Source organism: Micromesistius poutassou, assembly GCF_964030765.1.
Source record: "Micromesistius poutassou genome assembly, chromosome: 22".
NCBI classification, from domain to species: Eukaryota; Metazoa; Chordata; class Actinopteri; order Gadiformes; family Gadidae; genus Micromesistius; species Micromesistius poutassou.
Window position 1 is genome coordinate 8,936,919 of NC_140292.1, and position 72,089 is coordinate 9,009,007.

Here is a 72,089-nt window from a genome sequence, read left to right on the forward strand (position 1 = left end):
ATCAATATCTATTAACCGCATCTGTGCTTCTATCTAGTCAGACAAAAACACCATATTTTACAGGAACATACATGGACCTTTAGAGCCTACCTATAAATATTGATCCGGGCAGATCATTTGATATGGACGTTCTGCGTTCCCCACTCTGAGGGCTAGCAAGTCGTTTTCATTGATCTTCATAAGGCTAGTATCTGGCTAGATAATGTAATGACAGATCAGAGGCAAGCACAAGGAAGGACGTACTCGTACGAACCAACGGTATTTAAATATATCAGTAAGATGCTTGTTATCTGAAGAGGAGTTTGTCGGGTCCTGTGGGTATAAGTAGGGTAATGTACCCAGAATGCTACCAGGGGTCTATTGGGTGCAGTTATACAATGTTCCCATAATAGTTCCCCTAACTTCTATTCTCTTGGTGTTTGTTAACTAGATCCTTGTAATTCCGTTTGGGATCTGGACTGATGGATTTCCTTTAGTTCCTAATGAGCGAGGCGATACGAGGGCAAGACTTTCTTCTCTTTTCCTTTGCAAGTGATGGCTCCCTTGGGTCCGTCTTTCTTAATATTTCCCTCCTGTATAATTTTTGTTGCCTTGCTCCCAAGCGCAATTGCATGGATTTTAGTTGGAAAAGAAGAAGAAAACATAACTAAATTTTTCGCTTTTTCTGAGTATCATAGTATCAGAAAATGTAGGGACATTGATTAGTTAAGAAAAAAAAGCAAAAGTGCAGCCAAATGTTTGTCAGAATGAAAGCTTTGTGGGCGCACTATGAAGGGTACAACAGAATGACTTATGTACACATTGCTCTGATGCCGCGGAGGCCTTTCATCAGTTGAAAAGTGACCGAACTATTGTTAATATTTACTTTACTTTTGATAGAAAGACGCTCCATCATTCAACCCTTTTCGGAGTTGTCAATGTCTCTACCTCTGCTGTTGATTCTGCCTTCGCTCTATCCACAGGAACATATGATCAACAACCTTGTATAGTGCATGGAAGGTCCGGCCTTTGTGTGTCCATTCAGCATCGGCGTGTGAGTGCTGAAAACCATGAACTGAGGGAACATTATGTAGGCTCTGCATGTGACGTGTTGCCCTTCACATTGGCACACAAAGCCATCCAGGCTGATGACCAATTCACAGGGAAAAAGGGATCGGCCTTGGCTGGTAGAATGAAACGACTAGCGCAGTATTGCATTGTAGAAGGTTGCTGCTGTGAATTCACCTCCACTGTGTATTTCAGGATACAATACTCTTATGTTAAATGCATCCTTTCAAAATAGACTTGTATATATCCTGGCGCGTGGTGCTTCTCTATTTTAAATGTTGTTTGGCATTGAGGCTTTCCCTGAATGACGTTCTTATGAATGGATTGATGTTATGACCCATTTATCATAATTGTTCGCACTGATGTTTTTGTATTGGTATGATTTTCCCATTTAAAGTTATCAAATAAGAGTAAGCGTGTGATGTCTCTATGGACTCACCTTTACGGTTCTTTTGACTGCACCTGTGTGTGTGTCCATGATCACTCAAAATGTTTCTGTCTCTCCAGGTAGCGAAACCGCTGGTGTGATTCCGGACAGATTGACAGACGGAAAGACTAGACTAGAAAGGAAGTGAAGATAACAAACGGACACGCCAGGAGGATCTTGGGAGGTGAGTGAAATGAAGGTTTTCTCTCCCCCTCTCTCCACGCCTGCCTCTTCCCAGTGCTCTCGCTCTCCCGCTGTCTCTCCTTGTCTCTCGCTCGTTGAATGGGAGGGCCAAACCTCGGGGCTTGTTGTTTACAGTGCAGCCCCGTCAGGTGTGTGTGTGTGTGTGGGGGGGTGGGGGTGGGGGTGGGGTACTTGAGGATCAAAACAAGAATTCTGACAGATCACCAGAATAAAACCGCTCTCCCATCTGTGGTAACTCAGATATTGAGCCATTTTCCGCCTTGAACTGTTGACGGTTCACATTTGTCTCGTTGACGTGTTAACTACTAGGTGTACTGATTGAGTTGCATTTCCGACACAACCAAGGTTTATACGGTTTCTTTATGACTGTGCTCTGTCAATCCCTTCTGACAGTCCTGCCTTGTGTTTTTCACCTCCGTCTCCACTATTTGTCCATCCATATGCTCCCATTTGTCTGTTTATCCATTCATGTATGTATATCTTTGTTATTCTTCCATCGGTTATCCATCATCCACCTATGTTGTCAGACACATTCATTCGTCTTCTCTTTCTTCCCTCCATTTACCATCTGTTAATTCATGTCCGCTCCTTTTCCGTTTCCTTCACACCGTTGCCGGTGACATTCATCCTCTTTTGAATTAATCTCTCCCCACCTCTCACCTCTCTCCTGATCGTCTGCCTTTTCCTTCGTTCCACCAATGGGGTCGCCCGTCTCTGTCGCCCATCGCTCTCTCTCCCCCCACCCCCACAGAGTCATCATCCAACCCCGGGCTGCCCTTCAGTCAACTGACACGTTTCTCCATCTACTGGCCTCTGCCCGTCAGTCTACCTCTGCATAAATGGATTTTATGAATCTATTCCTACATTCATAGTCCTTCAGCATTTCCCCTCTCATACCGTTGCCCCTGGCCCTCCCTCAGTGCATTAAGTCCTACTTTGAGATGCAATCTATTATTTAGTATCATTCGTCTGGCGATCTATCCATGGATCCATCAGGGTTTGTTCATGTATTTTACGACGCTTTCTATTTTGTCATTATTTGTTTATACGTTTGACATTGGGATTCGAGGCATAGTGAGATCAGGTTACAATTTAAACCCTGAGCCATCAGAGTTTAATAAAATGGCTCATTCCTGCAGCCAGTCAACCTTAAACACCCGCCAGACAACATGTGTAGTAAGTATTTTTTCGTTTTCCCAAAACTATTTTAATCCAGCGCAGCACGTACAATCCTAGTGTCATAACAACTTTTCTGTAATTTACTTTCGCTATGGTTGCTTTGCAAAGGTCACAAAATAAGGGCTTTTTTCCCCCCATAAAACGTGACATATGTATATAATCATTCCCACCTCATATGTTGATTCCTCTACCTTCTCCCCTCAGAACTATGCATTAATACATCAATCCTCTCTTCTCACTCATCCGTTTCTCATTGCATCTAAACAACATCAACCAGTCCATCCATATATTAAGAAGTATCTTCTTTATTTATCTACATCTGTTAATCGTCCTCATTGACTCGTACTGTTCAGTCCCTCCACCCCTGGATGTTCACCTCTGCATCGATCACATCACATCACAGCTTGGTGTGCCCGCTGGCTAGTAGCTATACCCATGTCGCTGTCTCTACTTAATCAGCCTCGATTTCCCCACTGTATCCCCTGTCCTTATCTCTTTATACCTTTCCTGTCTTATCTATCAACCCCCCCCCCCCCCCCCCCGTCTTCCTGTCTCTCTGTCGATCTATCAAACCATCCGTCTGTCCAGATGGTTTGGCATATCGCCTCAGTACACCCCGTTCAATCACGGGCCACGTGCATTGTGAACACCTCTGACTGTCAAGTTTAGCAACTGTTTAGAACTGTTAGAACTGTTTGAGAAGCAATGGTTGCATTGTCAATGTCATCCATCAATCATGACATTTCTTGAAATTCACTCATGCACTTGAGACGAGAGCTCAGATTGGAAAATATGATGTTGCTCTATGTGATGTGCAGCGACGAAAAACATAACATTTTGAAGCCACCAAATATGTTTGGCTACACTGTCGTTGGCTAGTCCTCAGATAGAATATGCAAGAGGCTATGGAGATCTAACCAACATGCAGCGGAGCACATCTGTACCATGTGACCTTGTGTTCCCTACTGCCTTCTGTGGCTGTCATAATTGATCTCTAAATTATGCAGCGTGCCCTTCCTGCTTTTTATAGTGTCGTCGCCTGCGTCACCCGCCCGCGTCTGTATCTTTCCATATTAAAGTTTCAGCGTGACACAATTAGGACTTACTATCGACTGTCTGGTCCCACGTCCCTCCAGCTACTAACTATCTGAACACTCGTCTTGTCCTTACTGCTTGTAGATGTAAACCTGGCCACCTGTCAGCCCTGGTCGCTCTCACACTCTGATATGCTCGCTGCCTGTATGGATCGTCTCCTGTTGAAATGTCTTCTCCCTCTCCTGATTAGTGATCCTAGGAAGGCACACCGCAGGGTTAATATGCGGCAGCTTTAACTTGTCACGTTCCTCATTCAGCGAGCTCTTCCATTCCACATACTGCCACATAAAATCCTTTATTACACACACACACACACACACACACACACACACACACACACACACACACACACACACACACACACACACACACACACACACACACACAGCTGCAGGCTGGTCCTAGTTGCTGTTAATGTGATGTCATGAGAAGCTGTGTGTGTGTGGTGTTGGTGGTGGTGGTGTCACTAACACGTCGTGCAGTAGGAGGAAATAGCCTACACCCTGACACTAGTCTCTGCCAACGCTGGGGGACGTTGGGCTGCGTAGCCTTCAGCCTCATAAATGCACTCAGGATCGTTCTCCAGCCATTTTTATTTTCAGGCTCCATGATTATGAATGACTGATGCGGTGGTCTGTCATGGCAGTTGCTCTGCTGGGTATTGATGGGTTGTTGTTGTAGTTGTTGTTGTTGTTGTTAAACAAACAAATCATTGAAACCAATGGGTTCAACACTTGCAATAGCGCAGCTACCGTCTTTGCCCACATCGTGCGGAGAGGGTTTAAGGGAAGCGTGTTTATGTTAGGTGTGAATAATTGATTGCTTGGGTAGTCTTTGCGGACCACCCGTTGGATCTCCTCCAATTACAAGGCTGGGGGCTTCCTCTAGTTGCTCAATGGCACTGGGTGGAGTTGGGACACGTGTGGCAAGATTGAGTTGTTTATTTACATATTTATATTTTATGTATGCTTAAGTAAAGCAAGAGGAGTGTTAAATAAGGAAGAGGGTTAAATAAGGTCAGGATTTAGTCAGCACACAAGCGCAGGCACACACACATGAGCACACGCATGCACGCGCACACAGGCACGCATACAGGCACGCATGCACGCGCACACAGGCACACACACACACGGACACAGGCACACACACAAGCGTGCGTGTGCGCACAGGCACACATTTCATCCACACGTCTTCCACTTATGTTTCTACATCTGGATGCTTCATGTGGGAATGTTCAACAGCCTTTCTTTCCCTTACGACTGTGGCGTCCTTGAGGGAGCGGGGCGTACTCCGGTAAACACGGCGCGCGTCAGCCCCCCTCGCCATCGACCACTGACAGACCGCTGATCTAGCCTCAACCCCCATTAATAATTCATTACCCGCGAGAAACCTTTGCCTTGCTTTTTATATGCAAATATTGACTAACTTATCCCGGGCACGACATTAAATTTGCCATTTCCTGCGTACACGGGCAGATTCCGTCCCCGAGACCCTCTTCAGAAAAGTGTCCTTCACGTGTTTTTGATACAAAGCAATGTGTTGGCTTTGGGTTCCTCTCGGGAACCCCTCGCTCACATCCGGCGAGGAGTGGAAAGCGAACGAGCAATCGAGGCCCCCCCCGATTGCGCCCTTGTTCGGATAAAAAACGCCCTGATTCATTCATGTTTATTAATTTTCCTGTTTTAATCAGTTGTCATAATAAAGTGGACCCCGGACCCTGACACATCCCGCCCGCGTGTCATCTAATCCCTCTCTTCACCAACGTTGCCCTCGGCTAATCTGGGATCTTATCAGCCCATTGTCACTGTTTTCCGTTTCTCCTGAATTATAGATGAAGGTTGATTGGCTGGCTGTAAGAGGACCTGTGACAGCCTCTGCATTCTGTTGGTTCCTCCCACTGGCCCTGTTGTCCGTGGGACTCTGGTGTGTGTGGGTCGCCTGTTCCTGCCGCCCCCCCGCTGTGTTTTCTGCAGGGGATCGGGTGCCCTGTTGTCAGCTTAGTCCTGCCATATGGCTCATGTGCGGTTTGGTTTTGAGTGTGTTCGTCCTTGCTTAAAGAAAAGCATTGTGAGACCGTTTAAAGGCTGGGAACATCATTTGCTTGAGTCCCTTTTTAAAGCCATCGCCGCTATCGCATTACTGATCTCTGCTGGGACATTGCAAAGATTAATGGTTAGAAACAGTCCCGTAGATGTTATATGGATTGGAGATAATCGGTAAATTGAGTTTAATTGGTTGGGACGAATTCTGTCGCAGTTGATGGCATTTTAAAATGGATACTGTCCTAAACTCGTACCGTCTCCTGGTCTCTCTGTGTCACACTCCATCCACCCCATGGGTTCCGTCCCACGTTCACGTTAAAAGCACTCTGTAGCCATGGAAACCCTTCCCAAGGGGAAGGGTTTAAGTTGGATGTTTTCTTGCGCCTTTCTTGTGTCACGGTTTGTACACGTTCTCGTCTTGTCTCAACACTTCCATACCCGTCCCTCGCACACGTTCACGCACACAACACACAACGCGTGGAATAATGCGGCGAATTAAATCTGGTCCGGGTTCCTTCTCAAAGCCAAGTACACAGATTTATTCATGCACGAAAGGCAGATCTTGATGTCCATGTCAGTGTTCAGTCTTGGGTGGGTGTGAAGGGAGCAAGATGAAAAGGCACGCACGAGCGAATACGGTATTATATTTGGCACGCGATGGGTGGATGTATGGTGGCTTCGTAGACAGTACATCGGGTTTATTTTCCCTGAAAAGAGGCGGCGCGCTCTGCCTGACGCGTTGATTATGTTAAATGTGTGCGTGAGCGAGGGCTGTTAAGCGTGTCCTCACATGTGTGTCTCTTTGTTGGTGCGTGCGCGGCCTGAACTCCTTCTGCTCTCATTTAATCTTTTAAATCGTAATCTGTGTGGAGAGCGGAGATGACCTTCGGCTATGGAGATCAACTGGAAGACACACACACCAACGCACTCTTTAAGTAGTCACTCTCTAATTCCGGGTGCCTAGAGCACAATTAAGTATTCATTCAACGTTTTCTTATTGGATTTAAAGCTGTGATGGTAAGATCCAAGACTCTTCATATTTTACACTCTCCGCCTCCCTCCCATACTTAATTATTTTCTCCCCTAGTCGTTACCCTCTCCCCTCTCCACCCTGAATCCCACCCTTCGTTCCACCCTCCGTCCCTCCCTCCCTCCCTCCCTCCCTCCCTCCCTCCACCCTTTCCTCCCCTCCCGTGCGTCCGCACTGCTGTCTCCATCTCCTCCTCAGCGCCAACACTCTTTATTCCCAGCGGTGGCGTCCCTGCGATCTCTCCTTGCCAACTGCAGTCTTGCATATGCCTCCCCCTTCTGTTCACCGCCGCGTGCTCCTCGTCGGCTCTGCTTCTCTCTCTCGCTCTCTCGCTCTCTCTCTCGCTCTCTCTCTCATCCTCGTTGTCCTCTCACTCTTCATCTGCTCCTCCCTGAGCCCACCTCCTCTGTCGTGCTGTCTTGCTTCACTTCCTTTCTCTCACCTTTTGACCTCCCAGTCAATCACTCCCAAGTCCGGGATTACTTGTACTTCCTTCCTTATTTCCTTCCTTCCTTCCTTCCTTCCTTCCTCCTACTGTTCTTTCCCTGTCACATGGGTGCAGCCACCTTATCCTTCACCTTGCTTTGCGTTTGTCTTTTGCTCTAACCTCTTGTTATAATTCCTCTGTTCGTGTAATGTGCTGTTTTTTTTTCCTAATTCTTATGTCTTTATTTTCCCTCTCTGACATTTCTTTTTAGGTCTTCATTCTTGTTAGATTTCTCTTTTTCCCTGGTGCTGTTAACACTCCCCCTCGCTCTGTGTTTTTGTGGTCTGCTCCATCCGCCCCCCCTTGCCCAGGCTTCCACCTGATGTTTCATTACTTTTGTTTCAGAATCCTTTGTTCCCGCGGTAATCCCGTGTGTGGGTTCCCTCTCCCTCGTGTCACACCACTTCCATCGCCTCCTCGCTCTCCCCCCCCCCCCCCCCCCGATGCATATCTCCCCCCAGGACCGTCTCACACTCTGTCCTCACCCTCTTGCATCTATCTGCTTCTTCATTTATTCCTTGTATTTGTCTCTCGGCCTGTGTTTGCCTGTCTCTCTGCGCCTGTCCGCCCTGTCTGTCCCATCAACACATCAGACCTCCACCCTCCTCCAGACCTCCACCCACCCACCTCTCCTGTGTCTCCCCCCCCCCCCTGTTGCACACACTCCCCACAGACAGGACGGGGGGGTAATGAAACGTCTGAGGGTTCGGCTCACTGCCTGGGTTGACCTGGGATGAATGGAGTCACTGAGCCACTCCTGCTTAGTATCACTAAATGAAGGCGTTTGTAAAGGGCCTCTTACAGGCCAGAGGAGGTGGAGGAGGAGGAAAGTGCTGGCTGGTGTCGTGCACAACGACACTTCAGGGGCGTTACGAGGGATGTTTGCGGCGGCGAAATGCCAAGGATGCTTGTGTTTATTTACGCTTTGGTCCTTTTGTACGCTGCACCTATTGTCCACGATGACTCACACACTCGTGTGCTGCGCAGAGCTTGTTTAGCGGCTCGCAGACACACACGCACAAACAAACAAACAAACACGCACGCACGCACCCAGATGCTTAATCCACCTAAGCCTATTGGGCATTCTGAATGAAAGAATCTAAATGAAAATATCAATCTTGTTTCTTGTTAGTGTTACTCAAAAGGGTGTGGGAGGCCTTTGACTGGAGAGAAAGTGCACGTATTCTGAAATCGACAACTTGGGTTGTCCCTCAGCTCTAAACACTTCAAATGCATGTTTGTGCATTCATACATTTTCCTATTGGTATCCTCAATCAAAGCAATTTGTAAATCTAGATTGAACGTTTGAAAAAAAAAAAGTCCTACGATCAATGCCAAAGGAATACATGAGCATAATCCTAATTGAAATAGAATTGAATAGGACTTAGGCGCTTGTTACAAATAGGTAAAAATCTATCCTGTGAAAGCATTGCATCCAGATCTGTGATCCAGCTTCACTGATACACTTGACTAATCTGCTCATCTGCCTCACAGCTATTCCACTGTGCTCATTAATCAAAACGTGCACAATAATGCAGGTGTGTGTGTGGGAGAGAATTTATGTACAAGGGGGAGTTATGGAGATTATAGGCTAGTGTGTGTGTGGTTGTGTGTGTGTGTGTGTGTGTGGGACCATTAGTGAATGAGTTGACAGCTGCCTGTGGTCTCCCCCCTGCTCTTAGCTGCCCCTCTGGCTTGTTGTAACTCACTGGACGGTGGAAGGGCTTTAGTTTCATTCATCGTTCCTCTGGTTGACAACACACTTGTCTTTAATTTGACAGATACCTATGCAATAATTGTACGCTGTGTTCTGTGAATTGGCTTTGAGTACTTGGAAAAGCGCTGTACAAGTTGAATGTATTATTATTAATCACATCACGATCATTAATCATTACTTTAACACATCAAAACACCTTGTATATGTATATTTTCTATCTCACCGTACCCTAGTCACTCAATTAACATTTTCTCTGTGATTTAAATGGATGAGGTCTGATCAGAGTCGGGGACCCCCCACTCTACGTGAGTCGTTCATATGACTGCCACGGTGCTAATGAGCTCATAAGTTTACTGAAGGCCTCCCCCGCCTATCAGGATAATTGACCCTCTAAGCCCCAGCTGGCCACCTAAACCGCTGTAGCCACACCACACAGCTATTGGGGATTAGCCACTAATGAAATCCTTCTGGGGAAAATAAAAACTCAACAGAATTCACTCTCACCCTTATTTTTATTTTTTTTACCTTAAATTTAAATTGTTTGGCCTCACCCTTCCCACTGGATCAAAACCCCAACCCCCGCAGCCTAGCCAAGTTTTCACTTCCTGTGTTTCCTCATTCAGTCATTTTTCATGTTAAATTATGTCGTTAACATGAATGAGTAGCTATGTGAAAGACGAGCTAGAACCGAATTCTTGTGTGTGTGTGTGTGTGTGTGTGTGTGTGTGTGTGTGTGTGTGTGTGTGTGTGTGTGTGTGTGTGTGTGTGTGTGTGTGTGTGTGTGTGTGTGTGTGTGTGTGTGTGTGTCAAACCTTGGTGGAATGTGGCGAGATCTGTCAGGATTCGATTGGATCACTGGCCAGCTGTGTGTCGGCGTGTTGCAGCAGGCTTTAATCTGGGCAGAGAGGCGGGAAACGTGCTACGAAATCCATGGCTGAAATATTGAGCCAGCCAGCGTGGATAAGCAGTCCTTTGACACAGGGACGGTTTCCATGCCGATTTAATAAATTGGATGGAAGGTGACTCAACGGGACGGGGTGGTAGTTAAGGTGTTTGACTCCACGCCGAGAGCCTCTATGAGGGAGAAGTCTAACCGCTACGTGCTCATTAGAACAGCATGGAAATTAAAATATTCACTGGATTTTGGATAAAAAATGTTCTATTGCCAAACTGACTTTAATTTGCCACACTTTGGTGAACTTTCCAATAGCTCTTTCTCCGTTGTGTTGTGGGGAAATTCATTCCCCCCCTTTAGGGGATCAATAAAATGTCTGTAATTAGTCAACAGCGTGCGCCCCTCCCCCCGTCACACGGTGTGTTTTGCATGTGATTAATACAGGCCTGTTATTACCTCTCTTCCCCCTGGCCTCCCTCCTCCCGGCCTTCTCCTCCCTGCATCAGAGCGCTGCCTCCTGCAGTCTCATCAGCCAGAGTGCTCTGAGAGGCCCGTTTATCTCTGACATCTCTGGCTCGCTGTGTCTGTGGCGGCGGCGTCTCGGGGAAATGCAAACACAAACAAAGCGGCGCCATCCCCGGTCGACGTGTAATCCCAGGCCGTGTGTGTGTGTGTGTGTGGCGATGAGCTCCATCGACGCGGCCTGTCTGCTGCGGGGAGGTTGGGGATATGGCTGCTACCAAATATCCAGCCGGCATATTGATGAGCCGAGGATTCATCGATTGATCATGTAAAAATATCACATGAATAGTGTTTTCTGCATGGAAATTGAAGAAACTGCTTATAAAAGCGGCACGTAAAAAATAGATTTTCAGCTTACAGAAATTGTCGCTGGACACGCTTGAGATTTAGTTTGAATCGATTGGTATTCAAATTAATGAATAGATTGAAATCGACAACACAGATGGCAGAGTCGGTTGCAGCCCTACTGGAATAATCTTTGTCCTTCAAAGAACACCGTGACCATCATTTAAATGGTCCCTGTTTGCCATTAATTGTTTTCTACAATTGGCCAGATTGATCTATTGAATCAGCACGTTGTAGTGAGGCGATAGGAGATGCATCAGTTAGTTTGAGGGGCCCTTTTATAACCCATAATGACGTTACTGCGTGGACTCCATCGAGGGGCCATTAGGCCCTATTACATCAGAGTACCTATTCACTATTCAGCATTAGATAAAGCGCCAGCATGGCTGCGCAACCTCAGAAAGACTAGCCTGCTGTTCAAGCCCCGCTAGTGGGAGCAGGGTACCAGTAGAACAGGCTGCACACCGCTGGGTACTGCGTGCAGGGGTGGCTGTGGGAGGACACAAAGTGTACCATCCTTTTCGGAGATCTCTATTACATGAAGAGGTGGAGTGAGTGAATAGTGGTCATGAAGATGTGTGCACATCAACACGTGTGTCTTTAGGGCCGTAGTCAGAGAAAAACTTGGTCAACTGAGATTCGATCCGACTCTACGGCAAATCGATTGGGTGAAAGAAATTAGAACAAAAAAAATCTGCACGTTATCTCTAGATTGACATAATCTGCCATAGTGTGTTCTACTCTACCTGCTAGCGTAAACATGACGTTAGTGCGGCCTGGAGGCAGTCGGTGGGTTTCAGATCCACTCATGGAGAAAGACAACGCGTCAGAAGATTGGATTCCTTGTTTTTGTTCTGTGTTTAATATATTCAGTCCCAATCGATGACGCTGTGATGTGTGACAGCCAGGTCGGTTTCGTCCAATACTGAAAGGCGATCGAGCATTAAACACAAAAGTTGATGGAGCAACGCAGACGACAAAAAGTATGCCTACCGTTTTCAGAAGATTAAAGGCCAATTTACACCAGAGCCGTTTTAGACGCGTTTTTTAGTCGGCCGTCAGACGTCCGACTTCAGCTAGAGATAGAATCCATTCAAACTAGTGCACTGATTCACACCGGCAGCGTTCTACGCCTGTCTCACTGCCGACCAAAGCTTAACTTTACGCTTCACTTCTGTTTTCAAGCGTTTCTGAAGCGTCTCGGTTATGATGTTATCTGATGAATCTTGAAAATATAGCAAAATAAACGGCGGCGGTGTGAATTGCTACGCCTCCGTTACGCTCACGTCTCTCGCTCGCCTGCGGTGCTAATTTCCAGTAACACACTTTGTTGTGTGACTTTGTCGACCTCTCTGGCCAAACGCTGCCAGACCAAGGACTTATTCGACATGGTGTTTAATAGTTTGGAGATGAGTGAGGCGGTCATCCTGGAGTTCACAGTTGTGAAAACCAGGGTGTTCCTCCTGTCTTTTTAAGTCTTATCGTCCATTAAACCACACGTTTATTATAACAGAAGCTACGGAGCTTTGAATATTATTCACATTCATAATTAATGTTATTTCTAACACAATGTAGGCTATCACACAAAATCATTAGGAAGCGTTTATTCTCTTTTGAAAGTAACACCAGCAGATGCCTATAGAGAATTTGGCCGGACAAGTGCTTATCGACCAACCTACCAGAACACGACAGCACACAGTTGACCTTGAGAGACACACACACACACACACACACACACACACACACACACACACACACACACACACACACACACACACACACACACACACACACACACACACACACACACACACACACACACACACTAAAAGTGTAAATGCATCTGACCTTTTATAGGCCCTTGACCCCCACTCCCCTCCAAGGCTGACCTGCTGACAGGGAGAAATGCCCTCGCCCATATGCACACACTCCTCTCACTCCATTTTAATAATTTAACGTGGCAGCTTATGGTCCCATTTCCCATGTAATCCATTTCCCTCCCAGAAGCTACCTCAGCACTTTCTCTGGTCTCCACCAGAACATCAATACTGTGACCCCGGCCGCCCCTGGCCTGTACCAGTCCAACAAGGTGACACACAGCGGTGTTGCTGCCTGGTTACCCGGCTGGTTACCATAACAACCAATTATTAAAGGGCTTTTTACTTCCTCACAATAGGGTATTATGATTTTCGAGTGCCAATATGTGTTGTCTAATTATTGTGATTCTGTAAATCTTGTGGTGTGAAATTAGATTATTTTTAGAGTCAACATGACAATACAATGGTTTTGGAAGCGATGAATTACACATTTTGATTTGTATTTTGTACCCCCCCCCACCAATCCTACTTTATCCTCCGAGTGGGTAAACAGCTTCTGTCTTAAGACATGCAGCAGATGATGTGTATACTGCCATCCAGATGCATATGCCTGCATCATTAGAGTGAGATACTTACAGCCACTGCAGTGTGCTTGTGTTGGCGAAGGTGTGTCCGTCCATGAGGGGGGTTTCTGCTGACAGAGCAACAGGAAGAGGATAAAGTGTGCTAGCGCTTCGGTTCTCAGGAGAAGTCAGGTTCCCTGCAAGGTAGACTTTGTGGCCTTTTTGTGATATATACGGTGTGCATATGAACACCTACATGTTCAACCTTTGTACCCGCTGACATCATGTTAGAAAGTGATGAGTGGTGAATTGTTGAAACTCAGGCGGGATCAAGTTACGACTGTGATGTAACATTCAGAAACACTCCCCTCAAAACAAGCCCAGCCTACTTTCTTTCAGCGCAAAGGAAACCGTGTTTTTATCTCTTTCCTGTTCCTTTGTCAGCAAAAGTGCAGCCTGGTCATTTCACAGGGCTGGACCAGGAAGGGTTTCACCAAGACGGCTCTGATATAGATTGTCTGTTTTTGATATAGGCCTATGGGATGGAGCATCAACCCTTGTATTTTTAGGAGCATGCATCAATACATCGACGGGGGGTGAAATAGATCTCAGGGAAGGGATATGTTTTCATGAGGCTGGAACAGCTCTATCTGTGCCCAATACCCCCATATTCCCTCTTCTTGGATTACCCAGGAAGGAAAGGGATCCCGGGAAATATAATACAAGTTCCAATGGAAGCAGTTTTTCCTGTTTGTGAGCCATGTGTGCTGTCTATGACGGATGTACACATTGTCTTACATTTCTTAAAAGGAAAATACATTTGTAATGGAAGGAGGACTCTGGGGCAAAGTGTTGTGATGTGTTTCTGGTAAATGCATCTATGTTATCTGGAAAGATTATCTAGGAAATAAATGTATGGGAAGGAACCAGGTCTTTATGGCCATTTAGGAGATTCGATCTAGGAATGAGCTGTCTTGTTTGTGAAGAGAGTCTGTATCCCGGGCTGGCAAAAAAAAATACCTTATCTTTTTTATGACGCAATTAAGCGTTCACAAACAAAAGGCAGTTTCTCTCACAAGGAATAGGGCCAGCTAAAGGAACTCTTATAAATCTTGATCCTAACAGAAAATACTTCTTCGGTTTGGGCTCTTGTTTGGGTTTATGTTCTCTTGCTGTTATTTTGGGTGTAAACATGAAAAGTTGAAGAAATACCTTCAGTTTTCTGACACCCAAAGACAAACATCAGCATCTGTTGTGCGCTTTGAAAACTTCCTGTCACCAGAAACAAGTAAACACTCGGCTGTCAGCAAAGGACTATTTATGTCCTAGCGCTTTCTGAAAGAGGAGAGGACCAGCCATCATCTGCTTTTGCTCAGACGGCTGGGTGCTGTTCTGGTGTCCTCTGGCAAATTACCTGAGATGTGGAGTCTCATGGCGTCATGACAGAAGGCTTAAAGAGGAAGTGATTCAAGCAAATCAAATGAGTCTTGTTTACATTAAGTTCTCCTGGTAGTTTTAAAGTAATGCACATTGAGAGGAAGGCAGTTTTTGTACCCTGAATAGGTTGTAATGAGTGACTTGGGATGGGGATGAGAAATGTAGGTTGTAAAGTTGGTGGTTATTAGGCCAGTAGGGAGGAATCTAGGGCCTAAGGCGTCTGAGCCCAATCAAGTCGCTGGCACAGGATCAGTTGTTATATTGGCATGTACAATATCTATCTTAGACACTCTCTGAAGTCTCCTTTTGTGCTCGTATGCTCTGTTTATCATCATCATGACACCAAGCCACGCTTTCATTCTGTACTAGCGCTGAACTGTCAAGCTTCCTCTTTTAGACAAATGTCTCTCTCCCACTCGCTCTTTGTCTCTCTCTCTCCCCCTGCTCCTGGTTTATTGTTCCCCTCTCTCTCTCTCCCTGTGATTAATTGTGCAGCATTTCCCCCTCATGCCCTCCACTCTCTTTTTAACATCATTGTCATGATGAGGAAAAGCTACCATCGGTACGCCCCGTTGTAACAGAGGGGTGTCTGTGTGAGCGTGTGTTTTATCTCCTACTCAACCAGACTATTATCTTGTCCTAACAATGTGCGCTCGGTTTGGGTGTGTCGTTTTGCATGCAAACGCGTGACACTAACAAACGTGTATTTCTGCCACGCGTTTCCACAGGCGGGCCAAGAAAAGCAGGTCAAAAAGGGAAAGCCTCAATGTTTACTGGACCCGGTCACACCTGCACAGAACGGCCCTTTGACCAGTGGCTTATAAGAGTGAATGAAACATATCAGTGTCTGAAATATCAGGACATGCATGAATACACCGAACGCCAACGCACTTCCAAGGGCAGAAATAGAGAGCGGTCAAATGAAATAGAAACCAAATGTAAACATCCACCACCAAAGATCAACTTCCATTCAAGTATTTATGGCCTCCCCTCAGAATATTTAAAACTGTTTTGGGTAAAGGTTGCGTCTTCAGCCCTTCACTTCCCTTGACGGGTTCCGTGTGTATGATCTGTTATTCGTGCCTGTCCTAGCGCCCCACCCTCCCGTCATCACCCACAGACGGTGTGGGTGTGCTATAGAGACGTTCCAAGAAGACGTGGTGTTTTTCCGAGAGCGGCCTTTCTGCCTGTCGTATCCCGCGCCGGAGCCTCTGAAAGAGACACATAATTCTATTATTCTCTCTTTGCCGTTCAGTTTGGACCCTGCACCGCTCAGTGGCTATGATGCTTATAAGAACTGAAAGGTGCAAATTGCGACTCTGAGTGAATGTTCATTCCCATCCCTCTCTCTCTCTCACTTCTTCATTCATTTCTCGCCCTCCCACTAATTCCCCTCCCAGCTCCATAGGGAGCTGTGCAAGTAATGAGTGTGTGAGAGTGAGTTTGTAGGAGTGTATACCTTGTGTGGGTGTGAGCACACAGCGTGTACGTGTTGTGTGAAGGTGTGCTGTATATATTCCTGTGTTCATGAGAATGCCGCACACAGATCCTCACACTTTCAGTTCTCTTTCTGACATGAAACCTACAATTACACATTAATGACTGGGGTGGGGTGTGGGGGGGTGGTAACTCAGAGTGGGTGCGAGGCACCCTGGTACAAATTGTTGATGGAGGAGGTTAAGAACACACACACCTGTCACTCACTCACATTTGTAATACACACACACACACACACACACACACACACACACACACACACACACACACACACACACACACACACACACACACACACACACACACACGTGATTGTATATCACACACACACACACACACACACACACACACACACACACACACACACACACACACACACACACACACACACACACACACACAAATTGTGTGATTGTATATAATTCACACACGCACACACAGAGAAACACACACAGCAACACACACAGCTCACAGCCAGACGTCTCCCTCCCAACAGGGGGCGTAGAGTTTGAGTAGTTCTGTACATGTGTGTCTGAGCTGCCCCCATAATCACACCAAAAGGAGGACAGCATTCCCTTCATGGCCGATCCATGTGTGATCTATTTGTGCTTTCTGATAAGGAGCAAATAATTAAAGCTGGCACGGACATTGTGTCTGCCCAAATAATGTTCTCGTGGACCGGCTGTGGTAGCTCTGGCTGTCAGGTAACAGACAGACAGACAGACAGACAGACAGACAGACAGACAGACAGACAGACAGACAGACAGACAGACAGACAGACAGACAGACAGACAGACAGACAGACAGACAGACAGACAGACAGACGAGGCCTCCCTGGCAGGTGTTTCCAAGAGGTAATTGTTAGCATGACATGGCTAGCTGCCTGAGGAGTGAATAGAGGTGGGGAGAACGTAAGAGGCTTCCTTCTCCAGGTGAAGCCAGGATTCTGGCCTGCCAGGCCACCTGGCAGGGCTGCTGGTCTGATCGTTTGGGCTGATCGGACGGAGGCCACTGCCTCTTCATCGCCCTGCACACTCGCTCTCGCTCTCTCTCTCTCTCTCCGCTCTCTCTCCGCTCTCTCTCTCTCCGCCCTCTCTCTCTCTCTCCGCCCTCTCTCTCGCTGTCTTCCCGCTGAGCTCAGAGCCTACTGTTTAATCCTCCAAAGGAACGTACCATTCCAGGTTGAACCTAGAATAGTTGATCTTACCTGAGGGTCAAGCGGTTATAATGCACAAGGACTTTATTCTATTAGTAGCCGACTGCAGGAAAATAAAAAATATATTATCCTGCATTTCAAAATGTCCTTCATTTTGACTCGCACACAAACCCACACAAACACACCCACAAAAACAGACACACTTTTAGCACACACACACAAGCATACATACAAGCATGCACACACACACACACACACACACACACACACACACACACACACACACACACACACACACACACACACACACACACACACACACACACACACACACACACACACACACACACCAGTATACACACACACACAAGCGCACACACAGAGAGCTCTATAAATGTCAGTGGTCTGCTCTTAAGTGCAGCCAGATGTGTCTGTGTACTGTCAGCGGCGGCGCTGTTGACGTTACGTGTTGTGAACAGGAGCATTGTGTCTGTCCTAATCAGGGCTCAAGCCGGTTTGTTCCTATACACACACCAGCTAGGGTGGATCGCTCTTCCTGGGTTTCCTTTTGGGCTCTGGAGAGGAACAGTGGAAAACGTGTTTGGAAATATGTGTTTGAGTGTGTGTGTGTGTGTGAGGGCCAGTGCCAGGACTCAATTAACAACAGGTTGACGCGTGTTGAGTCTGTAGACAGACTCGGGAGGCTGTTCATTTGTGACTCTTTCAACGCTGTGAAGGTAAATATGTCCACGGATGTTTGGTGACCACTTTTTCCCGTTCCTCATCTGAAATGCAACATGTTTAAAACTGTGTGACATGAAGCAATAGTCGATGAGTATCACTGGGAAAGACCAGTTTTCTGTTTATTTCCCATCCGTTGGCCCCCTGCCAGATCATGTCATGAATGTGTGTGTGTGTGTGTGTGTTGGGCTTTACATGGGTGTACCCCGTGTACCCCAATACCCTATTAACCCTGCGTACCCGGTCTTGGTGCTGAAAAAAACCACATTCTTAACCACAACTTTTCATAATGTTTCAATGTCTTCTTTAAGCTATCCTCAAAGAAGCAGTAAATTCTGTGTGAATATTCTCTCTTTCTCTTTCTCTTTCTCCTCTTCTTCTTCTTCTTCCTCTTTCTCTAGACCCTGGTCCTGGAGCAGAGGGGCTGAATGACAGAGCAGCACATGTGGAGGGCTAGCAGGCCGACCGCCACGTCCTGACCCCCGACCGCTGAAGGCCCCCCCCCCCTCCCCCCCTCCCCCCTCCCCCCGACCCCTACACGCACAGAGTGACCTCCGCAGTGGGTGTCACGGTAACGGAATAGCAAGGAACCACCGCCCCTCCGCAGGCATGGTGAGTCACTTGTGTGTGTGTGTGTGTGTGTTTTGTTGGGTGTGTGTGTGTGTGTGTGTGTGTCCAAGCTCAAGAGTATTATCCCCAACTGTGTCTGTGAACACTTTTGCCAGACTGGATGTTGTGATGGTTCAATTAGATAACCTTCTCTATACAAGACGTGTGTGTGTGTGTGTGTGTGTGTGTGTGTGTGTGTGTGTGTGTGTGTGTGTGTGTGTGTGTGTGTGTGTGTGTGTGTGTGTGTGTGTGTGTGTGTGTGAACGAGATAACTGGTAGGAGTGGCTGCAGACAGGAGTGTAGATTGTGTGGTGAGGAGAGAGGAGAGAGGCGGCGCGAGGCCTGTAGAGAAGCTTATCTGCAGGGAGAGGAGGGCTGAGAGGCCAGGGCGGAGGAACTAAAGGAGGTCAAAGGAGGAGGAGGAGGAGAAAGGGTCGAGGAAATAATACATTTGTTATGACGGAAAGAAATCATAATCATGATGGGAAAAATAAGGAGTTGACGTGGCTTCTTGCTGGTGTTCACTGTGTTGATGAAATGGTACTGTACAGGATAATGGACAGGTTAATATGCCACAGGGTAATAGAGTGGTTAATTCACACACATGGTTATGGCTGTCAGAATGAAATCCCATTGCGAAGGGCCCGTCCTGTTATTGGGCAGCGCACAGGCGAGATGAAGCGGTCTGACGGAGGAGGTGACAGGAACGGATGAGGAGAGACATTGAGGAGGAGGAGGAGGAGGAGGAGGAAAAAGAATAGAAGAAGTAGATGAGGATGAAGAGGGGGGGGGAAAAAGGAGCCGACGGAAATAAATTGGAGGACCAGGGATACAAGGCAGGGAGGGCGAGGGAGAGAAAGGGGGATGAGGGATCGGCAGAGAGAGAGGTTAGGAACAAGATGGCGGGGAACGCAGACAAGGAATTGATTAATGGTGTTGGCTTGTGAGGTTGGGTACAGATGCTCTGTGGGGAGGGAGGGGGAGGGGGATCATAAGATGAATTATTAAAAACTAGAACGAGAGAAGGAAGGAGGGAGGAGGACCATGAGGCTCTGAGGAGAGGCGGAGGGAGGGAGGGAGGGAGGAGGGGAGAACAATAAGTACATAAGGTAGAGACGGGGGAGGGGGAGGAGCTAAGTGTTGGACTGGGCAGAGCAGGGTACGGTGCCGGGCTCATAAATTATCCAGCCTAATGAGGGTGTTTTTGTCACATAAGGTGTGTGTGTGTGTGTGTGTGTGTGTGTGTGTGTGTGTGTGTGTGTGTGTGTGTGTGTGTGTGTGTGTGTGTGTGTGTGTGTGTGTGTGTGTGTGTGTGTGTGTGTGTGTGTGTTCTCTCAAAGGGAGCGAGTGCACTTTAGTCAGACCTTTGCTGCTTTAATGCAGAGAAGCACACGATGACCTTGCCAGGATGCTACACTCACACACCCCTCAATCAGCCCACCACACACACACACACACACACACACACACTCCTCCTGTATTGACCTTCTGTTGTATATCCTTTTTAACTGGCTCTGTCCCTTGTTTCATTGCGGAGTGACACACACACACACACACACACACACTGTTGTACTGTATGTACCTACTTGCATGGTTCTTTAATATGGCTTGATGTGAAATGGATGCCACCTTGAATTAAACGTATGTCGGCATATTAAAACTTTAACTGCACTTGCAGGCAGTATTTCTCTGCTGGCAAGCGCCATAATAAAGCCTGTGAGGAGAAAACCTTCTATTGAGCACACATATAAAACACGTCGAACTGCCTTTGCCCTCGTGCTCGCCAAAGCGTTTTCCTGCTCACTAGGAAATCTTTTCTCATGGCGCGTAGGGTTTTCTTTTTGGCGCTAAGTGGGCGGAGCCAGCCACAGTCGTTGTTATCCCTGAATGCGATATGCCCCATGTTGCCAAACACCACTTGAAGTGCTTGGATGATTTCTCGGGTAACATGAAGCGAGCTGACATTTAACCAAGAGTCTGTTCAAGAGCTGACGTCTCAGGTGCTTGGGAGAACTGTAAAGCACAGTGTTGCACCTCAGGCAGGCTTGCAGTTGTTAGCTAGACATAACGCTATGCCATTCATGAATACAAGTAGGGTCATCAGACACAGTGAGCCACAGCCCGCCCTGAAGAATGGCATTGCTTCTTGAGTGTAGAGATATGTCAACAGATCAGGAAATATAAACGGAAAAAACATGCTGATCACGTTGGAATACTGCATTGGCTCGCCTTAGGGTAACGTTGTTGTTTAGTCAATGACGTCCAATAAATCCCTGCTGTCTCTGTATTTCTATGTTTTTATATATTTTTATATATTTTCATACTGCATACTGCTGTTAGTTGGGCCATTTGTCTTGTGTTTTTCACCATTGGTTGGTAGTTCAGTGGCCAGCGTGCTTATAAGGTTGGTTTGGGCAGGGGCTTCTGAATATGTGATTTCCTTGGATTTTGGCACAAGGGATTATAACATCTGATCCTGAGTATTAATGAAATATATATTAGTAAAAATAGAGAAAAAATTTTACTTGCGCTTTTTGGCTGTGTGTGTGTGTGTGTGTGTGTGTGTGTGTGTGTGTGTGTGTGTGTGTGTGTGTGTGTGTGTGTGTGTGTGTGTGTGTGTGTGTGTGTGTGTGTGTGTGTGTGTGTGTGTGTGTGGCAGGGAGAATAAATCATGGCATGTGCGCAAGGCCTTATTTTGGAATGTGTTCCTAAAGTTTCATTCTTTTACTGGCCCACTGTGGCATAATTACCTCCCTACAATATACGCTTTTGCTCTTTTCAAGTCGGTTCTGTTCCACGCTGCTCTGATAATTCTGCACCATTATCTTTTTTCTCTTTTTTTTCCTTTATTTCTGCTCCACTTTTCCTTCTCCACTCCTCTGCCGTATTATTCTAATGGGGTTCATGTTCCAACTGCTCTGTTGTTCTCCTCTACTCCGTCGCGCTGCTCTATGGACCCTTACTCTACGCTGTGATTCTGGTTAACAAGACTGAAACACCGCGGTGTCAGCCGCCCTGCTTTCAGAGTTCAGCGCTGCAGAGGGAGAGTGTGAACCTTGTGTGTGCTCTACAGTGCATTTGTGTAGGCCAGAGGACCGAGGACACGGACGGACAGATTTTCCCCTGGTCCCTCTCAGGCTCGGTCGTCACGGCTCGGCTTGTTTTCAATCCAACAGGCTGTGAAGCACACGTGCCCACTAATAAGTGGCATAGGCTTATTGGCCTAATCATTTGTTTAGTCCACTTGTGTGTTCGCTTGGACCCTTTCTAGTTGTCTTTGTTTTTGTTCAATATTTCAATCATACATTCGGTGCCAGTCAAAAGTCCCCTATGTCCGCGCTTTGATACGACGAGCTAACGACATGCTTATTAGATGCATAACAAACAACCCCAGCCGTAATGTGGCGGCTGGGGACGTGGTCTTTGGAGGATGATGGAGGAGGTCTTTAAAGAGATGTCCAAGTTGCTGTTAGGCGTCAAGTAGGGGGAGGGGGGTGGGCAGCTGCGCTGAGACAACCAACCAGGCACGACCTTGTTGTGTCTCTCCGGTACCTCCCCGAGGTGATGGAAGGAGATGGATCTGGGAGTGGCCGGGCGATGGCAGGTGTGCTCCCTGCGTGGGGGCTGGTGTAAAAGGGGGAGGGTGGTGGTGGTGGTGGTGGAGGCTGCAGGCTGCACAATGTAAAGGATGCACGGGCAAAGCTTGGTGCACATGAATCAAAGGATTAATATTTAATGCAGCCCCCCCCCCCCCCCCCCCCACCGGCCCACTTGAATGTTACAGGAGAGTGGGCATTTATATTCATTTATTATTCATCAATTTATCTCCTTCCACTTCTAATTTTTTACTCGGTTAGTGTTATTCCTTTAACTCGCCCCTCCCCGCCTCGTGAGCTTGCGTCCGGGCGATCGGGGCGAGAGGGAGTCGTGCCTCACTCGCGTGTTCACGTCTATAACCAATAGTGGGGTTGCTGCAAAGCCTCGGGTTGAGAAGGGGGGGAGCGGGCGCAGATGGTTATGCAAAAGTGGAGGGCTGAGCTGTTGATTCGGTGCCTGAGAGAAGCACGTCTGTGTGTGGCGAGGGGGGGGGGGGGGGGGGGGCGACGGAAGCGGCGTCCCCGTGGAGAGGCAGCACGGCAGCGGTGTCGACTCAGGGTAATCACACATCGGGCCGGGGCCTTGCGTTCCCCCCCCCTCCCCTCCCCGGTTTGGGACTGTTTGGGAGCAGGGTCCCTAGGTGTGGATGTACTTGTGTTTCATTTGTGAACGCTCGCTTGAGCGTTTACGTAACATTGGTCTCCCTGTCTGAGGATGAATAGGGTGTGTGTGTGTGTGTCTGTGTGTGTGTGTGTGTCTGTGTGGGGGGGGGGGGGGGTTAAAAAACAGCTAAAAACATTTGCACACACACAGATGTTGTGTGGTCGGGAGAAAGTGTGAAATCGTGTGGTTGGTTGGTTGTTTTGTAGATTTTGTACAAATCTGTATCCCATATGTTGTTTTATTGACACAGAAAGCGCTCAAGTTGGCTATATATAAAATGTACAAGACTGAAGGGTGTTGATTGTGGTTTTGTTCACAGTGACCAATGGTGCTATAGCTGCAGTACTGAGCTCGGACGGTAAACACGCCCACAGCCAGGTTTATTTATGTAACCCCTAACAGTTGGTTTAAGAGGCGTCTACGATTGTGCCTGCCTAGCAAGGGAAATCATTCAGTGCCTTTCAAAAGTGAGCTCTGCTCTTTCTCGAGTTTGACTCCAATTTCTCTCAGCAGGCTAAACATTCAAAAGGTTTCTTCTTCCACAAAGAACAGTATTTCAGGTGAATCTGTCGTGTTAGATGGACCATTTTCTTCCTCTAAATCCCCCCCCCCCCCTTCCCTCAGACCGTAGCAGGCTACCATATTATTTCTGCTCACACAAATAGCCCTCCATGACCACCTCGCTCTCCGTGTGATGTTTTTGCATCGCTGCGTGTGTGCGTCTCCCTCCATGTTGAGCCTGTAATGGTTGACTGTCAGGATGTCTGCGCGCCGGACTGCTTCCGTGCCGGCGGGATCTCAGGAAGAGGAACAACAATACTGTGCAGCTTTGTCGCGGTGGTGGCGGCGTCACGAGGTACAGGAACCTGCTGATGTCTGCCACCGACGAGCCTCTGGTGTCGCCTGGTTTTGCATGAATAAAGCACAGGATGGTCTTATGAATTAGTACACACACACACACACACACACACACACACACACACACACACACACACACACACTCCCCATTAGTGAGGCAGAGATGAGAGGGAATGACTGATGAACCTATTTTGCATTCACTCACTCACTGCCAGCTGAGTGAGTGCGCATCGCTCTCCTCACGTTGGCGTGTCACAGCGGCTTCAAGGGCACTGTGGCACGGCGTCGTCACGCTAGTCCCGCCGCCCGGGTCCGTGGCGCTGGTCACACTTCAGAGCAGGTAACGCGCGCTCGACCGCGCCCGCCAGGCGAGCAGGACGCTGCAATCCCGTTCAGAAGGGAAGCCGCACCGCCCGCCGTACGCAAGCTCGCGCAACCCCCAACCTCAATGTCAAGTGACTCAGGAATGAATTTGCACTGTGCACCGGGTCACGGATGGCAACGCTACGGCGAAAGGGGATTCGGTTGTGTTATCGTTGTGATTTTTGCCACAAGTCGAAAATCCAAAATTGCGACTTGGTGCCGTGGCGGTGGTGTCCTCGGCGTTATAAACACGTCGGGTTTATAAGCCCCCGACCTGTGCGTTTCACCTGACACGATGACAGGATGACATCGTGGAGAGATCCCCCCCGCGGTGGTTCCAGGAACGAGGTCCCTGTAATAACCAGCGCTTGCAGCGCGGGTTACAGGGCCAAGCAGTGGCGTATCGTTTCAGCGGCGGCGGCGCGTGCAACACTACCCCGACCCCCCCCCCCCCCCACCCCCACCCCCAACCCAGCTCCAAGAGGACCTGTCAAGGAGTCAGCTGTAACTGCTATGATTTAGATGTGGGACCCATCCCCCCCACACCCCCGGCCCTCCATAGATCTATAACGCTCACACTCACACACACACACACACACTCACGTTCTCTCTCTCTCTCTCTCACTCACACTCAGAAGCATTCGTTACAGCACACGGTTTATGGCAGAGGAAGCTCCTATTAGCAACGGCTCATAAAACCCGGCCAGTCGTCGCCTGTTAAGTAGCGCCACACACACACACACACACACACACACACACACGCACACACAGTCCCTTTACACCATAGCCCCTAATAGTACTTTATTTACAATGTCCCGGTCAACACAAACTCAGAACTGCCGATCGCTTCGATTAGAGTTGATCCTGTTCCTTTATACAAATTGCTTTTTTCGTTCATCCCCCTCAAATGACACCGGAGATGAATCCGATTTTACTTTTGACATGACATGGATCTATTTGGATTATATATCGTGGATTACAGAAGGCGGAGCGGGGCCATGAGCACAGAAATACAAGCAAAAACAGAGAGACCACCGCGTCATGCCGACGTCGACGAGAAAGGGGCGGGGCCTCCTCCACGCTGCCGTCACCTGGAGAAGGTTCAGCTGACTCCTTACTACCTGACACGACGTCATCCGCACATACACACACACACACACACAGTGGCGGGACGTCGCCCTTTAACTAACGCGATCGAGGGACACAAAACATGTACATGCACTCGTACGACGTACGACACGGTTTTCACAACGTGGGCGCGCGTTACGCAACACGGCATCCACCACACCGTCCGTCATTTGAAGTGCGGTGCAGCTGAATCAAATGAGGTTGTTTTTGACCCAGTAGTTCTGAAAGCCCTCATGACGCCGCTTTGCCCCCTGAGAGCAGCGCCGGTGGATCGCAGTCCATTAACTCGTATTCTGAGCGCTGTGCGATTGATTGAACTCAGACTTATTGCTCTCGCCATCTGAGACTGACAACGTTGCGTTTCATTCCCTTCCATTTTAACCATCGACCGTTGGATTATTTTTATTTTATTGTTCATTAAATATACACGTCAAAAGAGTGAAACACAATTCGTTACTTGGATGAATTACCAACGAGTTAATCGTTTTCGTTAAAAACCAGCTGGGCAACGCTAACATAACAGTCACCCCTGAAGCACCACTTATAAACTCTGTCTCTCTCGCTCTCGCTCTCTCCACTCCCCCTTGGTTACTATTCCCTCGTTATCTCTGTCTCTCTTCTCTTATCACAGACCCCAGTCTCTCTTTTTATCTCTCTCCCTCTGTCTCTCTTCTCTCTTTCTCAGACTACCCCAGTCTCTCTCTCTCCCCCTCTGTCTCTGTTCTCTCTCCCTGTCTCTCTCTCTCTGTCTCTCTCCCCCTCTGTCTCTGTCCCCCTCTGTCTCTGTTCTATCTCTCTCTCTGTCTCTCTCTCTGTCTCTCTCCCCCTCTGTCTCTGTTCTCTCTCTATCTCTCTCCCTCTGTCTCTCTCTCTTATCTTCCCTCTTCCAGTGCTTTCCCCTCTGCCTGTCTGTGTGTCTCTGTCCGTCTCTCGCTCCCTCTCTCTCCTGTGTGTGTGTGTGTGTGTGTGTGTGTGTGTGTGTGTGTGTGTGTGTGTGTGTGTGTGTGTGTGTGTGTGTGTGTGTGTGTGTGTGTGTGTGTGTGTGTGTGTGTGTGTGTGTGTGTGGCCTCACCGACGCTGTGTAGCTTCCGCATTGCGATACGATCAACCCCCATCAGAGTTTTACATCATAATCCCTTAGACATAGCCCACTACTGCCGTTTAAGGAATATAGATCATAAAAAAACTCCTGGCTCCATGCCTACGCTTTATATTTAACTTTTTTTTTCTGGCATATTTTTCTAGCCCTCCCTTTATTAGTATTCACCCTTCTCATCCCCCCGTTTCCTCCTTAATCTCATGGAGAGCAGCAGAGAGGAAGAAGCATATATTAACTATGGACCAGTTTACTGATTGAATTAGGGCAGCTGGTGTGTGTGTGTGTGTGTGTGTGTGTGTGTGTGTGTGTGTGTGTGTGTGTGTGTGTGTGTGTGTGTGTGTGTGTGTGTGTGTGTGTGTGTGTGTGTGTGTGTGTGTGTGTGTGTGTGTGTGTGTGTGTGCAAGAAGAGAGATATGTTTGGCTCATTGGATCTCACCTGCCCTGTGCCTATGAGCTGGTTGCCACGGCTGATGTAATTAAATGGGATCTGTCATGGAGGTTAAAATTGATCTCTTGATGATAAATGTGTCATTCACATGAGGGGTAATTTACACACACACCCACACCCCCCCCCAGTACAACAAGCATGTGCTGATCGGACCTTTCATCAGCGGTGACAACATGTGTGCCTGTTATTCTGTTATTATGTGTGCGTCGATACAATACACTGTATGCATCTTTGTATAATTGTGTGCATGTCTGTGCGGCGGTTGTTTTGGAGAACGCAACAGAGGCACGGCCGGGTCCCCGGTGGTTACACAGAGCGTCCCGCTGTGATTGATTAAAGCCTAATCCGTCACTGCAGTCCTCAAGAGTGCTGGCGTTGCGTCTCAGATGGAACTGGTGTTCTGCGCGTGTCTGTGCTTGTGCCCGTGTTGCTCCTTCCTGTTAAATGTCCCAAGTCCTGTTTGTTTTTATCCCCCATCTAACCGACGAAACAAAGAGCAAACCGACGAAGGACAAACAAGCTCTTGGTTGGACGTTTGGGATGTGAACGTGTTGTCCTATTGCGCCACATCACTGCCTCCCGGTGCTTCATCAGAGTCTCCCCCGTGTGTGTGTTGCTCCCCCCCCCCCCCCAGAGGTCCTTCCGTTCCTTCGGTAACGACGACCGCCATGTCATGGCAAAGCACTCCACCATCTACCCGTCCTCACACGACCTGGAGGCCGTCCAATCGCTGGTCTCGACCGTGGAGTGCGCCCTCAAGCAGGTCTCCGATTGGCTGGACGGGAGCAACAGTAACGGCGTCGGCGGCGTGGCGGCGAGCAGCCCGGCGGAGCCCGGCGCCAAGTCGGATAAGGACCCAGGGGACAAGGACCAAGGGGCCAAGGACACAGGGGACGAGCCCGGAGACAAGCCCGCAGACGGGGAGGAGGAAGAGGCAGACGGATACAGGTACGAAGCCCGTCGCCATGGCGATGGAGGGCATGATGGAGGGGGTGAATGGGGTGGTTTCGAAGGCGTGCTAAGAGGCAGGAGCGTTCAGCGCTAACCTTCCTCCGTTTCTGCCTGGTTAAAGAACTACTTAGCATATATGTAATTATTATATTTTGCTTTTCGTCAAAGGTTAAAGTATAGGCTTTATGCAAATTATGCATCACGTTTTATTTGTGCGTAAGTGTTTTGAATGTGTATTATTTTAGACACTGATCATTTTAGATGTGTTTGAACAAATAAACTGCTGCTGTGAAGATGCAGGGCAGGGCACAGGGCAGGTTTTAATATTTTTTTACTTTAAAAAAATATTTTCCAGACGATTAGAGTTTGAACCTTTTGCAGATGGTTAAGCAAGGAGCCTCATTCAATGCAGGAAACCAACTGCCTGAAAGATGAGTTGATTGCCACGAAGAACAAATGCATTCACAGTTGACTTGAAACCAGATGCATTATTAACTAAGTGGCACTCAACTCGTTAAAAGGAATATTTTTATGCCTTGATAACCTGAACGTCAATTCACTTAGAAGTCTACTGCACTGCCTGGTCAACAGAATATTCTGCATAGTAGACCCTCTTTGATTTCTCCAGATGAATGAAGTTAAGGACTGATATAACAAATAATGGACTGATATAACGAGTCATGACTGATATAACGAGTCATGACTGATATAACGAGCCATGAACTGATATAACGAGCCATAAACTGATATAACGAGCCATGGACTGTTATAATGAGCCATGGACTGTTATAACGAGTCAGGATGATATAACGAGCCAGGACTGATATAACGAGTCATGAACTGATATAGCGAGTCATGGACTGAAAAATAACGACTGATATAACGAGTCAGGATTGATATAACGAGTCATAGACTGATATAACGAGTCATGGACTGATATAACGACTGATATAACGAGTCATGGACTGATATAACGACTGATATAATGAGTCATGACTGATATAACGAGTCAGGACTGATATAACGAGCCATGAACTGATATAACGAGCCATGAACTGATATAACGAGCCAGGACTGATATAATGAGCCATGGACTGTTATAACGAGTCATGACTGATATAACGAGCCAGGACTGATATAACGAGCCAGGACTGATATAACGAGCCAGGACTGATATAACGACTGATATAACGAGCCATGAACTGATATAATGAGCCAGGACTGATATAACGAGCCAGGACTGATATAACGAGCCAGGACTGATATAACGAGTCATGACTGATATAACGAGCCATGAACTGATATAACGAGCCAGGACTGATATAACGAGTCATGACTGATATAACGAGCCATGAACTGATATAACGAGCCAGGACTGATATAACGAGCCAGGACTGATATAACAACTGATATAACGAGTCAGGACTGATATAACGAGTCATAGATTGATATAACGAGCCATGAACTGATATAACGAGTCAGGACTGATATAACGAGCTATGGACTGTTATAACGAGTCATGACTGATATAACGAGTCAGGACTGATATAACGAGCCATGAACTGATATAACGAGCCAGGACTGATATAACGAGCCAGGACTGATATAACGAGCCATGGACTGATATAACGAGCCAGGACTGATATAAGGAGCCAGGACTGATATAAGGCGTCCTGTTTTGATGAAGGCAGTCAGGGAGTGCTGCACCAGGGGCTGATGTGTGGTTCCTCCTCAGGGAGCCGGGCGGAGGCGGGTCCCTGTGTGGCGTGCTGAGGATCGGCCTGGTGGCCAAGGGGCTGCTCATCAAGGACGACATGGACCTGGAGCTGGTCCTCATGTGTAAAGACAAGCCCACCGAGACGCTGCTGGACACGGTCTGTCAGAACCTGCCCACACAGATACAGGTGAGGCACACACACACGCGCAGACACACACAGGCACACACACACGCACGCACACACACACGCACGCATGCACGCACACACACACACACACACGTCAGACGCATGCACGCACACACACTCTCAACTTTACATTATTTAATTATGCGTTACGTTTACATAAGCCTGCAATATAGATGGGTGCACATGCATCCCTACACACACACACACACACACACACACACACACACACACACACACACACATGCACCTTCATTATTGCACACACACCCTGATCGTTGCATGTCTACGTTGTGTTGCAGAGGATTAATAGTTTTATCGGCTTTCACATGAAGCGTTTTGTTTTAAAATCGTTTTTTAATCACCTCTATCACAGAGCGCCTGGTAATCTGGTTAAGAAATGCACGCAGAGTGTGCCTCGTTATTGTTTACCGCGATAATGGGTTTGTCTGTGTTTTGAAAAAACAACAACAAGGCTTGTCCTTTGAGTTCAGAAGAGCGAGAGAGCTGACGAGCGCTCGTGTCGTGAGAGCGTCGCTGACCACACGCGTTCCGCAGAGGCGTGAGGGGATCCTCCTGGAGAGGTCTTACAAGAGGTGGCTCTTTGAACGTCTGTGCTAGAGCACAGACGTGACGTATTGTTGGAATTCAAGGTGTGCTCAGACACCCTTAAAGGCTTCCACCGAGCCGCCGCTCCTCGGACGCGGGCGGCCACTGGTGCATTGTGCTTCGTGAGTCCAGAGCACAGCCTGGGTCCGCCGGCCGTCCTCTTGAAACCGTCCCCCTCTGTCTGACGCGTTGGCAGACGCTGTCGGACGGCACGTACGAGGTCACCAGCTCCCTCCCGGAGGCGGCCATCCTGGTGAGGACCACGACGGAGCCCAAGCTCACCCTGAAGATCACGCTCACCTCCCCCGCCATGAGGGACGAGGAGGAGGACGAGGAGGAGGAGGAGGAGGAAGGAGAGGAGGAGGAGCAGCAGGAGGAGGAGCAGCAGGAACAACAGCAGCAGCAGCAGCAACAACAACAGGAGAAGGAGCCGGAGGAGAAGGTCGTGATGGAGGAGAGAGTCGAGCAGGAGGAGAACAAGGAGGAGGATGTGCGAGGTAGGATCACAGTGTGGTAGAGCGACCAGCACGGTAATGTTTGTTTTTTTTTTCCGCCATTTTGTCGTATCCGCCGAACCGACCCCAGCTTTGTTCCCTTCAACGATTCCTTCTGTGAGATGTTGCCGTGTTACCGGGCGATGAGGCAGGGGCCGTGGTCCAGATTTCCTAACCACTAAACCTTTAGTTTCGGCCCCCTAGATCACGTCCAAACTCTCATTCCCAGTGGGAGTTGGGACCCCTCAGAGCCAAGAGTTTGCTCTCTATGTAAAGTACTGAGGCCTGCAGTATCTGAAGCGCTACCAATTATGCCGAGTTTATGGTTCCACATCGGTGCGACTTTAAATCGTCTGGGATCTTGCATGGCTTGTGAGTTCAAGCGTGTAAAAACCCTTTTAACGGACCGCAACAAATAAAGCATTTCTAATCATCTCTTTGATAAATGGATGGTTCACTCAGCGAGGAAAGGTATTCATGTGGTGAATGTGAGTCTATACATTCTTTCGAACCGCATTCATAAGCGTTAACAGAAATAATAGCCAACAATCAGCATTTGAAAACCTTTTAAGGAAAGATGCTCTCATTTCTGCAGAAGGCAGATGACCTAATCTGGAAGGTCATGAGAGGTGGGGGGGGGGGGGGGGGGTGGAGATAGAGAGCGAGCGAGTGAGTGTGAGAGAGAGAGAGAGAAAGGTGGGGGTACGTGGGCGGAGGCCAGAGCAATCAATAACAGCCACCCATCCATTGCGGTGGCTCCTGTCTGACTGGACACGCGGGTGTGGGAGAGCGATGAGAGATGGCGGCGAGGGTGAGCTGTAGATCAGGGCGAACGCTACAGCGTTATGGAGAGCCCTGCCGGCGGGGCCGCCATCAGGAACACCTGCAAGGACACTCTTCTTACTGCGAAGTGGAGACACACACACACACACACACACACACACACACACACACACACACACACACGCTATCAAGCACGCAAAGAAAGACACTCAAACATACACACACAATCAAGCACGCATTGAAGGACACGCATACACATACAGAATTTCGACCACGACAGGTCAAGGTCTGGCTGTACCCTTTGACGAATGCCCCTTTATCTCATTCAGGTGTCGGATTGGTCAGGATGTATGACCTACACAGGGTGGGGGGGGTGTGGGGGTGCGTGGGTGGTGTGATGGTGCCGGGGAATTGATCTCTTCAGTGGCAGCGTGACTAGTGACACGTTTAAGGCCCTCATAACTCAACTCACACTCCACACAGATTAGCACGTAGCCGCGCTTACACAAACACACACGCTGGCGTGCACGCTGCCATCACACGGCAACCCCAGTTTATCTGGCGCTGAACACCTGGTGGCTTCCATCGCTGCCCGCGTCACGCACCGCTTCACACGAGATTAGCTGGAAATGACTAGCTTTCCGCCAATGAGTGCTTGCTAATTGTACTTAATTAATAATAATGAATATTTAATAATACTTTAAGCAGACTGACACGCACGCACACACATGCACACAGACATGCACACACTGACATGCACACACACACACTGACATGCACACATTCTGTGACATGCAGTTACGACTAACAAATGCAGCCGGAGTCAGGCGAACGCTACTCATGTCAGGCGTGCAGATGTTTGACCTCTAATGTTTGGGTCAATAACATCCTCTTACTTGACACAGGGGGGATGGGGGGGGGCTCATCAATGTAATGATTAGCCGATGTCACGCGCTAATGTAATCATGCTATTGATTAGGCAAGCGACGTGGACACTACTTAGATAGACACACGGTGCTTCAGATTCTGAGCACAAAAAGAGGCTTCTCTCTGTGTGCCTTTCCTCGGCTAATATTAGAGCGGGTGGCTTTGATCGATCAGGAACGCGTAGGAGTGACAATCAGAGGTCACACGAAGTGAACCGCAGGGGACGTTTTCTCTAAACACGAACGAGCGACGACTCAAAGCAGGGGACGGATGCAGAGGCGCTGCGGTAATGAAAAAGAGACGAGCAGAGAGAGCGAGAGAGAGAGAGAGAGCGCGAGGGCTGGTGGTGTTCGTGTCTGTGCGGGTGTGTGTGTGTGTGTGCGTGTAATAGCCCACTAGATGTACAGCTGGGACCATTCTGACAGGCTTAAACACACCAATATAAATCTCTATCTCTCTCCATCTCTCTCCCTCTGCAATATACATCTCTCTTTCTCTCCATCTCTTCTCTCTACCGCTACATTTTAAATCTATCTCCCCATCTCTTTTCTCTCCCTCTACCATATTAATCTGAGAGAGGGAATCTTATATTGTGCTCATGTCCTGATAAACAAAGAGATCAGGCGTGAGGAATGCTCTAATCAGGTTACCGTGCAGTTGGCATTTCTGCTTAATATATACATGGGAAGGAGGTTTACCTTTCACGGGCAGTAGGGTTTTTTGTCTGTGCTTCACCTCCTGATAGTCCCTCACATAACATACCCGTCTCTGGATATCACCCTTTTAACCGCACTCCTAATGATTTATGAGTGATTATGTATCCCACCACATATCCTGGTAAGACCCGCCCACCACCGTGCTGTGATTGGCTGGCGACGCGCTGCTTACTAAATGTAACTTGGTAACCCTAGGTTAGGGCTAGGTTAGCGATGGGTCTCGGCAGGACCTGCGATGGGATCCATAATTACACGTGATGTGTATAATCAGGTTTGATTGAGCTTGCCTTGCATACCATGGCGTTTTAGTTTTTTAACTGTCCACTGGCACATGCGCCAACTCCACCCGCCTGAGCTGTTGGAAGGCATAAAATCAAACGCCTCTCGACACAGGGAACGCTCTGTGGTGGTCAGCACCGTGCTCTGACCTCAGCCCTTCCTCCACACCCCCCTCCCCCCCCCCACTCCCCCGGAGTGTAAGGGTCTCAGGACCGGCTCGCTGTCCGACATTTTCTTGCCAGTTCTACTTCAAGAGCGCTTGGTTCTTTCGCTTTTTCGACCACACAGACCCTCTGCCCCCCCCTTTTTATTTTTTATTTTCGTTTCGTTCCAACCGCTGCCCGTCCCATTGGCCGCCGACGGGCCTGTCGAATCAAGCGTGTCTTAAGTAGAGCCGAAGGACAAAGAAAATACCACAAAAAAAAAAAAAAAAAAAAACATCTCGTATTTTGACCCGTCGTCTCCGGACAGGACCGTCAAAATGACCGAGAGATCCTCTTCAAATACACGAGGAGGGGCCGCTGGACGACTCCCTCGGTATTTGTTTTGTGTTGTTTTTCCAGAGGGGGCCGTCGGTGCTCCCCATCCCACAAAGACCTCCCGCCCCCCCCCCACCCCCACCCCCCGCCCAAACCCCCTCTCCTCCCCCAATCGCTTTTTTCCCCGTACAGATTTGCATTCGACAGCGTAAAATATTCAGACGACTACCTTTCGTATCAACGCAGGGAGAACATTATTTGTCGTATCTTGATGCCCAGTTCTAAATAAAATAAAACAAAAAACAAAGAACTATCGACATACTAGCATACGTTTTACTGCAATCTGTACAGGGGTAAAAAGACCCAACTTTATGGCATGGAAAGCACCCATGTATGTCCGTGTGCGTGTATGTACGGTGAACTCACACGCTGACGCTCATGCTAACGTGATGGCCTACATTCACACACACACACACACACACACCCACACACACTCAGACACACTCGCACACATGCACACACACGTACACACACACACACACGCAGACACACACACACACAGTCACCCGGTGTCTGTGTGTGTCTGTCTGTCTGTGTGTGTGTGTGTGTGTGTGCGCGTGTGTGCAGGTGTGTGTGTGCGTGCGTGTGCGTTGGTGCTGTGTTTCTGTTCTTTACATTGGGTTGTTATTGTTTTGTGGCAGTGTTGAGCGCTGCAGCGCAGAGAGTGAAGGCTGAGGAGGAGAAACAGGAGGAGGGGGAGTCTCTGGACAGGCACACGTGTCTGTTGGCCCTGGCAGCCCTGCGACACACCAAGTGGTTCCAGGTCGGCGCCCGCTCACTTCCTGTCTTCCTGCCCCGGTGCTCGTTGTAGCCTGACCATGTAGCCTGGAAGAGGAGCCGGCCCCCTCATTGGCCCCGCTGCAGCCAATGAGGGGGCCGGGATCGTCGAGTGTAGTCAACGAAGCGAGTGGGAATGCATAATTTAGTCCAAAAGTCACTCAGCAGTTAGATTTGGTCGTAAATTTATATATATATATATATATATATAAACCAAATATGCATTCTAGCCAGGTTCTAAGCCTTAATTGATTAATCCAATTTGCAAATGAATAGTATATTTGATAATAGACGGACCATAGCGTACCTGTAGGACCTCTTCACGGACACATCGTAAGGCTACAAAAGCAATAGTGGCACAATCATTATGTTGTTTTTGTTTTTGTTTTTTTGCTATTATGAGAACCTGCCTGCAGTCTATGTAAATAACCCCCCCCCCCTCCCCTTCCCTTGTCCTATTCATCTTTACCCATGTAGCCCCCCCCTCCCCCCCCCCCCCCCTTCCCACTACTCACAACATCTACTGCTTAGAACTGCTAGTCGAGGTGTGTTGACAATATTGTGCGTGTGTCATAGGCCACAGATGAAAAGAGTGCAAAACAACACCCAGAGCGCCCAGCGGGACTCTTAGACAGATGCCTGACTGAGCCGCTGTATGAGTGACGGCGCGCCGTGAGCCGCGATCGAGCCGCGTCGCCGTGTCGTTTGTTCACTCGGTGCGTCTTGTCCCTCCTCCTCCTCCTCCCGCTCCTCCAGGCCAGGGTGAACGGACTCAAGTCCTGCGTCATCGTGCTGCGGATCCTGCGGGACATGTGCAACAGACACGCCGTGTGGGCGCCGCTCAGAGGATGGGTGAGACTGCTCCTCCGCCCCCCCCCCCCACCCCCCTCCCCCCTCACGCCCGGAGGACCTGCTCCGTCTAGTGCCGCCTGAGACGCTCTAGTGCCGCCTGAGACGCTCTAGTGCCGCCTGAGACGCTCTAGTGCCGCCTGAGACGCTCTAGTGCCGCCTGAGACGCTCTAGTGCCGCCTGAGACGCTCTAGTGCCGCCTGAGACGCTCTAGTGCCGCCTGAGACGCTCTAGTGCTACCTAGCACAGGCAGGCTAGTGCTACCTAGAGCAGTCAGTTTAGTGCTCTGGCTAGCACAGGCAGGCTAGTGCTACCTAACAGTCAGGCTAGTGCTACCTAGCATAGTCAGGCTAGTGCTAGCTAGAGCAGTCATTTTAGTGCTACCTAGAGCAGTCAGGCTAGTGCTCTGGATAGCACAGGCAGGCTAGTGCTACCTAACAGTCAGGCTAGTGCTACCTAGAGCAGTCAGGCTAGTGCTCTGGATAGCACAGGCAGGCTAGTGCTACCTAGAGCAGGCAGGCTAGTGCTACCTAGCATAGTCAGGCTAGTGCTAGCTAGAGCAGTCATTTTAGTGCTGCCTAGAGCAGTCAGTTTAGTGCTACCTAGCACAGGCAGGCTAGTGCTATCATAGTCTAATGCTAAAAAGCAGTCAGTCTTGTCCTACATCTGGTTTTCAGATGACGACGCCTTCTGAAAGAACAACAAATCTCACCGTTGTGATCACTGACTTACAATGAGATCAACCTGTGACATGTTTGGCAATGCTGTATGTGTTGTTGTTGCAGTTGTTGAGTTGTGCTTACAGAGTTTTATGTTGTAGCATCAAAATGCTGCAAAAATAAATCCTTATTACACAGTTCTCTCGTGAATGCATTCTGTCGAGAGTGCTTACACACAGTGCACACTAAGCATTATTCAGAACATTTGTGTGTATGTGTGTGTGTGTGTGTGTGTGTGTGTGTGTGTGTGTGTGTGTGTGTGTGTGTGTGTGTGTGTGTGTGTGTGTGTGTGTGTGTGTGTGTGTGTGTGTGTGTGTGTGTGTGTGTGTGTGTGTAGCCCCTGGAGCTCATCTGTGAGAAGGCTATCGCCACCTGCAACAGACCCCTGGGAGCGGGCGAGGCCCTGCGCAGAGTGATGGAGTGTCTGGCCTCTGGCATCCTACTACCAGGTACATATCAACACACATCCTACTACCAGGTACACATCCTACTACCAGGTACACATCCAACACACATCCTACTACCAGGTACACATCAACACACATCCTACTACCAGGTACACATCCAACACATCCTACTACCAGGTACACATCCAACACACATCCTACTACCAGGTACACATCAACACACATCCTACTACCAGGTACGCATCCAACACACATCCTACTACCAGGTACACATCAACACACATCCTACTACCAGGTACACATCCAACACACACATCCTACTACCAGGTACACATCCAACACACATCCTACTACCAGGTACACATCCAACACACATCCTACTACCAGGTACACATCCAACACACATCCTACTACCAGGTACACATCAACACACATCCTACTACCAGGTACACATCCTACTACCAGGTACGCATCCAACACACATCCTACTACCAGGTACACATCCAACACACATCCTGCTACCAGGTACACATCAAACACACACACACACACACACACATCCTGCTACCAGGTACACATCCAACACACACACACACACACACACACACACACACACACACACACACACACACACACACACACACACACACACACACACACACACACACACACACACACACACAAATCCTGCTACCAGGTACACATCCAAAACACACACACTGCCTACTACCAGGTACACATCCAACAAACACACTCACTCACACACTGCGGCACTAAGGCTAAGAGCAGAGAGCATGTGATTGATATATGGCCGGCGGGCCTGTTTGATGCCCTCGTCCGATTCACCGCTCCTCCTTAAACTGCGCCGGCGGTCCTTAACGGGCCAATGGGCTGTGGCGAGGGCTGATCACGAGGGTCTGGTTGTGCTCTGCCCCCCCCACCCCCCCCAGGCGGTCCGGGACTACACGACCCGTGTGAGAAGGAGCCCGCGGACGCCCTGGCCCACATGACGGACCAACAGGCCCAGGCCGTGACCCACAGTGCCCAGGTAGCACCCCCGGACGCACAAAACCAAATAACAACACACACACACGTACACACACACACACACACACACACACACACACACACACACACACACACACACACACACACAGCAGGACTCAGGTTTTGCATCCTAATGATCGGTGTGGGAAACCGTGGCCACTGTGACCCGCCATCCATCTCTTACTGATACCCTGGTGAGTGTGTGTGTGTGCGCGTGTGTGTGTGCGCACGCACACCGGCCTGTATATGTGTGTGCGGTTCTGTGTGTGTGTGTGTGTGTGTGTGTGTGTGTGTGTGTGTGTGTGTGTGTGTGTGTGTACACCCGCCTATATGTGTGTGAGTGCACAGGAATATGTGTGTGTGTGTGTGTGTGCAGGCCCGTGGGAGTGCACAGGAGTGTGTGTGTATGTGCGCGCGGCCCTGTGTGTGCGTGTGTGTGCCTCCTCTGAGCTGCATGGCTCAGTAAATCCCGCCGTCCATTCCCTTTGAAAGCAGGCGGAGCGCGACTAGAATGTCAATGGGGATAATTGTATTGCGGCAGATCCATGGGAAGATGAGGAGAGGGAGCAGTGTTCAGCCAGTGACCTAACCCCCCCCCCGCCCCCACCATATCAATATGGGGCAGTTCACCTTTCTAATTATCCTCACTTAAGTGTTTTCCTCCACCCCCCCCCCCCTCCTCGAAAACGGAGGGTAATGTGTTGCTGCTTCCTTATGGAAGCGTCAGCTGGAATGTCTCTGGGTTTATTCAGCGAGGAGCACGGTGTGTGTGTGTGTGTGTGTGTGTGTGTGTGTGTGTGTGTGTGTGTGTGTGTGTGTGTGTGTGTGTGTGTGTGTGTGTGTGTGTGTGTGTGTGTGTGTGTGTGTGTGTGTGTGTGTGTGTGGCGTCCCAATTTGACAGAGCCTCTTCATAAGCGAGGGTTTTGTTGTGGTTTATTCACAACGTTTCAAGTGCCTGCAGCAACACAACCAAGTAGAGGAATACAGACCCCCCCCCCCCCCCCCCCCCCCCCGGTTGAAAAACAACTCTGCTTCAGGGTTTGACGTTAGAATGTCTCCTTCGTTTTTCTTCAAACTGGAGAGAAGAGAACGTCATCCGCAACCGATTAAAATGTCATCCTTAACAATGCATTGGGGACGCATAGAGATACATGTTATCTCTATGGAATAAGATTCTGAAAGTGTGTGTGTGTGTGTGTGTGTGTGTGTGTGTGTGTGTGTGTGTGTGTGTGTGTGTGTGTGTGTGTGTGTGTGTGTGTGTGTGTGTGTGTGTCTCTCTTCCCACAGCATGCGTTGAGACTCATGGCCTTCGGACAGATCTACAAAGTGCTGGAGATGGACCCCCTTCCCTCAAGTAAACCGTCCCAGAAATACCCTTGGTCTGACAAAGAAGGTGTATAGAGCTGTCTGTGTGTCTGTCCGTCCCGGCTCCCCTGTCTTGTCCGTCCAGCCTTCCTCTGTTCGCCCCCCTGTCCATCTCTACGTTGACCCGCCCCCGTCTCCCTGTCTACCTTGACCTCTGACCTTGGGAGTGTTCCCCATCTGTTAATGTCTTCCTCTCGCCCCGGCTCTTCCCTCCCTCCCTGTCTACTTAGCATTCTGACCGCCGTCTCTCCTCCTGGCCGCCTGTCGGCTAACCTGCCTCCAGTCTGTGCGCAGCACTATATTCCGTTCCCTGTCCCCGTGTCTCCTCGTGTTCCTCCGCATTCTCAGTCCTAACACACTCCGCTGTCAAGTGCAGCCCCGTTCTTCTCTCTCTGTGTGTCTCTTCTAACAGACATTCTGGCTGGCTGTTGACCATTGACTCACCGTTTCCCCCCCCCCCTCTTTCTCTCCCTCTCCCCACCCTCTCTCCTCTCACCCCCTCTATGTCTCTCTCCTCTCTCCCCACCCTCGCTCCCCTCACCTCCTCTCTCTCTCTCCCCTCCCCTCTCTCTCTCTCTCTCCTCTCTCCCCACCCTCGTTCCCCTCACCTCCTCTCTCTCTCTCTCTCCTCCCCCATCTCCCTCCCTTCTCTCTCTCTCTCTCCTCTCTCCCCACCCTCGTTCCCCTCACCTCCTCTCTCTCTCTCTCTCTCCCCTCTCCCCCATCTCTCTCTCCCCTCTCCCCCATCTCTCTCTCCTCTCTCCCCCATCTCCCTCCCTTCTCTCTCTCTCTCCTCTCCCCCCTCTCGCTCTCCCCCCTCTCCCCCCTCTAGGTTCAGGTCTGAAGCGACCATACGAGGATGGTGCGATGGAAGACAGAGACCTGATCAAGAAGATGAAGAGGAATCTGAGGAAAGGTAGAGGAACCGGGGGAGGAGGGGGAGAAAATAAGAAAGCTGAGATACTGTAAATCAATACACGGATCCATTTGAAATTCACAATTCGATGAGATGGATTGGGGAAATGTGCCAGCATATTTCACATTGATTTGTGAGCGTTGCCTCGTCATATTTCCCATGTGACAGCCATTTATTGAAAGTTGAAAGTCACCTAAAATCGTCAAAGTGTCTACTTCAGGAAGATGCATGGGCTTTTTTTTAGCAGATGGAGATTAAATTCTCCCTGCATCAGGCAGAAAGGGTAGGGTTATTAATGGATCAGCGGCATGCACAGAAACGCATCTTTGTATTCTCAAGTGTACATAAAAGGTGACTATAGTTGTGTATAGACTATAGTAATGTATTTGATATACATATACAGCATGGGGGCAGTATGGTGTCATGGCAAGGGGGCTCAACTCCCAGCCCAAAGGTTCTGGGTTCGATCCCCAATGTGTGAAGTCTACCTACTTACCAACAACCCCTACCTGCTCCTCAAAGACGCGTTTCTAAAATAAGTGGCCTGCTTTGAACACAAGTGTCCACTAAATGACTCTTTGGGCATACTGAGGAGCAACATGCTAATAGCTAAATGTTCTTCTCTGTGACCTTATGGAGGGGATCATCAACAGAAGTCAACAGGATCTAGAATCGAGGGGTTATGAGTGGTTTCAGACGGACAGGTTTGTGTATTAAAGGCGTTCTGAGTCTTATAATACAGGTAGCCTCTCTCTCTCTCTCTCTCTCTCTCTCTCTCTCTCTCTCTCTCTCTCTCTCTCTCTCTCTCTCTCTCTCTCTCCTCTCTCCTCTCTCCTCTCTCCATGGGGGTTCTCTCCTCCCCTAGAGGCAGATCAATGCTATTGATCCCTAGTGTTTTAGTAAGCCATCCACACTGCCGTCCGCACCGCTCATCCCCCACTGGCAGGAGACGCGGCGAGCGCACACAGAGACGGAGCGCAGTGATTGGTCAATCGCAAGCCAATAGAAACCGAGTGAGACGAGGTTCTGAGAAATGAACTTTGGTCACCGTTGACTTTATAAGAGCCCTGCGTAGTCTTCCTATGAACACGACGTCGTTTGTCTGCCTGTGAACGTTGCGTTCTTAGTCTTTCTATTGACGTTATGTAGTTTGTCTGCCTGTGAGCTCTCAGGGGAGATCCAACTGCAATGTGGCGCCTTTGTTTGTACACAAGCAGACACACAGTGAACATTGTGTCATCTTTCAGCTGAGGCAGAGAGATTCACTGAATGGCCAACAATTCCCGCTTTGATGAGAAAGATTAGCATGGTCAAATATTTATCTCTCTCCCTCTCCCCCTCCCTCTCCCCCTCCCTCCCTCCCTCTCTCTCCCTCTCTCCCTCTCCCCCTCCCTCCCTCCCCAGTCCTGGACAGCAAGGCGATAGAGTCCAACCAGCCCATGAACGCCCTGATGCGTCTGAACCAGATCCGGCCGGGGCTGCAGTACCGGCTGCTGTCCCAGTCGGGCCCGGTGCACGCGCCGCTCTTCACCATGTCGGTGGACCTGGACGGCGCCGTGCACCAGGCCTCGGGCTCCTCCAAGAAGACCGCCAAGCTGCACGTCGCCGTCAAGGTACAAGGGGGCTGTCTGTGTGTGTGTGTGTGTGTGTGTGTGTGTGGGTGGGTGGGTGTGTGTGTGTCCGGGCAGTATATTAGTGCATGCCCTGGTGAAGCCCATTAACTGTTATTAAGGCCTACGCAAATGACTTGATATTGAGTGTGTGTGTGTGTGTGTGGTAGGGGGAGTGTGTATTTTACTCCCAGCCCAAGGGTGCTGGGTTTGAAACCTCGGATGTCCGCAGTCTGACCAGTACACGCCCTTGAACACGATGACTCACCCCCCCTGCCTGTTCCTTCAGAACTAAATCAGCTGAAATAATTCACTGCTTTATTTTAGACCAGTAGATAAATCTTTCAATATTAACTTGATTCATATGCACTGCCCACCGTTTAATTTTAATCCATTTATTTAGATTTCATAAAATGAATAAAGATGGTTTGAATGTGTGTGTGTGCGTGCATGTTGGTGCAGGAAGAGATGGAGGTGGGCAAAGCCATGTAATCCCAGAGCGCCTGTGAACAGAGGGGCTCACCAGAGCACAGAGCCAACATAATCCCCCCTCGCCCAATTCCTATAGAAGGCTTTCTCTCTTTTCCCTTTTCTTTCTCTTTCTCTTCTTCCACCTTTTATTTTCTCAGTTTCTTGCCTTGTTTCCGCCTCTTCCCTCCCTTTCTCTCTTTCTCTGTTTATCTCATCTCACTCAAAACGCTCCCATCTCGAGGTGTATGCTTCACTGGGCGGTACATATTCATCCTCTTAGGACCCAAAGCTCGGCCATCCCTGTCAAGCCCCGGCTCTCGGCCGCTCACATCTGTGGACATTTAGCGTCCGGCGGTGGAGCCGGCCTCCCAGTGAGGCCGGTGCACAATCAGACGCGGGGCGATCGATATCGGAGCAACTACTCTAACAAGCTCTGCACCGCCGCCCCCCAAAACAACAGAGTCACGAGTGTTGAGCAGCTGCAGGACGAGGGAAAACAAGGAGAAAACAAGAGGAACAAGGCTTGCTGTTGTTGTTATCAAGTACTTGATGGGCAAAGTGCTGATTAACCAGCGTGTTTACGAGCCACGCGCTCCTGAAACATACGCTAACGTTATAAGACGGGCGTACCGCTGTGGTGCCACAGCCCGACGTGGTACATCTGTACATCTGCAGAAGCATCTGGTCCCCCCCCGGTGGCGTCCTCACGGAGCCCCAGAAAAAGGGTGTAAACACTAGCCCGGGACGGCGTTATAAACCGTGAAACCCTCTCTCCCAGGTGCTGCAGGCCATGGGCTACCCCACGGGCTTCGACTCGGACCTCGACCCCATGAGTTCGGACGAGCGGTCGGACGGCGAGGGCAAGAGCGAGACGACGGCCAATGCCGGCGGCCACCCGACGCACTCCTCGGACAGCTCCAACACGCTGGAGGTGGGTGGCGCTTCGTTTCGGGATATCGCGTCCAGAGCAGCAGCGACGCCAGTGGCCCTGGGTCGTTGTGATTGGTCCTCTGAGCATGTCTCGCTCGTGTCATGTGATGCAGAACCGCATATATAATCTGTGTTGACCTTTTCTTGTCATTGTCATTTTTTTTTGAATGAGACATTAATTGGATTTGTGTTATTATTTTCATTGACATGCATTTGTGTATTTAATATATATTACATAACATACATGCTCTTGGTCATTCGGGCAAAAATGTAGATGGAATGTTGGTTGGTCCTTCGTGATGTAATTGGTCTGTGGACATGTGACTAAACACGGCAGCCACAGACCTGACCAAAACCTGCTCTGCCCGACGACAACACTGTTAGCCTTGCCACGCTAGCTGGGATTTTAGCCAACGTTGTTGAGCTAAACAGGCTAGAGACACACCCTAGCGGGCTTTGCTGAACACGCTAGCAGGACTAGCTCCATTGGGGTGCTGATGCTGCGAGCGCTCCCCCCGTAGGTGAGGACCCAGGGCCCCATCCTGACGGCCAGCGGGAAGAACCCCGTCATGGAGCTGAACGAGAAGAGACGCGGCCTCAAGTACGAGCTCATCTCCGAGAGCGGCGGCAGCCACGACAAGCGCTTTGTGATGGAGGTCAGAGGGACGGGACACGCACGCACGCACGCACGCACACACATACACATACACATACACGTACACGCACGCACATACACACACACACAATCCAATACGAGAGCTTTGTGATGGAGGTCAGAGGTCATCACACACACATTACCACAAGAGTCCCCCAGACGTGAACAAAGGCAGCCCGTTAAAACTACAAATTGAGGGATATTAAAAAGCTATTACACTCACACTCTCTCACACACACACTCTCACACGCACGCACGCACGCACGCACGCACGCACGCACGCACGCACGCACGCACGCACGCACGCACGCACACACACACACACACACACACACACACACACACACACACACACACACACACACACACACACACACACACACACACACACACACACACACACACACACACACAGGAGGTCTAAACAAAGGGCTAAATCAGAGGTCTGGGCGATCTGGTCTCACTGTGGGAGCGGTGTGTCCTCATCCACGCCTCACTGCTCCGTTGCTCTGCTGATTGATTAGAAGGCCTGGCTGACAGCAGGGTGCCGCTAAACAAGCTGTCTTGTTCGTCCCGGCTGAGTGACTGACTGGCTAACTGGCTGGCTGGCTGGCTGGCTGGGTGGGGCCGGCTGAGCCGTGGTTGAATATCAAACGGGAGAAGGTTCCAGAAGATGTGTGTGTGTGTGTGTGCGGGCGCGCTGGGATTGAACGGAGCGGTCATGCAAAAATAATCAGCACATCCTTTATGCCGGCGTATTCAATAAAGCACATTAGCGGGGATAAATGAATGCGCTAATCAGGAACGCGACTCCTATTCACACGTGTTCTTTGGCTGGATGTCCAATGTGGGGTTGGCTTATTTGGTGCGCCATTAAGAATAGATTAGGCATATCACGAGATCAATGAAGGCCTCGCTGACGTGTGTGTAGTGTGTGTAGTGTGTGTGTGTGTGTGTGTGTGTGTGTGTGTGTGTGTGTGTGTGTGTGTGTGTGTGTGTGTGTGTGTGTGTGTGTGTGTGTGTGTGTGTGTGTGTGTGTGTGTGTGTGTGTGTGTGTGTGAACCCTTATCATTGTAGGCCTTGTTCCACCTGTACACTCTCAATATTTCTTCCCAAAATGTTTGGATCTTTTTCTCCTTGTCTCTGTTAACTCTGGGTCCAGATAAAAGCGTTTCGATGTGTGTTTCCAGGTGGAGGTGGACGGGCAGAAGTTCCGCGGGGCGGGGCCCAACAAGAAGGTGGCCAAGGCCAGCGCCGCCCTGGCCGCCCTGGAGAAGCTGTTCTCCGGACCCAACGCCGCCGCCAACAAGAAGAAAAAGCCCCTACCTCAGGTAGACCCACACACACACACTCACACACTCACACTCACACACTCTCACAAGTACAGGATATATACGCTACTGTAACCGCGGAGCACAGCACCGTTTACATAAACCAAATGAATAATTCATGGGAGGATGTTAACGTGATTGTTTGGTCGTTGCCCCACATTGTGCAAAAAAAAACAAAACAATGTTTTTCCGCCTCGTAACGAAAAACCCTGAACACGGATCCCCCTCGGTGTCCCCTCGGATCCTCTGCTGCAGCGCAACAAACCAAATGAGTTTGAATTAATCATCCGGGTTGATTTATCGCCCCGGCTCCACCGCTACGTCCAGCGTCCTCCATCTGGACCCCCCCCCCCCCCCCCCCAAGAGACTTGAGTCGGGGGGGTGGAAGAAAGAGTGGATTCCTTTCCCCTGTTGACATTGCAGGGGGTGGTGCTCTCATTCATTCATCCTCCCAGAGCAAACGCACAAATTGCTCCACTTGAGCGTGTTGATTTTCCCGCCGGCGCTATATTTGCCCTCAAGCCCTTTTGTTGTGTTTTTCTTTTAGCCGCGATGTGATCAATGGCCGATCAATGGCCCCCCCTCTGTGTTTTACCAAGCGGCCCGACGCAGAGCCGCTCCTGCTTATCTCCCCACGGCGTCGGACCGCTCCATGTGGGACCGTCCGCCAGGGCGCCGTGCCACCGGCCTTGCGTGCGGCCCCACCCCCCCCCCCCTCCCCCGTCCGCCCCGGCACGCGCCAAGTGACGACGGCCGCGACACGCGCCTTTGTTTGTGTTGGCGCCCGCGAGGCCCGCGCGTGCCTCCCCCTGCTGCGATTGTGCGCACGCGTCTTCACTGCGGCCCCCCCCACCGACCCCCCCCACCCCCCCCCACCCACCGCGTGCCTGTGGGAGCCCTTTAAGCTGTGTTTATACAAATGTCTCAGTTTGTGTGTCTGTGTGTGTGTGTGTCTCTGTCTGTGTGTGTGTGTGTCTCGATTTGTGTGTGTGTGTGTGTGCAGCAGACCAAAGGAGCGCTGGCGGCGGCCTCGGCGGTCGCGGCCCAGGTGGCGCGGGGCCGAGGGAGGACGGCGCTGACGAGGGGGGCCTTCGTCAGCGCCGCCGCGCCCGGATACGTCACGCCAGGTAGTCCGCCCGTCTGGACGGCCGCGGGCTGGAACCCCAATGCCCGCAGTCTACACAGTAGGCACACCCCCCACCAAACCCCCCCCCAACCCCCCTTCAGCCAGATGATCTTCACCCTGTGTGTGTGTGTGTGTGTGTGTGTGTGTGTGTGTGTGTGTGTGTGTGTGTGTGTGTGTGTGTGTGTGTGTGTGTGTGTGTGTGTGTGTGTGTGTGTGTGTGTGTGTGTGTGTGTGTGTGTGTGTGTAAAAGTATATTTAATCATTAAAACAGAAGGGAAGGCGTGTGTGTGTGTGTGTGTGAAAGTGTGCTGTATATTCCTGTGTTCATGAGAATGCCACACACACATACACACTTCAAGTTCGCTTTCTTGAAAACCTACAATTACACATTAATGATGTGTGTGTGTGTGTGAGTCAAGTCTCTTTTTGATGATGATGATGATGATGATGATGATGATGACGGCTTCAGCTAAACACTACGGATAAACAAACGGATTAAAAGTATCAGACGCGTTGAAGTACGCTGCCGAGTTTCCACTCGAGTCCACTCGTCGCCAAAGCCGAGAGTCAACAACCGGACCCTTGCAATGTCGTTGAATCCAAATGCACCGTGCTGTCTGTTTGCCTGTGAGGCTGAGCCCAGCCACCAGAGAGCGGATCTCCCCCCCCCCCCCGCCCCCCCTCTGTGTGGCGCTCCAGATTGTGTTCCTGAGGTCTCTCTCCGTCTCTCGCCAACAGGCTTTGGCGCGCCCTACGGCTACACTCCTGCTGCTGCGGCCGCCCCTGCCTATGGTGAGCTAACACACACCGCTCAGACACACAGTATGGTCCGTCTGGGTCTTTGTCCGTCTCTCTGTCTCGGTTTGTCTCTCTCTCTCTCTCTCTCTCTCTCTCTGTTGGGCTCTGCCTCTGCTGTCTCCCTCTGTCTCTGTTTGTCTCTCTTTCTGTCTCTCTGTTCTCTTTGGGCTCTGCCTCTTTCTGTCTCTGTCTCTCTTTCTGTCTCTGTTGGTCTCTGCCTCTTTCTCTATCTCTCTTTCTCTCTTTGTCTCTGGTCTCTCTGTCGCTGTATCGCTGTCTCTCTCTCTGTCTGTTTCCCTATCTCTCTCTCTCTGTATTGGTCTATGTCTCTCTGTCGTCCCCACCTCTCTCTCTCTCTCTGTCCCTGCTCTGTGATTGCCGTCCTCTGCCCCACATTACACTCATAACCCGCGCTGGAGGGGAGAGCTGAACCACACAAACCACGCTGTTTAGTGTGGAGATTAAAACATCCCCATGACCTTGTGTTGCTGTCTCGGGGCAAAGCGGTCTAATTGTTCATTAGGCCCAACCACATCGTTAGCTTCCTTCCCTCCTATTGGTCGTCATAACCGCTTCATTAATTGTGTCTTGCTTCTTCTTCACGTCTTTCACCTCCCTTTAACTACGCTGGCCCTTCACATCTCCTTCTAATGTCTCCGTCGAATTGGGCTCCCTTGTTTCACCCAATCAACACGCAGTAATGAAACCTGGGTGGGTTTCATCAGAGGCGGGTCTGGCTCTACGCGTGATGGTTACGCTCCCGCTCGTAGATTCTTTACGATCACCGCACAGCCACCAGTGGCACTGCGACTACCTCCTGCTCTGACTGCAGAAGAAGAAAGGAGATCCCCGCCCCCCCTCCCCAGAAACTGTGGAATCTAGTTGGGGACGCCTGCTGCAGTCCTGCTGCATTACAGGATATTAAGGGCAGGACAAAAGGTTGGAAGGATGGGATTTGATTGGCCATCACCGCCTGAGGCACGTGCAGCCCGAGTCCCCTCGGACTTCACTGACACAATGACAAAGACGTTGCTTCAGAGGAAGTGTGCTAACAAAGTTTTATCCCCGTTTCACGAGGTCTCGAATAGCACCGTGTTTCGTGTCGACGGGCTCCGTCTACAGCTCCGTCTACAGCAGCTAAACCTCTGCAGCGATAGGGCTCGCCCACGCGCGGCTCTTAGATGCGGCCGCTCCGGTGCGAGAATCGCCTTGTTTGCGTCAGTAATCGGTTATACCGGGACACCCGCTGTGTGGACGGCGGTCAAAGCGTGGATCCCCCGCGTGTGGTCGACGGAGGAGATGCCGGCGGTCCGTTCTGCAGGGTGTCCGGGCGGTGGTTCGCTCTCTCACACGCGGCTCTACCTGAACCCTGCCCCCGCCTTCTCCCCCCCCCCCCCCGCCGGCGAGGCGTTCCACAAGGCCGGCCCTGTGCGTAGCTTCGCGGGGGTAATTGATTGTGCATACTGCAGCGTGGTGGCGTATGTCGGCCGAGGCGTTATGAGTAATTGCCCGTAGCTGACAGCCAGGTCCCTCGCCGACACAACTCCGGCGTGTTGTGACTCCAGCAGCCTTCGGTTTGAAGTCAGCGTTGTACGACACACACTTCACTTCCCCTTGACAGACGTGGCCTTGTTGGACGCCTGTGTGTGTGTGTGTGTGTGTGCGTGTGTGCGGAGGTTGGGGTGTGCGTGGGTGTGGGAGGGTTGTGTGTGTGTGTGTGACTGTGTGGGGTTGTGTGTGTGCGTGGCTTTCTGGAGGAGCCTGTCTTGCGACCGCCGAGGTTCTGAATGGCTCCAATGTGCCTGGAGAGGTGGTAATGGGCCCAGGGACTCACACTGAGCAGCCCCCCCCGGGGAGCCCTCTGCTGGGGGGGGGAGGTGTGTTTAGAGGTGGAGGAGGTGCTCAGTGTGTTTAGAGGTGGAGGAGGTGCTCAGTGTGTTTAGAGGTGGAGGAGGTGCTCGGTGTGTTTAGAGGTGGAGGAGGTGCTCGGTGTGTTTAGAGGTGGTGGGGCTGGTGCTGTGCTTCAGGGGGTGCAGAGGGTCATCAGTGTAAATTCAGTACAGCAACGGGTGGAGGTGTGAGGGGGTTCTCCAGCCCGGGCTGAGAACGCAGACGCGTGGTTGTGTAGCGTTGAGAAGGCAGACGCGTGGTTGTGTAGTGTTGAGAAGGCAGCCTTTAGGTTGTGTAGTGTTGAGAAGGCAGACGCATGGTTGTGTAGCGTTGAGAAGGCGGACGCGTGGTTGTGTAGCGTTGAGAAGGCGGACGCGTGGTTGTGTAGCGTTGAGAAGGCGGACGCGTGGTTGTGTAGCGTTGAGAAGGCAGACGCGTGGTTGTGTAGCGTTGAGAAGGCAGACGCGTGGTTGTGTAGCGTTGAGAAGGCGGACGCGTGGTTGTGTAGCGTTGAGAAGGCAGACGCGTGGTTGTGTAGCGTTGAGAAGGCGGACGCGTGGTTGTGTAGCGTTGGTTCTCTGGGCCCTACCTCTCGGGGGGGGGGGGCTGCTCTGACATAATACTGTTATTCAGTCCTTCGCTTCAAAGACTAAATGAGGCCCATTCACCATTTTTGTCGAATGACTTCACACTTTCAGGGTTATTATTTTAGATTAAGATACGGCAAATGCCTCCGTGTTGAACAGAGCTCCTGTTGCTGATGTGTTTGACTGTGGAAAGTCACGGTTTTTGCTCGCGGTATGTTGACGACAACACAATGGCAACCTTTGATCCTGAAAGATGCTCTGTGTTACTTTTTACCTACGAGCCTGACTTTGGTTCCAAATTGCTTTTGCTCGGCTATTTCTCCACAGACCGAATATATTTAGACCCAAACTCCAGGGGAGACTGGAGACGTGGGCGGCTTGTATTTATCGACCCTCATTACTCATAATAAAGTGATGACGGCGGTGAAAAAGTTTGTGCTTTTGTGCAACATGTTGCGACCTTGTTGAGTGAACCTCACGCTCGGTGTGCATTCATGTGCAGGAATAAATGGGACCGGAGTGTGTGTATGTTACTCACCGTGAGGGCCCCTGCCGCTGCTCTGTCTCCGGAGACACACTTAACACGCCGGGCCCCTCATGCAGCAGACCGGGGGGGCCCCCGGAGGCCCCACTGGTAACACTTCTCTCTAATCGTTTCCCCTCTTCCACTTTTTAACACAACCTCCTCCTGTCCCTACTTGTCCCAAGTTTGAGTCTCAAAATCACACTCTCTCACACACACACTCACACTCCCTCCATGTCACACACACACACACACACACACACACACACACACACACACACACACACCCACTCTCACACTGTTGGTGGAGTGTAAATTGTGTTCATTGTGTGTTTGTTGTTGTGTGAGCAGTGTGCGTACAGACCTGTGCTTCGGTAGTTTAGCGAGCGTCGTAGCGTTCCGAGGAGGAAGGAGGAGGAGCCTGCCAGGTCATGTGACGTGTGAGGTGGACTCACACACTAGCGCTGTGCTCTTCTCATGTCTCCCTCCAGGTTTGCCCAAGAGAATGCTTCTGTTACCGGTCATGAAAATGCCCGCCTACCCCTACCCCGCCCACTACCACTTCTTTTAGCTCCCGGGGGGAGGGGGGGAGGGGGGGAGGGACACGCTGATCCACAAACCAAACGCACCTAGACCTGTTGTTTTTTTTCTAGTCTCAATGTTATTTTTCCTACGATTTCTATGGGGGACGTTTGAGTCAAACTTTAGCGAAACGATTTGTAAAAGTGGTTTTAAGTACTTTTTTCTTTTGTTCCATGTTCTGTTTTTTTTTTTTTTTTAATTTCCAAAAAACTTCTGAATGAGAAAAAAAAATACTGCAGGTTTGACTTCTTAAGATAAAAAAAAACTTGAAGGATTTGTACTGTGAATTGTTACCTCGTTCTGTGAGTCTAAATTATAAATATATATTTGAACTTTTTGTTATTTGTTGTGCTTATTCTTCGCTGGGAAGAGGTTAGCCCTGGGAAACCACACACACACACACACACACACACACACACACACACACACACACACACACACACACACACACACACACACACACACACACACACACACACACACACACACACACACACACCCCCTTGTACAAATCTGTGTGAGCTGTGTGAAGAATGTATAGGTTTAAATTACACAATGTGGAAATAAATAAAGTATCTCTTATAAAACGGGAACACTGCCTGGTGTATATATTCCCTCACTTGGTATCATAGAAACAAATACGACCAGACGACTGCTTTGGTTTCAAAATCATATGCATTTTCCCATCACTCTGAAGTGGAGAAGGTTTGTTCTACTCCTCCTGTAGAGACGCTGTTGTTCCAGAACCTTTAGCTCCGTACAGAGTCCTCCCGTCCGTCCGCCCCGCCCCCCTCCCTTGTGTGGCCCGGCCTCGTGTTGTAATAAAAACACAATGACCTCAGGAAGGAGCGCTCCAGGAAAGACCTGGAACATTCCACTTCCTCTCCACTGTCAGTGCTTTACCTTAGTGGCTGTTTTTCCATCTGCTGCGTTGGATTCAGAGTATCCATCTGTGGATCGGTTTCCACCAATGATCTTCTACTTTGACCGCCAATGTTTGAAGGGCACAACGCGACAAACCCATTAATTAATATTGGTTAATGCAGTAATGAGCGTTGTTATTTAGTGTTAGCATAGGCGTTCGGTTTAGGGTAAGGGTAAACTTTCAGCCTTTTCAATAATGTATTCATTAAGACCTTCATTAACATGAACAACATTAGTCAATGATTTATGTGCCATTAGTTGACTGTTAATTCACTTATTTTGATTAAGGATTAATTAATGTACCCTTATTGTGAAGAGTAACATAAGGGAGTTATGAATAGCTGTAATGAATATCTAGAGTGATTACATATTAAAACATATGAATGAGAAATGCATTTATCCCGGCTCGTTTCAAGTTCAAGCGATAAGGTTGAATACAGAACTGTTTTTTTCCATAATATACAAATGAACCCATTAATTAAGACAAATAACTTGTTGGTTAATAATCACAACATTAAAAAAAACGGTGAGCGCTGTGGCCAATCAGGAGCAGCAAAGGTCCTGCCGATGTCTCCATGGTTACGGCTATGAGGCTCACCCATTGGTTTGTTGAGGACAGAGTTATCCAATGGTTGGTTAAGATCCATCATGTTCCATTCATAAATGTAGATGTATGTGAGACAGCTGTTTGCCTTTTTCATTTTCCCCCCCCTCATACTATATTTCAGTCACAAATAGTTTGAATACACAAAGTACAAAAGTCAATGGTAAATCTGCTAACTATTATATTTGCTTGCCGATGCTGCTGTACAGAGTATTTAAACCGGTCTTTCACGTGAGACGTTAGACAGTAGGCCTGGCTCCCTGTGGGCCGTAGGACCCCATGACACTCATCACTAGAGTAGAAGGCTAACCCCGGTGTCTGTACCCCTCATCACCAGAGTAGGAGGCTAACCCCGGTGTCTGTACCCCTCATCACCAGAGTAGGAGGCTAACCCCGGTGTCTGTACCCCTCATCACCAGAGCAGGGGGCTAACCCCGGTGTCTGTACCCCTCATCACCAGAGCAGGGGGCTAACCAGTCTCCTGTCTCTACCAGCACTGCCCGCTAATCTCCACCTTGTCTATAAATCGATCATTTCATTCCTCACCTCTCAGCTGTGAGGGCCAGGGGCGGGGAAAGCGTTCTGATGTGTACTGGCAGCCACACGTCACCCAGCGGGTGCTGCCCACCTGGGTGAGGGGACGCCAGTCACAACCCTGGCCAGAATAGGGCAGTAGGGTCACAGCCCCAAACAGTTGACTTGAAACCAGAAGTTATTCACTATAAGAAGAGTAGGAAATATGTTCTAGAAATATTTGACCAGAGGAGCCTGGGATTTCTTTTTAGCAGTTCTTATGGTCGACACGTTAATGCCCCAAATAACATTCACAGTCGAGTGTCGTCTGGAGGCGACCGGATGACTGGAGAAGTTTCACTTGGACGTGGTTATTTATATATGATCATCTTTAACTCTAATAACTCTCTCTCTTTCTCTGCCTTATCTGTTTGTCTATCTATCTGTGTTCATCTCTCTCTCTCTCTCTGTATCTTTGCCTGTCTCTCTCTCTGCCTCTTTTCATCTATGTCACTCTGTCGCTCTCTGTCCATCTATCTCTCTCTGTCTTTGTATCTCCGCCTTTGTTCATCTCTCTCTCTCTCTCTCTCTCTCTCTCTCTCTCTCTCTCTCTCTCTCTCTCTCCGGCGTCCAGGTGGTCTTTTCATCGACAACCCCTTCTACCAGCCCCGGACCCTGGCCCCCTTCATCATCCACCTGGGACCCCAGGACCTCTTCTCTGACTTCTAGAGGCACTGGGCAACCATGCTGCTGCTACTCCCAGCGGGTGTCTCTCTCTGTCTCTCTCTCTGTCTGTCTCTCTCTGTCTCTCTCTCTGTCTGTCTGTCTCTCTCTCTCTCTGTCTCTCTCTCTGTCTGTCTCTCTCTCTGTCTCTCTCTCTGTCTGTCTCTCTCTCTGTCTGTCTCTGTCTCTCTCTCTGTCTGTCTCTCTCTCTGGCCATGGCAACAGGACCGCTGCTCAATGCCCTCCTCCTGGTTTTCCCTTCTGTTTTTTCGGGTGGGGGGGGGGGGGGGGGCATCTGGCTGCAGTACTTCTGAGGAGTCACGGAGATCCAGACGGTCTGGCTTTATTTAGTTCAGTTTGCTGGCAGAGGCTCCGCGACGCAACCCGAGTCTGTCTGACCTGCCGGCCGGCACGCCCCCTCTCCTCGCCTCCTCTCCTCAGCTCCTCTCCTCCCTTCTTTACTGGTCTGGACGAAAGGCCGCTAGGCGAGGAGGAGGAGGAGGAGGAGGAGGAGGAGGAGGATGAAGAAGAGGAGGAGGAGGAGGATGAGGAAGAGGAGGTGGACTCGATAGGAGTGGAAAAAAAAATAAAAAAGCAATAGTTTGGATTTTATGACACGAATGTTCAGCTGCATCTATTTAAACTGGGCTGAACCCTTTGTTGGGTGTTATATTATATAAACATAGTATAATATATTATAGCAATACACGTGAAAACTCTTGTCTGCTTGGAGCTTACTTACCTGAGATGATGATGATGATGATGATGATGATGCTGATGAAGATGTGAATGTCCGACAGCGTTTTCCAACACGACAGCAGCATTGCAATAGCTCATATTGATTGTATGTATGTGTACGTGTGGCTGTAACATGACATGATATATACAATTATATTGTATGGTGTATGTTTCTATAACAATGTGTCGATGATGATGTTACTTTTATTGTTCTAATGTATTTATGTAAATATGCCATCGAATATAATTGGTATAAATTATTTTAGAAGTAAGTGAACTGTAACTACTATCACAGTATAGCGAAAAATATTTCTTCCAATTTTATATACACTGAGCAATGGAAATCTAGTCCTAGGAGATGCAATATTATCTTTCATATTATAATGATATAACTGTGCTGTTCTAGTATAGTGACGCTTCCTTCTTCCCTTCCTTTCCCCTGGCTCTACTCCTTGTTCCCTATCTCCTCCCCTGTGTCTTTGATAATCTCCTGGGCACCTTTGTAAGCGTCCTCCCTCCTGCCCGGGGGCTTGTTCTGATGATCCGGAACGAGAGGTGCTCATCTGTTGAACCCTAACAGAACCACAACAGCCCCCCGTCTCCCTCTCCCTTATCTCTCCCCCTCTCTTGGAAAGCACATTTTCTATCGCCTCCTTACTGGCAGGGAATGTTGTGACACTATGTAGTGTGTGTGTGTGTGTGTGTGTGTGTATACACTACGATAAATATTCGTTCACCAAAACAAACACACAAATCTCATCTCAACCTCATCTCCCCCCCCCCCGCCCCCCGCCACCCCCTGTCCCCCCCCCGTCCCGTCCAGTCCCACTCCGCATTTTTCGGCGGGAACCAAAAGCACAGTGGTTGTTTGTGAGGTTTCATTGATTTGTATGTTGTTGTTGTTGTTTTTCCCTGTTTGTTGGTGTGTTTTTTGTTTTTCACTCTTGTTTTTCTACCCCCTGGTTCTCTTTCCCCTCAGAGGGACGTCTGTTTGTACAACATGGCTGCTGTGTTCCCCTCTTACTACTGCTGGAAGCTAACGCTAACGTTAGCCAACAGCGGAGGCAAACTACAGGAGGTTCCAACCAGAGCCGTGTCTACTTAGAACAACACCGTTATACACCAGCTTTCGCCCCCCCGTTTCTGTGTATTTTAACAGCCACGGGAATTGTATACTTAACAAACTAGGGTAGGATTATCCACTGAGATTATCAGCAGCGTTATGACGGCCCGACAGAGCACAAAAAACTGGACTTGTACAATGGCTTAAACTGCGTATCTCTCGCCACAGCGTAATCCGTCCCACACGATTCTCTAGACCCGTTTTATTGTAAGAAAATGTTTAAATAACGCAGTAGGCGTAGTGTTTGACCTTCTGTTAGTAGGCTATACCCTCTCATGGTTAACAACATATTGTTGGGTTTGTTCCGTGACCGCGTTTGTTCAGCGTACTGATGGTGATGTCGTGGGATGCCGCCATTGCGTTTGCTTTTGTTTTTTTTGTGTTGTTTCACAGGAGAAGGCCTGCTGTAGCGTCACTGTACTTCTTGCGATGTGTGCAGTGAGATACAGTGAGTTACGGTGTCTGTCTCGTATTCACGTCAGCATCTAGAACTGAAGAGCCAGTGCTGTCGTTGATCAGTCCATTTTTTTATTACAGCGCGTCGCAGGAAAACGTATACAGGGTGTCTCGGATCATAAGGCAATATTAAATGTCGAGTTGTGAAAGTTGGAGATTTGCTTTTCCTTTTTTGAGATTGTGTTTGAAGCAATGTCCTCAATGTGTAAATGCAAGCCTACTGTACACATCCAAATGTGTGTGTGTGTGTGTGTGTGTGTGTGTGTGTGTGTGTACATTGCCAGCATACAAATACAAGCTCAGCCTTTTTTATGTGTGTTAATTACTTTTTAACAGCATTGTCAGGTTTTTGTCCGTCGAAAGCCACTTAGATTATTTTGGGAAGCCCAGCTCACAGAACAGCCTTTAATGGCTATTCGTTATTGTCTATTAGCAGAGAGAAAAACACAATGCGCTGCAGAAGGTTTTAGATTTTCCTCTCGTCATCCCACTTGATTCATTGGCTAATCCCTGGTGCTTCTGAACAAGAACGTCCGAATTGAGCAAAGAAAATAGAAAATCTCCCAGTAGCGGCTGAAAGATTTAAAAAATAATTGTGTCTAGTTTTCCTGGATGGGCATTTATTAATTATAGCACATCGGTTGGTAAGACGAGGCCCTGATGGGAGTGAGGCTACTACATTCGTACGATGTTATTTCAAGTAAAGCTGATATTTTAGAGAGTCAGGTCCATGACTTAAATAATGGACTTCTAATTATTTCCTAACGTACTTCAATAATTATGAAACATTTTTCTCTAGTGGGTGCACTACCCGATATACATTTGTAAAGCATGTCCTATTTATAAAATCAAGTTTGTATACATGAGAATGCATGTATATACAGAGAGAGAGAAAGTGGTGAATTCTTGAGCAGACAAGGGGCTGATTTTCCTGATGGAGAATCTCCTCCACATCAGACCATTATCTTAACACTTCCTCCGTTCTCCTGATTCATCTTATGTTCTCCTCTTTCTCCATCACCTCCTTCTCCTTCCTCTTACTCCTTCACCTCTTTCTCCTTCACCTCTTTCCTCTGACTACTTCCCCTCCTTCTCTTTCTCCTTCACCTCCTTCCTCCCTCTCCTTTTTCCTGTTTAATTTAGTGTTGAGATCATCTTTCCCATTCAAATGGAAATGGTCCTCCTGTGATAAATGGCTTTGCCGTGAAACGGGATGGAGGATTGAAACGTCTTCATTGTATTTGTGTGGTCGGAGCTTTGCAGTGCGTCTTCAGCAACATCTGGGTTTATTCAAGTATTACATCGTTTGTGGTAGTGCTGGTTAACAAGTATATCAACTACAAGTCTTGCACTTTTATTGTTTTGTTTTAATGGCCTCTATTTTGTTTCTTTCAGAATGTATCCCCGCAACTAATACTTCCTGCAGCTTTTTCTGAATCTATTCCTGCAACAAATTTACTCTCTTTCATATTTTAATATTCCTCTCTAAGTCTCTCTCTCCCTGTCTCTATCTCTCTCTCTCTCTCTCTCTCTGTCTCTGTCTATCTCTCTTTCCCTTTTTCTCTCCCTTTCTCCCCGTCTGTCTCTGCCTGTGTCTTTCTCTCTAGCCCTCTCTCTCTCTGTCTGTCTGTCTGTCTATCTCTCTCTCTCTCTCTCTCTCATGCCTTGGAGAGCTGCCTTTTGACCCTGTGCTCTCCAGTAAGGGTTGGAGAATACATTAGAGACACAACATCTGGCCTGAGAGTGTGTGTGTGTGTGTGTGTGTGTGTGTGTGTGTGTGTGTGTGTGTGTGTGTGTGTGTGTGTGTGTGTGTGTGTGTGTGTGTGTGTGTGTGTGTGTGTGTGTGTAGTGCTGCATAATGATCATTACTATTTCTTATGGCTGCTCCCATTCCCCCTTTCTTGGTGATTTTAGCAGGTTAGCTGGGTGAATGAGAGAAACACTAATATTTACATATATGTATGTGTGTAAATATTTATAGGTATATGTATATATTTATATCGATATGTATAATGCATATCTATATAAATATGTACACACATATTTGCATAGTTCAACGTACAATGTACTCCAACATTGCTAATAGATAAGAAAGTGAGACATGATATCAGATGATATGATATATACCCACAACATACACTGTAGCGTTTTCTTTTTGAAAGCAGCTCTGTACTCCACGCCAACCACCAGCCAGTAAACCATTACAGACGTACTGGTACAAACAGGAACATGCGAACAATGAATGGTTCTTTATTTGTTAACTAATGCCTGCATGGTTCTGAGTAGCGAGGGGAACTGTTAAAGAAAAAAAACATAATGGGGGAAGTATAAGCTTGTAAGCTTGCAATTATATGACACATGAAAACTATTATTCCCGCTGAGGGCATGGCGTTTGAAGTCCTTCAAGCTAAAGTCTCTTCTACTTTGACAAACGACAATAAGGAATCAAAGCCTTCATCTGTGTTTTTAAATAGATTGGAGAAAAGTAGACGCTTTTACTGTAACCAAGGATTGCAGGGGCTGCGCTGCATTATCATTGTACTCTTCTGTATTCCTTTTCCTCCTTACTTTCTATAAGCATTTTGCGATTGAATAGCTTTTGGCTGAGGGCTGGGGGACGCTAGACTTGTACCAGCTGGTTGGCTCATTTCAGGAGAACCGCTGTTTGTACACCGTGGCTTTGGGAGCAAGGAGCGTTTTGCCTCCTTGCTGCTGCCGCTGAACCCCCGCTGAGATGTCTGTAGCAACGGATCCTTTTCTACTGATATAGCCCGATACCGTGGACGGACACCGCAGTCACGTCCCGTGCGGCCGCGAGCATGTATGAAGAACAATGTACTGCTTCGCACTGTATATATACTATATAATATAAAATACTATATAAGGAAGAAGCACAAAACAAAACACAGAGAAGCAATACTGAGACAGAACCTTCTCAGGGGTTACCTGACACCACACACACACGCACACACACATGCACACAGAACCACACACACAGACACGCACACACACACACACAATCCAATCGGAACCTTCACTTGCACCCACCGTAGTAGCATAGCACTTTGGCACAGTGTAAAAGTCACCATGCTATGTTTTCATCCACACACGATTGTAACGGTCTCGTCACATGGTCAATCACATGCTTTGTGTTCAATAACATTCAGTGGGATTCGACTGCAAGGTGCGTCTTCTCCCATCACACTGAGAACCCCCGGTGCCTAGCAACTGAGTCTTCTGTAGCAGTCTCACCTTCACTCGCCACCCGCTACTGTTTTTGGCTAAATTCAAAATAGGGTAGATGTTTATATTGTGTGTTTAATTAAGGGGACAGAAACGCCGCACTGCAGATCTATGGCCACAATGACCCAAATGGGGACGATCGACCCACCAGACTATTGTGAGTGTGTCTGAGAGCTGTGTCAGCGGCCGTGGTCTGGTATAAGTGGTCTGCTGCTGTTGTTGTTTTGACCGTGCGTATCGGCTCCTCCTCAACGTCATCGATAACCCAAAGACCAAAATGGCAGACTTTTGTTGCACCGATGTGACGTTCCCCGTGCTGCGGCCAGCCCAACCGGAAATAGTCTTCAAAGTATTAATAATAATAAGTAATTGTAAGGTTATATTTATACTGTTATATTATCCTCTGAACTAAATGTTCATTTGTTTATCTAAGAAATTGGAACTTGAAGAGCCTGGAACGGTGTATCAGGGTGTGAATCTCTTTCTTTATTAAGTCTTGTTCCCAGGGAGAGCAAGAGAGTGAGAGAGAGAGAGAGGGAGAGAGAGAGAGAGAGAGAGAGTGTCATCCTAGTCGCTCAGGTCTGGTGGGAGAGTGCAGCGAGATGCAGAAAGCTTGGGTAGCCATTTTGAAGCTTTGCAGAGCGGCAGAAATAGATCTGGGATCAGGTTTCAGCTGCGGAGGCAAAGTTTATCAGACGAACTGCTGAACAGATCATTTTGTGTGTGTGTTTGTGTGTGTGTGTGTGTGTGTGTGTGTGTTGGGTTGGGTGCGAGATTCCGATTTTGCTGGCTGGCACAAATGTGGTCCATTTCTATCTGTATGGAAATGGAGACAGTCTCCAGTTGATACAGGGGCACGCGCACGCCGGTCACACTCACGTCGAGGTACGGATTCACCGGGGGAATCGATCAGTGTCTCTGGTCCGTCCACCATGGGTTTTTCCAGTCCTATGATATCCTCTGATCCTCTGAAGTGACTACAGTGTTTTGGTTTTGAATGTACACTATTGTTCCAGTGATTTTAGAGTAGAATGTATTTACTCATAGAGTAAACTGGCTTTTTTTTTGTAAAAGACACATATAAAGAATATATATATGAATACATGCATATATACATCTATATCTACTTGTTTGTATGTGAATCTTTTCTTTTTTTTTGCTACCCTGGCAAGACATTTTTTGTTTCTTTTTTACTTTGACTGTTTTCCCAAGTGATGTCTTAAGAGTGATTTGGATTTCTGTGTTTCATTTTGTTTGTATATAAATAAAGTTATTTATTTTGATTTTACTCAAAATGAGATTCAAACAGAGCCAGGGTTCCGTGTGCTCATTCATATACGATATTGGATTTAAAAAACGATCAATGATATGAATATCCATGAAGTTATTTCATTCAGATAACGGTACTATAGTACATGACAGAGTACAGAGACATCGTTATTATTAAAACTGCAGGAAGAGGCAGATGACAATACTTGAGAATGGTCTTTTTAACTATCTGTAATATTTATGATTATTAAAAAAGTGAACAGTGGTAATGCTTCTTTGGTTGTCAAAGTTATTGGCCTCATTGCTCTGCTTGTAGAAGTGTAAAATAAAATGAAGAAAGGAGTGTTGATCTCTTTCTACTGAGCATGACTTGTTCAAACAAAGTTTAAATTGGTTTCAGAAGTGGTGATCTCTAAGATCTCAAACTGTTTCAATTTAAATAAAAGTCACTAGCTTCTTCCGACCGGGATAACACACTGGGGTTCAGCCTACGGAGCCACTGATCAAAGCTCTTGCGTTTGCAGTGTTATGAACGGTACAACCTGGGGGGTCGGGGGACATGCGTTCAAACCACAAGCGGGGCAATCAGCCCCACGTTCTCCATCTCTCAGTGGTATTGGTGGGGTGCAGCGACCTGTGACAGACCCGCTCTTCGTCTCACTAGTTTGTGTTGCGGCATAATGGTTTTCTCCGGCAAAAGGAGCCGTCCAAAGGAAAAGAAAACAGATCATCAAGATGACCACCGTAACCTCAGACCTAATCAGCAAAAGACTCACAACGCACTTTACCTCTGTTCAGATCAGTAGACTGGAAAAATCAAACGTAACATGTAAAAACACAAAAGCAACAGAAGAAGAATAAACACGGTATTCCTATTCATTCTAGAGCCTAGACCCACCATACGGCTAACCAGCAGGGGTGACAAACAGTGGCCTGGGGGAGCAAATGGTTTAGCTGGGCGGCGTGTCAGTCATTTGTATCGGGGTCAGCGCTGCTTCAGGTTGACTCAGAGTATCATGTGACATCTCCAACAGTCAACACCGGCTCCCACTGAGCTCCCCGGCCTTTCATCCGCCTGCCAGGACCGCTGCAGCGTGCGCGAGCGTGCCATCTCCCGACTCCTGGAAGCAACCGGGAGAATCGCAGGAAGGCGAGGGGGGAAAAGCGCGGAGAGGAGAGACGCCTGAGGAAAGGGGAAGGAGGAGGGAAGGAAGGAAGGACGGGTGGGTGGTGGGGGGGGGGGGGGGGTTAGGCGATGACAGTTGCTCCTAACAAATTAGCCCCGCTCCTCGAATCTCATCAGTTCGCTCTCAATCCGTCCGTCCACTTATGGAAGCCGTCACACACTTGTACAGCTCTCAATTTACACGTGAACGGTGGTTTGCTATATATATATATATATATATATATATATATATATATATATATATATACATATATATAGGCCTCCATACAAGACGCAGTCCCATGAGGTTGTCTAATTCAATTTCTACCTGTGAGATTACTGTTTGAAATGAAAGTGTGCTTCGGTTCACATTGAATCCTTTTGATGAGGCGCATCAGAAGGAATCAAAACAGCATAAAAACAGCAACACAACTAGAAGTTAAGGCTTAGAAGTCTCTTAATAATTGACAGCGTGGCCTAGTGTGTGGTGGCTGTGATGGAGGTAAACAGAACTCGATCGCCTACCTTTCTCCTATTCCTGCCCCAATCTGCTCCCTGGATCGGAGTGGATCAGCGTTACTGTATCCTGCCTGATAAAGCCGTCATGTTGAGACTCTGTTCTCCATATGGGGTCCGAGAGAGAACCGGCCGGGAGACAGGAAGCAGATTGTGGAGACGCTGGCTCTGAAGTCAATGTGTGATTTGTGTCGGCCTACGTACAGATTGCGCTTATGAAAATAAGGTGTCGGATTCCTTTTTTTCTCCCTTTACAACCGATAACATACCGATAGACTTGTTTTGTAAGATGACAAAAAAAGATGCTGCACATGAATGCACACAATGGTGTGACTAGGAGAATCCACTCAAATGGTCCGAATTGTTGTGAACATGTGCGGAAACATGCAGAGTAGTCACTGAATGAAATGTGGGACTATATTATTTTTAAATTTAATTAAAGAGCCAAAAGGTTTTTTGCAAATGTCTTTCATTCAGCTACGACACAGTGTGAATGACTACCTCGCAGACACCACCTGTCAAACGGTGACATCATTCACACAATCCGACCGCAACATCCTATAACGCAAACCCATTTCCGAAGCCATAGCTCCACCACATGATCCCTCTCAATCTCCACACAAACCAACCTAAAGCCTGCCCTCTCAACCGTGCACTAAAGTAAACATGATCGCGGCCTCGGGCTGCTCATTCATCACCACCGGCAGGCTGGAATATCATCTCCGCAGCACAACTGTCACCAGGACCAGGTGGGGCCAGCTGAGTCCCTCCTAGCAGGAGCTAAACGGTATGAACCAGATAAGAGGCCCTGGAAGCAGACGCCACCTCCATAATGTAATACCATACCATACATCACCTCCCCATAAAGAGCCGATAATTAGCACTGGCACCGCAGACTAAAACAAGCCAAACAAACCTTGGACCGCTTCACAGCTAAGTGGGCCTACAGTAGATAAACGTGGCAGTGCATTCCGGCGCTGTAGACCTGCCAAGCCGTAGATATAATGGAGCTTCATGCACGCCATCTGCGCTAACGTCAGGGTAAATGTATACATTAAGTTCCGACGTCTGATTTGAATTCGTGTTACCCTAAGGGCACCTCAGCTCTGAAACCTAGCTCTACGTAGAACTGACAGTATTTGCATTTGCTATCGCTCAAAAATGCTGTCAGTTCTATATTGAGCCAGTGTCTAATGACACACACACACAAAAAAAACGTTGTGTATGTTGCACATTCACAAGGGCAGTTTGGGGGGGGGGGGGGAGGGGGGTCTCTCTGAGCTCAGGTTCACCCTGGACCTCATATCAGTGACCCCCAAGGCCGCGCGCTGACCAAATAACATCCTCAGGTCAGCATTTTCTTGCCATGCAAGCAAATGCCCCCCCCCCACCCCACCCCCCGACCCCCTGGGTCTGTATCTGTCTGCTGGTCGTATTTATAGCGGCGGAGGGGAGCGCCAGAACCAACAAGTTGGCGGGGATGGCAGAACTCATGGATTGCGTAATGCTGACGCTCGTTACCGCCAGTTCCTGACGTGTAACGGGTTCTCCGTTTCCATTTCAGTCATCGCCCGAGGTGTTCATTTTATAGGAGTTGTAAACGCTCCAAATGATGATAACAATGTCGCATTGGACACACACACACACACACACACACACACACACACACACACACACACACACACACACACACACACACACACACACACACACACACACACACACACACACACACACACACACACACACACACACACACACACACACACACACACACACACACACACACACACACACACACACACAGTCGTAGCTTCAGCGCTGCCAACTCGGTGAGTGTGAGTGTCAGTCAAACGACCTTCAGGCGCGCTCACACCACACCTATTTATTGCTCAAATTACGCGCTGTTTCGCTCGAACGCAAACCTTTTTTAATAATATACCCTCGTATATGATGATACGAAGCTCTTTTAAATCTGACCGCGACCTTAATTCGCAGACAGAGCATAGCGCACTGAGCTTGGCCCCCACTCACACCGTAGGAACTGCTGTCACGCCATCTACACTTTAAAATCATTGCGCATGTACATCGTTTAGTACGGTAGAACTTCAGCGACGACAGGGACTTGAAGTCTTCATAGTGCAATGAAGTGCACCTCGTAAACTCAGAAATAGGGGCTCCAATGGCCACGGAACTTGTTTAAAACAGGAAAGATTCAATATGTTCTTACTTATTTATCTTTTTTTTAAACTTTTTTGAAATACATACTTATGTCTACCCAATATGCATGCGTTGCCACAAACTATTCTGTTTCAACATGTCTCCAGGTTACAGGTGAAACTGAAATTAAAATATAAATTCCAACATGGTTTTGTCAGAGTGGTTCAGTGCTAAGACCTAATTAAAGTGCTGGATACCAGGGTTCAAGTCCCTTGTATGTTGGTGTTGGTTGTTTTTCAAACATTAAGTCATTGTGTGCATATAATGTCAAATATTACTTCCAGCCATCACTAATCAACTAATCACCTAATCTCCAGCGCTGTGGCACAGTGGAGGGATTACTATCACCATGGATATCAAAGAGTTTTTAAACATATCAATGTGTGAATGTAGTGTCAAATCTATCCTCCAACCACATACTTCATGACGACTTGGTGGATGAGTGGAGAGAGATACTGGTTACGACCATCAGAGTCCCTGGTTTAAGTCCCACAGAAAAGTACAAGAAAAGTTTCAAGAGACTTCTGGTTCTAACTGGTAAACACTAGAGCTCTGTTGGTATCTGGTCAGGGGTAATACTTGTTTACAGAAATCCATGAATTACGAGAGAAAAAAGTGCCATAGAGCGGCAGAACTCCCAACAGGAAGTGATCCGATTACTTGAAGACCATATTCTTCCCTTCCCCAATCCTCACCAAATAATTATTTTCTGTCTTAGATCAACAGTGGCAAAACGGGGGGCAACTTTGGAGGCTACCTCTAACAGGGGTTGGAAGGGTAGTAGGGTACCTCTAACAGCACCTCCACTGATGCCCCCCCTTGTGCTACATAACCTTTGGAATAACTTTATTGGCCCTGTGGAATGTAACAGGGACCTGAGCCAGCATAGCTAACCGCTGTTTGTTGATCCCAGTTACCAGAGACCTCTCGTTGTGACCCCGTGGATATATTGCAAGTGAGTAAGTGGATATCACATTTATACACAAATATTTATATACAGTACAAACACACACACACACACACCCGTGCATGTGTGTCTGTGTGTGTAAGAGCAAAGCATCTCTACTGGGAAAACCATTATTTGCTGGAAAATAAAATAGTAAATCAGTATATCAGCCTATATATTAATAGATGCATATTCAGGATGACTTTAACATCTAATTATTTATAAATGCTGCAGTAAGATCACCTTAAAATCAGCACAGAGGTTCCTAGGGACATATGTATGCATGAATAATATAAACACACATACATATACACATATGTATCGATATATATACACACAAATATATAAACTTAGTATATATATACAGATATATGTATGTATGTATATATACATGTGTGTATGTATATGCATCTATATATACTGTATATATATACATGTGTAAATGTATGTATGTATATACACATACATACATCTGTGTATATATATATGTATATATACATATGGATATGTGTGTATATATATATATAAATATATGTGTTGCATAACATGTGCATCATGAAGTGGGGCAGCCAATAGAATCAGACACAATCTCTCCGTGTTCATATCTTTATGATGAAAGTCATGAAGTATACACAATGCAACCTACACTATTACAATGTCCACACGTTGATAATGTTCCTTGTTGTCGTCCAATGACAAAGCTACGTTTCGGGCATGTCAGTAACAAATTAACAAACAGCAGTTTGACTTTCAAGCTCGGAGCGAAATAAAGGAAACAAGTAAAAACATAGTGAAGTCAACTGTATCACAGCAGGTAGGTAAGGTACAAGTAGGCAACATTAGTTATAAAATAGAAAAAAAATGAAAGAAACCCCCAGATTTATTCACTTATGGTTTATATGTTATTTACAACTCAGTGGTTAGAGGTCTGAACCCCCTTGTTGTTATTTGGCCTTTCCCCCGTTGCATCATGGGTACGTTTCACACCCACTGATCGCTCCTCCTTCAAACTACATTCAGCTCACGGTTCACCAGTTCACTTCACGTCGTCACGCGCACTAAATCCTTCCCTAACGTCTCAGCGTCGACAGAAAAGTGTTAACGGGATGAGTGACAATGATTCAGAAGTAATCAAGCTTTGCACTTTCCTTCCTAAAGACAAAAAAAAGGACACAATAACATACAAACATACACGCAGTCAACCACCCCTGATCCACCCGGGATTGGCTTCACTGTGACCCTGGTCCGAACTCCTGTATGGCGCCCGGTGACCCTCTACGCCCGACGGACCAATCGGCTCGCTGGTCATCGACCCGCTCAGTGTGGGACCTGGGGTCCGTGAAGGCAGTGGACACGGATCATGAAATGTGCTTTTGTTCCGGCGAGGGCTCTTGGAAGAACGCACGTTTTAGTTGTTGCTGTGCTTTTAATAGAAGATTTCAACGTATACGGGTGTGTGTGTCTGGATGTGAGTCTCTGCTAAATATAAGTGGGTCTCCGTATGCTGGTGAAGGCGAGCCCCGCGACACCGCGCTAACGCAACACGTCTGCTGACCTAGCGAAGCACAGCCTCCGAACACGACCTCCTCTGTCGAGGTCAAAGGTCGATGGGGAGGGGGGCGGGGTCAGTGAGCAGCTGGAGGCACAAGAGCTGGAGTAGTGATACAGGGCGAGTGGTTCAAGCGTCCTCCCCAATGGCCAGATGGAATTACCAGTACCTGTGTGTGTGCGTGTTCATGCATGTGTGTGTGTACATGTTTGTGTATGTGTGAGCATATTCCCGTATATCAAGCGGTCTGACCCTTGTCTTTAGTGACGGATAGGGTTTCAAACACACGCTGGTCTTTGTGCCGTGGCTGGGCTGAGTGTGTGTGGGGGGGGGGTATATATATATATATATATATATATATATAATATTTCATTGTACGAGGGAATTCAGTTCGCCAGGTTCTCATGAATATTCCATGTATCCAAGATATTTGTGTCCAGGTGCCGCTGACAATAAACCCTCATGCATTTCTATCGTTAGAGAATTTAGATTTAATAAAGTTATTTACGACCACGGGAGATGGGCGCGACTGCTCTCTCTCTGGCAGACTGTACATCACATGGTCATTGTCTTCTGCTATACGTCCCCCCCCCCCCCCCGAGCGTCACTCGTATACACACACACACACACACACACAGGTTCATCAACGCAACCCAGACAATTAGAAAAAAATCTAAAACGTTCCTTGTACAAGCATGCACACGCTCGCAGGCTAGATGAGTGCTTTCTTTGTATTCTGTCCCTCTGCTATGTTCATATTTACACGCCATAGGCATCCAATGGCCGCTCAGTCAGTCACTGAAGACACATCTTCCAAGTCCAATCGCATACACACACACACACACACACACACAATCACGCACACTCAAGCAAATACACAATCCCGACAATCAACGTTAACGGAACAGCAACCCACGTGCATTTCCGTGTTTTTTTTTTTTCCTTCTTCTTCCCTAACAGCACATTCTTATACGTACATACATTAAAAAAAAAATCGTGACACATTGTTAAACGAAAATGTGAAAAAAAAAGCTCCGTTCTGAAAAAAGGCGTCTCATCACATGTCAGCTCAGTACCTAGAGACCCCTCCCTCCCTCTCTCTCTCTCTCTCTCTCACATGGAGGGGGGGGGGGGGGGGGGGGACTACGACTGCTTGTGCGTCGGGGAGAGTTGAACACAAAGCAGGGAGCGGTGAGGCATGCGCCCGGCCCGCGTCCGGCCCCCCCCCCCCCCACCACTCCTCCACATCGGTTAAATATCAGTAGTACAAAGATTAAAATCAACAGAAGCCTCTTCTCTCTCTCTCTCTCTCTCTCTCTCTCTCTCTCTCTCTCTCTTTCTCCACACACCCAGCTCCTTGTTCAACGGAAATCTGGAAGCGCAGTGGCAACAAAACACACCCTGAACCCATGGTGTGCGCGGGGGCCGCTGGGATAATGGACTTACTGGGGGGCGGGGGGGGAGGGCGGGCTGGTTACAGCCTGCTTATGAGGATTAGGAGGATAGGAGGGGGTGTAGTGTTAACACAGTTTGTTTTTTAAATCCCCAGATCATCCTGGGGGGGTAGCAGTCAAGTTATGTTGAAATCCCTTCAGCGGGAGGGGGGGGGGGGGCTGGTGGTTATGGGGTCCAGACGTTGGAGGTGGAGGTGGAGGTGGTGGAGAGTGGGCGGGGCATGGGGGGGCGGGGTCAGTTAGGTGTTCTCCTTGCCCCCCTGGGTGCCCGTCACCGTCTTGATGGAGCTCAGGGTCCGGTTGAACCAGGTCTTCTTGGCGGCCTGCACCTCGTTCAGGGCCAGACCCAGGTGGTGCTCCAGGTCCTGAGGCAGGAGACCAGGGGGGAGGGGAGGGGAGGGGAGGAGGAGAGAGTGAGGAGGTAAGAAGGATGGAGGAGAAGAGAAGGAGGGAGGAGGAGAGAAGGAGAGAACGAGGGGGGAGAAGAGTGGGAGGAGAGAAGGAGAGGGAGGAGAGGAGAGAAGGAGGAGGGAGAGAGAGAGGAGAGAAGAGGAGGGAAGAGGAGAGAGGGAAGAAGGGAAAGAGGAAGATGAGACGGAGGAAGGGAAGACATGAGGAATGAGGGAAATAAAATGATTCAGATTCTTCCAAAAACATCCAGCACCAATAAACTTCCAGTTCATGTTAATAGCAACGATATTGTTGACCATTTTATAAACCATTGTAAAAAGTACAATAATAAATTGTTAACTAGACTGTTTAATATTTAATATAGCAGGAAGTGGCAATAAACGGCGAGCGGCACTAAATAGCACTTATAGAAATTGGGAAAGGGAGAAACAATTTTTAACAATGCGTTTTTATACCACACCGTGCATATCAATATTCATACCGATTATACATCTCGGCCGTGAAAAGCGGCCCATACCCGTGCTCGACCAATAGCAAGAGCAGAAGGACCCCCGTGTGACCCTTTGACCGCGCGTTCCCCTCAGCCCCCTTAAAGCCCTCGTCCGTCTCCTGAAGCGGCCCGGCCCTATTGGCCCGTACATACGGTGTACGGCCTTGTAACGTGAATCCACGCTCGCATGAGCGACACATATCTGGCGGGATTGGCAGACGGCAGCGATGTGTATGTGGCTCCCCGCGCCCAGAGAGAGAGAGAGAGAGAGGGGGAGCGCCTGTCATCAGCTCAGTCAGTGTACAGCCACCCCCGCTTGCACATGCTGATTGGCCTGTCACACACGCTGCACGCGCCACACCGTTATGACTCCATTACGGCGGCTGCAGACCCACTGTCAAAACACGGCGCATTGTTCTCCGAGACGCGCGTCGATACAGCCGCGGCGCGCAAATTGGATGTGGCAGTGTTATCAGGATTTGTCCGATACGTTTACGCGCGCCGCTGTTTTTTGCTCTGTGTGTGTGTGTGTGTGTGTGTGTGTGTGTGTGTGCGCGTCTCCCCGTCTCTGCCTGTCTGTATGTGCAGCCAACATGGCCCCCTGCCTAGTCCTACCACCAGGTGTTAGTCAGCCCCATCCGACAGTAGCACGATTACATCCCTTACATCCATCTAAAGACATGAACCTCAACTTGGGCTTCCACCACACGTATCTACACTGTGTACAGTACTGTCCTTGTGTCTGGACCACACGGATCTACACTGTACACAGTGCTGTCCCTGTGTCTGGACCACACGTATCTACACTGTGTACAGTGCTGTCCCTGTGTCTGGACCACACGTATCTACACTGTACACAGTGCTGTCCCTGTGTCTGGACCACACGTATCTACACTGTGTACAGTGCTGTCCCTGTGTCTGGACCACACGTATCTACACTGTGTACAGTGCTGTCCCTGTGTCTGGACCACACGTATCTACACTGTGTACAGTGCTGTCCCTGTGTCTGGACCACACGTATCTACACTGTGTACAGTGCTGTCCCTGTGTCTGGACCACACATCTCTGGACTGTAGAGGGCTGGGCATCGCCACTGATTTCCCACAAGGTCCGGATACTACTGTATTCCAATTCGATTCAATATCGAATCTGCTGGGGATATTTCAGTTCCAATACTTAGGCTTGGATATGAACTAGATTCTCATAGACCTAATGCTGTAAACTGTACAAGGAACCCTCCGCCCTGGTGCCTTATTAAACACAAAGTACCTGTATCTTGCACTCGGCCTCCACCAGCTGCAGCTTGGTCTGGGCCAGCTCCAGCTCCATCTCCCTCAGCTGGTTCTTCAGGCCCTCCTTCTCCTCGCTCTCCTCGGGCCCCATGGCGCCCAGGGGCCCCGCCGCCAGGCGCACGCGGCCCTCCTTGTTGAAGAGAACGCTGCACTTCTCACAGCCATCCACCCTGGCCTGACGCGGGAGGTGGGGGGGGGAGAGAGAGACGGGTGAGAGGTGGTGATGGAGGGGATGGAGAGGGTGAGAATGAGGGGTGGAAGAGGGGGGGTGGGGGGAGGAATAAAGAGGAAGGGGGAGATGGGGGAGGTGGGAGAGGCGTGAATGTGAGGGAGAGGGGGAGAAGGTGGGCAGGAGGGTAGAGGGGGAGAAAGGGAGCTAGAGGGGGAGAGGGGGAGAAGGTGGGCAGGAGGGTGGAAGGGGGGGGGGGAGGCGGGGGAGAGGGCGCTGGAGGGGGGAGGGAGGGTGAAGTACCTTGATTTTGTCCAGCTCCCCGCGGTTGGAGGTCTGCTGCTTCTCCAGACGCTCGCTGAGCTGTGAGCAGATCTGCACGACAGAGGCCAAAGGTCACCCGACTGATCACCGCCGTTTGCATACGAAGACGGTGTTTATGCAGTGTCTGTGGCACTCTTCCCTTTCTCTCCTACCAACCCCGTAATCCACAAAGTAGCAGACAGACGAATGCGCGTTGGCGCACACGCGCAGACACACAAACACACACGCGCGCGCACACACACACAAACACGCCCCCAGACTTGTTCTGTCGCTGGCTCTACACACGGATCTCGGCGACACCCTGAGTCATCCTAATGGAGACATCACTTTGTTTCGCCGTCTCTGTTCAGTTTAGCTTGGCGGATAGCTGTACAAACAAGGAGGAGGAGGGGAACAAATTCCGTAGCAAGACACTCATCGGGCCAAACTAGACATTGTATAGCTATATGGGGATTTTGTAGATTGCCATAGTGACTTTATAGCTTTATAGGGATTGTGTAGAGGTTGTCATAGTGACTGTACTGTATAGCTTTATAGGGGTTGTGTCGGTTACATAATGACGATATAGGGATTGTGTAGGTTGTCATAGGGACGGTATAGTTGTATAGGGATTGTGTAGGTTTTCATAGTGACTATAGCTTTATAGGGGTTGTGTAGGTTGTCATAGTGACTGTAAAGCCATATAGGGGTTGTGTAGGTTGTCATAGGGACTGTAAAGCCATATAGGGGTTGTGTAGGTTGTCATAGTGACTGTAAAGCCATATAGGGGTTGTGTAGGTTGTCATAGTGACTGTAAAGCCATATAGGGGTTGTGTAGGTTGTCATAGTGACTGTAAAGCCATATAGGGGTTGTGTAGGTTGTCATAGGGACTTTAAAGCCATATAGGACCAAAGAGAATCATGGCATGGGGATTAAAAAAAAAAGTGTAAGATACTAAAGATAGGAATCAAAAGGAATGGCAGAAACATGAATGGTGCAGTCTTGCAGAGGGCGCTATTCTATGATACGATTCCCATCAATCTGTTCGGCCGCTATCATAGAAAAACCACGGCGGACACACAGACCTGAAGAACCTGAACCCCGATGTTAAATCCACAAACGATAAACACCGCAAACGAAATAGAAATAGCATATCATATCATATCATAATTCTTACAGGATCTAAATATTCACAGAACCACGATGTAGAACGCATCGGACCTCGGAAACCG

General features: G+C 48.7%; 2 protein-coding genes across 9 annotated transcripts in view; one reads left to right on the forward strand and one right to left on the reverse strand.

Moving 5' to 3' along the window:
* Positions 1-18,639: 18,639 nt before the first annotated feature.
* Positions 18,640-53,599, forward strand: strbp (spermatid perinuclear RNA binding protein). Of its 7 annotated transcripts, none has more exons than XM_084486233.1 (17): positions 18,640-18,813; positions 27,601-27,914; positions 29,653-29,821; positions 30,624-30,924; positions 34,807-34,928; positions 35,699-35,794; positions 36,848-36,959; positions 37,868-37,965; positions 39,252-39,357; positions 40,162-40,245; positions 41,650-41,858; positions 43,105-43,257; positions 43,778-43,912; positions 45,102-45,242; positions 46,246-46,426; positions 47,107-47,160; positions 53,424-53,599. In XM_084486233.1, exons 1-17 carry the CDS (start codon positions 18,811-18,813, stop codon positions 53,516-53,518), a joined length of 2,373 nt encoding a protein of 790 aa, XP_084342359.1. In that variant the 5' UTR covers positions 18,640-18,810; the 3' UTR covers positions 53,519-53,599. The 7 variants fall into 7 exon arrangements, with proteins under 7 accessions (XP_084342359.1, XP_084342363.1, XP_084342360.1 ...); XM_084486237.1 differs by having other exon boundaries at positions 46,246-46,369; XM_084486234.1 differs by having other exon boundaries at positions 46,249-46,426.
* Positions 53,600-65,780: 12,181 nt separating this feature from the next.
* The window catches only part of rabgap1 (RAB GTPase activating protein 1), a 72,704-nt gene continuing 66,395 nt past the window's right edge, over positions 65,781-72,089 (reverse strand). For both annotated transcript variants that reach the window (XM_084486918.1, XM_084486917.1), the window contains 3 exons: positions 70,857-70,928; positions 70,362-70,559; positions 65,781-68,556 (listed from right to left, as the gene is read on the reverse strand). In XM_084486918.1, coding sequence (XP_084343044.1) covers positions 68,431-68,556; positions 70,362-70,559; positions 70,857-70,928 — 396 coding nt within the window. In that variant the 3' untranslated portion in view covers positions 65,781-68,430. The remainder of the gene's footprint in view (positions 68,557-70,361; positions 70,560-70,856; positions 70,929-72,089) is intronic.

What these genes read in the sequence shown, in the direction of transcription:
- strbp (XM_084486233.1), top strand. An exon ending in AGCTGCACGTCGCCGTCAAG is followed by an intron (nt 41,859 to 43,104) that starts GTACAAGGGGGC and finishes CCTCTCTCCCAG; the next exon opens with GTGCTGCAGGCCATGGGCTA. An exon ending in ACAGCTCCAACACGCTGGAG is followed by an intron (nt 43,258 to 43,777) that starts GTGGGTGGCGCT and finishes CTCCCCCCGTAG; the next exon opens with GTGAGGACCCAGGGCCCCAT.